Source organism: Benincasa hispida, chromosome 12 (assembly GCF_027475165.1).
Source record: "Benincasa hispida cultivar pf3 chromosome 12, pf3_genome.v1.1, whole genome shotgun sequence".
Classification (NCBI taxonomy): Eukaryota; Viridiplantae; Streptophyta; class Magnoliopsida; order Cucurbitales; family Cucurbitaceae; genus Benincasa; species Benincasa hispida.
The window spans coordinates 64,528,268-64,594,240 of record NC_143489.1 but is presented as its reverse complement, the minus strand read 5'-3'; the positions used below and the strand labels follow the sequence as shown (position 1 = coordinate 64,594,240).

At 34.7% G+C, this 65,973-nt stretch overlaps 3 protein-coding genes and 1 long non-coding RNA gene across 5 annotated transcripts; 3 read left to right on the top strand and 1 right to left on the bottom strand.

Annotated features, from left to right (window-relative positions):
- Positions 1-5,433: 5,433 nt before the first annotated feature.
- On the top strand, positions 5,434-12,617 carry LOC120067854 (beta-amylase 7-like). 2 transcript variants are annotated; one of them, XM_039019456.2, is made up of 12 exons: positions 5,434-5,861; positions 5,956-6,088; positions 6,522-7,138; positions 7,547-7,834; positions 8,263-8,340; positions 8,553-8,756; positions 10,120-10,314; positions 10,682-10,846; positions 11,153-11,413; positions 11,555-11,773; positions 11,981-12,200; positions 12,344-12,617. In XM_039019456.2, the coding sequence occupies exons 3-12, from the start codon at positions 6,701-6,703 to the stop codon at positions 12,370-12,372; spliced, it is 2,097 nt and encodes a 698-aa protein (XP_038875384.1). In that variant the 5' UTR covers positions 5,434-5,861; positions 5,956-6,088; positions 6,522-6,700; the 3' UTR covers positions 12,373-12,617. The 2 variants fall into 2 exon arrangements, with proteins under 2 accessions (XP_038875384.1, XP_038875385.1); XM_039019457.2 differs by having other exon boundaries at positions 5,575-5,861; positions 7,507-7,834.
- A 1,085-nt stretch (positions 12,618-13,702) lies between these two features.
- Positions 13,703-20,265, bottom strand: LOC120067204 (alpha/beta-Hydrolases superfamily protein). Its single transcript, XM_039018702.2, has 6 exons — positions 19,732-20,265; positions 18,126-18,841; positions 17,351-17,409; positions 16,969-17,097; positions 14,665-14,800; positions 13,703-14,320 (listed from the first exon to the last, which is right to left on the bottom strand). The coding sequence occupies exons 2-6, from the start codon at positions 18,828-18,830 to the stop codon at positions 14,006-14,008; spliced, it is 1,344 nt and encodes a 447-aa protein (XP_038874630.1). The 5' UTR covers positions 18,831-18,841; positions 19,732-20,265; the 3' UTR covers positions 13,703-14,005.
- Positions 20,266-23,852: 3,587 nt separating this feature from the next.
- LOC120067726 (uncharacterized) lies at positions 23,853-25,817 on the top strand. Its single transcript, XR_005479008.2, has 4 exons — positions 23,853-24,410; positions 24,505-24,577; positions 24,675-24,816; positions 25,566-25,817. It is a non-coding gene; the product is annotated as an uncharacterized LOC120067726 (long non-coding RNA).
- A 36,690-nt stretch (positions 25,818-62,507) lies between these two features.
- Positions 62,508-63,101, top strand: LOC150032133 (uncharacterized). Its single transcript, XM_090308407.1, has one exon. The coding sequence runs from the start codon at positions 62,508-62,510 to the stop codon at positions 63,099-63,101; it is 594 nt and encodes a 197-aa protein (XP_090164533.1).
- The last annotated feature ends 2,872 nt before the right edge of the window (positions 63,102-65,973 follow it).

Here is a 65,973-nt window from a genome sequence, read left to right as displayed (position 1 = left end):
CTTGTCCTAAAGCTATTGGGGTGTACATCATAAAATTCATACTAATATACAAGTATACAAAACAGTAAACTAGAGCATAATACGCATCCAGTACAAAATCTCTCACTTGCCCTAGACTAAATGTGACATGTCCCATATACCCATATGAAGGATCTCATACCGAGAGTTCCATTAGCGGGCTTAGATCGCTCCGATTTCACAGTGATCGGAACACAAACGATATACATTCCATACTAACAGTTATGCATATTAAACTCATCAACAACATGCTCAGAATACAATAAAACATAGAGAAAGTGGTTCATACCAGAGGAAGACTATCTTTGTATGAGTGAACCCATAGCAGCGGAAAACTCCCACCAATCTACCAGCACCCGGCGAGTCTGTCGACTATTATTGCACGATCCGAATGTACATGAACAAAGCTGCGGGGACAACACCACCATAAGGGAAACCCGAGTATCCTCGGCGTAAAAAACCCAAAGAGTGGGCTCTGGTGAGTTCGGTAGAGGATGAGGAAAAGACTTCGTGTAGACGATAAGCGCGCGCGAGAAGAACTCTGCTATCATATAGCAAAGACGCTTATCATATAGTAGAACTACACGATCGTTTAGGAAAAACTGGTCGATCGTTTAGGAAAGTGGTATACGATCGTTTAGAGAACGCTTGAATTAGACGATCGTTTAGACGAATGAGATTCTATCGTATAGGTTCTCGCGATCGCTCTTTCACAGTTTCTTTTTGGGCACAGGATCTCTAAAGCACGACTGAATTAATTCTTCAAAATGAAAATGATTTTCATACTTTAACCCGCCGGTTACCTTAACCTTCGCGGCCCCATGTTCCCATGTTCAAACATGAATTAATTTATTAATTATTAAATAATTAATCAATTAATTTAATTAATAAATATAATTATATTATATTTATATCCTATAGATTGATATCATATATCTACTATGGTATTTTTCCTCTACTTGATATAAATCATATTTATATCTAATTTCCTCCAAAATAATATATCTCATACATTTAGCCAATTATATCATATATAATTAACCAGTCCAATTATATCATATATAATTGAACTTCTTTTTGTCAATTTGAACATTTCAAATTAACTCAAACACCGGTTCACGACTTTATCCAAGCTACCTAGGTAACCTAATGGACCTGTGGCTCGAAGCTCCAACGGTATGTGAATAGCTGACTAAACTCTTTAGCTACGAGATTCACCATATGTTAACTGTTAGTGATTCCACTAAAGACCAACAACTGAACTCTTCTTACTACAGATATATTTGTGTCCATTGGATATAATCAATCATGAGTACGATGACCCTTCACAGATGGTCGTAAGTACAGCTGAACCAATTTACCGTTTTGCCCTTGTAGTTACATCTCACTCCTTAAGTACCACTGATTCCTCTAATGAATAATACAGCATAGTCCAACTATGTGTGAACACCTCTCGGGCTAAGAGAATGTGTGTGGCGCCACATCGCTCAAGCCCTAGAATCAGCCCTTGAGGGAGCCATCTATCTACTTACCCCTACCTCGGGGAAGGAGTGAATTCCATCTTGTGTAGTTTAGTTCCCAGCTCCCAAATCAGACGTATCCGCAAAATGGTATATTTGAATCAGCGACTTGACCACTTGCACTCATACAAATCAAAGGACCGCCCTCAATGGCAGGAGTTCCCAACTCACTCAGGATTGAGGTCATGTTACCTCTGGTCATCCTAGCGAAGTGAAGTCTCTGTCATGAACGGTGTTATATAACGAGACATTAACACTTCGTGGTCAGGTCTTATACAAACTCTTAGGATGCCCCCGCTCGCATATCCCCAACACGAATGATCAAGATTAGATCATCTGTGGCAAGTCACAACACTTGTGACCATTCCACAAAGCGGGCCGCGTCCGTAATATTACCAGAATAAGGTTTCTCTCTTATATCCATATACTACAGACCATACTAGAAAATCTTTTGTATAGAACAACTCTGCTCACATGTCCCTACATGAATGATCAGGATTATATCATTTATAGAACTTTACAACAATTGTAACATCTACAAAGTGGGTCGTATTTGTAGTGTTACCAAGATAAGGTACCTACCCTTATCCATCTAGTACAGACCATTTAAGTTATAACTTAAACATGATCCACCTATATGTCTCTACATACATGTTTAAGCTATAGAAGATAACCTTGGATGTTAGTTTATTGGTTTTGTGGGTTAATGCTACTAAGTGTCGAATAAAACATCTCATATTTTATTAAATAAAGAAAACATTTGTACATTACAATTACAAACTACGAAACCCATGAGATTTAGGTCATCAACCCCAAAACATTCCCCACAAAGCATGTGAAATATGTGAGTTTCTGGTCTTTAACGCTCTACTAAAGCAGTAATGAGGTGCCAATTTAGTTGGATAAATCCAATATATGCAATCCCAAGAAAATCAGCTTGTTGTACGTAAGGCATAATACGTGGATCAAACGGGATAATATATTGTGCAGATGCCTCCCTTCTCCGACAGCCTAAAACTACAATACAAGAACTATTTCATATCGCGATGGGTATTTTGTTGATATAATTGCACAGGATTAGAAAGACCAGTATCCATGATACACAAACACTGAAAGAATATGAACATATATTAATAGAGTCAATTCCATACCAAAGTCCATTGCATAACAAAATTCATTATGTAACAAATTCAATTATAATGAAATATTTACTCAAATGTTTAAAACTGTTATAGTTGACAAAATATTAGTCTAACTTAATGATCAGTCCAATTCTTTTCTTTTTAAAAAACATCCAAATTACAATAATAAACAAAAAAAGAATCCAAATTTTCAAGCCCAAACCCAAACATACTAGAAAATAAATTTCAAATCCAATCTAATTATCATGAAATACGAAATCTTAGACAAACAACCTTTACACACTAGATCTCCCTCATTTTAAACAAAACTGGTTTAAAAAAACTCTAGTTTTTCATGCATATATCTAAACAAAATACTAGATTTAGGGATATTCAAGCCACAGTCTCATATATTGAAGAAAAAAATGACCTACAATACGCGGCGACATGATAGTGGTGGTAGGGAGAACCACAGACGACGGAGCAGAAGAAGGACGGTGGACGAGCAACTAGCGGCAGGCTGGAATAGAGAGAAATAAAGAAAAAATGTTGGAGATGAGGAATAAACTGATCGGAGAAGGAAAGGGTGGGGGGTTTTGGGACCACTAACTCATGTACCCGATACACGAGTTAGAAAGTTGTGGACCCGATTAAAGCTGCATAGCAGACATGTGGCAATCGTTAGGTCAACGACTGGCTATGTGATGTGGAAGGAATTCGTGGACCCCGTCCACGATTTAGTTTAAATCATGGATCGGGTACACAATTTACCTACAATCATGTATCGGATCCATGATTTTACTTTATCAATTCTTTTAGGCGATTCCTACTTTTGTCAATAATTAATAAAATAACATTATTTTAAAAAAGTCTAGTTGAGTTAAGCTCTTGTTGGCAATCTTATAACAATTATATTAAGAGAATTGGAAAGAAACAAAAAAAAAAAATTAAAAACTTAGGTTAATATTTTTCTTCTTGCTTTTTCTCCCCTTAAAGGTTAAGTGCCACACTTCGAAGATCAATAAAATCCTTAACAAAGATTGTTGGGGCTTATTTCAAATCTCGAATGTTACTTAGTACTTTCTTTTTCTCGCTCCTCAAGTGAATGTTATGAGATTTTCTTGTTGTAATAGGACTTGAATCAGGTTGCTCATGCCCTGCAATGACAAAGATCTGGCTTCCAACGATATTTATTGTAGTGTCTCTTTTTCTTGTAGGGGACCAGAACAACTTTTTTTTTTTTGTTTGGTTTCCTAATAGAATGTTTTCTGCTTTATTTGAGGGCCTTTCTTGTGTTTAATTTTCTCTCGACTTAATATACTTTTTTTTTAAGAAAAAAAAGACATTCTTATTACTTGAAATATATATATTTAAAAAAATATTCTCTATTCCAAACTTTGAAGTTGGTGTGTATTTAGTCTCTTAACCTTTAGAGTTTGGTTTTTAATATTCTCTATTTCTATTTAGATTTTGTATGGTTTTTAATATTCTCTATTTCTACTTAGATTTTGGTTTTTAATATTAAAAAATTAAGACTATAAATACTATTTTTTACCTCTAAATTTATTGATTTATACTTTTTGCCAATGTTTTCAAGAAAGCAAACGAAGTTTTAAAAACTAACAAAAAATTAAGCCACATTTGGTAACCTTTTGATTTTTTGTTTTTGAAAATTACTTCCACTTCCAAATTTCTTTCTTTCTTATCTACTTTTTATCAATAGTTTAAAAACCAAGCTAAAATTTGAAAATAATAAAAAAAAAAGTTTTAAAAACTTGTTTTTGAAATTTGGAGTTTGGCTGAGAATTCAACCATTGTACTTAAAATAGATGCAAATTATTTTAAGAAATGGGAAGGAAATAGGTATAATTTTCAAAAACAAAAAACAAAAAACGAAATGATTATCAAACAAAGTTTTAGTTTTGAAAATTTATTTTTGTTTTTAAAATTTAACCAAGATTAAACTATTTGACTCAAGGAGAGAAAATATGGACTTAATTTTCAATAACAAAAAACCAAATGTTTATAAATAAGTCTGAATTTTCAAGTTTATATTTAATATATTGTTGAATTTTCGATTTTGTTTATAAGTTGTCAAATTTAAATTTTTAAAAAATAATAATTGATTTAATTTGAATGTCAATATGAGATAACTCAACCGACATCAAGTATATTTTCTTACAACATTTTATTTTTAGTGAAATTAATGATTTTACGAAGATTTTTACACTATATTGCTATTAAAATTAGTAAATGAATTAGCAAAAAATTAAATTGATTGAAAACTATCCAATTTAATGAAATTAAAAATCTTGAATCCTAATCGATAGAATTCGACAGGTTTAAGGTTAAAAGTCGATTTTCTTTTTCGTCACTCCGCCAACTTTCTATTTAAAACTTATTAGAAAAAACCAAAGCAAACATAAATGAAATGTGTTATGATGCTAAACTTTTAAATATATTTAATTGGATTTTAAAAGTCGTTTAAATTCCTTTAAAGTCAAGATTTTAATTTGTAACGTAAATACATATCAACTAATTAAGACATATATAATCGGGATAAAAACCATATATCATCTCTCATTTCCATCAATATTAACATAGAGATAATTGAACATTTCCATTATATCATACTGGATAAATATCACTAATATATTATTAGAAATATACAATCTTTTATTTGTATATTTATAACTATTTAAAAAATACCTATGAATATCAAAATTTTATCCATATTTTAATAAATTTGACTGACATATAATATGCTAGTGACCAAGACATTTGTACTAAAAAACCGTTTCTAGTGTAGATAAATCTGTAAACCAAAAGCAATTAGAACGGTTCGGTCTGAGTTAAATGTAAAACCGAACCGTTAGCTCAATCCTACAAAACACGTGTGACCCACACGAAAACACGGTCATCCACTCGTTTCACGCTCACTCTGTTATAGACTTACACGCCTAATTCGTGTGTACTGCGTGCCAATTTTCCCAATTCTAAATCATCTTCACACGCGCGCGCGTGCGAAACCCTTCCCCTCGCATGCTCGCACGCTTGAGCATCAATCTCTCTCTCTCCTCTGTTGCCGGACCAATGAGTCGCCGGTGAATTCTCTAACACACGTTCCTTGATTCTTCTCCGGCCGGAGCCTGGCTGATCGACGGCAAATCGATTCCGGAGCACCTTACCTTTTGCCGGAAAGGTTTCGTCATCTCCGCGAGAAATTTTTATGGGTTTGTTGAAGATTTAGGTATGTGTTCATACGGATTTTATTTTTGAAGTAGTTGTTTTTGCAGAATTTGGTGCTGAGACTTGGAGGTGAAAATTTCGAAGAAATCAGCTGGTTTGAGGCTCTGCAAACGTAGTTGCTTTGTGCTGGTGTTGATAGGACTTGGTAAAGAAAAGAAGATGAAACATGACGTTCTTGAGGTACTGCAGTTTTCTTTTTTCCTTTCCCTCGTAGGCTTTCCGAGTTTTTCAGCCGGAATTTCAAGTTGCTTTTTAACTGGAAACACACTCTCGTGTACAGAATATATATACTCAGAAGTGAAATTTTTACAGTGTTTGTGGAGAATAGGATGAACATGGTACTCTTTTCGGATAGCGTCTTTTCAGATGAAGAGTTATTTTCTCTAGGGAAAAGATTTGAAGTTTCAACGTTCCAAGAACATTGAACTAGTTACTTGTTCTGTTTCGTTGATTTATTAAAGATGGCATATGTTGAATATTCATGTACTGACATGACCTAATGTTTGAGATCTTGCAACTCTAAAATGGTTCTGAATTTTTGTTGGATGATATTAAGTTTTATGTTAACAGTTTGACATGTGACTGTTAATATCGAGTTTCATTTTATTACCAGAGTACTCTTTCCTGCCAGCTTTCCAAAGAAGTCCTTGTACATAGTGGTAATGGTACCATATGGAGTGCATTATCTGGACATTAACTGTCGCTGGATTGAGAAATAGTGGATTTGCAGTATAATAATTGATCATAAATTAACTACGTCTAAGGGGTATATAATTTGGAGACAGCGTGATTATGGCAACGGATATGCAAAAATTGATAGGTACGAGTGAGGAAGATGATGAAGAAGATGTGGAGATGGATGTGAAAGAAGAGGATGATGAAGAAGATGATGGGGCGAGGCGGATTCATAGTTCATTAATGGTTGGGGATGATGGAGGAATGGTGTCAAGTGGTAGCAACAATAACCGCTTTGAACAGCACCAGGTACAAGAACAAGTGGGCACCCCTGGGGGTGGCCGTAGGTGTAGACCATTAGAAGAGAAAGAGAGAACAAAGTTGAGAGAGCGGCATCGAAGGGCAATCACTGCTAGGATCTTGGCAGGTCTTCGGCGACATGGTAATTATAATCTTAGAGTTAGGGCAGATATCAATGATGTGATTGCAGCCTTGGCTACTGAAGCTGGTTGGGTAGTTCTTCCAGATGGAACCACGTTTCCTTCAAGATCTCAGGTACTTGTTACTTGAGGTAGCCATTCCCTTCTTGGATATAATCGAATGATATTTTGTACACGATTTAAGTATAATCCAGCTCTATTGTGAAACATGTGCTTTAACTCTATTTCCCTCCTATGTAATGAACCTTTCAATTCTTTTAATGTTGAAGATGCATTGAAGAACTTATTACAAATAAACAATAATCATTAGATTTGGAAAATCAACCAGCAAAGGTAATCACCAATTCACAATGTTTTGTTTGTGAGCAGATTGTATTCATCAACTTTATACTCCTGTTACAGTTTTATGAAGGTTTACAAACATAGTGGTACCTAAATAGGCTTTGTCAACATTCCTTGTATATCACCTCTAACAAATTTCAGGAAATACCCAAATGGAAACATTTCTCTTCAACTTTTACAGGGCATCAAACCTGCTGGAGGAGGTTCTACTGCAGTAACTTCATCTTCTTCTCATATGGCGTCTCAACAAACTCCATCAACTTCCATTAGGGGAGTCAGTTGTGGCTTTAGGAGCTTGCCAGAATACAATGCATGTCGAATGAAAGGTGTTTTTTTGCCTAATTCTCCACCATATGATGCATCCCCAAATGCTAGATGTCAAAGTTCATCCCTGATGGGAGATGCCGGGGAACATTCAGCTGGTCATCCACTTATCAGTAGTTCAGTTGATGCTGTAGATGGAATGCAGGTAGTCAAATTGGTTGTTTCATTGTCCATCTCCAGGCTTGTTCTTGTTATTCTTACTCCTGCATTCAGACACTGATTGATCTCATGGATATACTTATTCCTCACTATGGCATGCACTGTAGTGGAGGCATGAATGTGACTGTGGTTGATGATGCCCAATAACCACCTCTTCCTTTTTTTTTTCTTTTTAATATTCTTGTAGTCGCTTATTCTTTCTCAATGAAAGTATTGCTCTTTATAAAGAAGAACAATAAATAAAATAAAATCATATCTCATTTTAAGCTACCTAAAGCATTTGATAACACTGATGAGCGCTTTGAACTCCTTATCATAAGTGCTGGCATGGATTAATTTTCATATATTTTAATAACAGTGAACATACATTCTGTAGAAATATATTGAAAATTGAATGGTATTTGTTCTTTGTAGATTGTTGACGCAACACCAAAATTACCTGAACGTGATTTTGCTGGGAGTCCTTACATTCCAGTTTATGTGATGCTGCCGGTAGGTGCCCCTTATTTTCTAACTGATTAAGTTGGATTGTGGTAAATCTATTTTCAGTACTTTAAGGTTCTGTTCCCTGTGAGTTCCTCAATTTTTCAGCCTTATGTTAGAAAGCATCTTTTGGTGTTGATAAAAATGGGGTCATTGTTGGATATTGTTAATACATCTTATTTTGGAGCTACTTATTTATTTGCCCCTTTTCTGCGTGATAGTTGGGTGTCATTAATATGAAGTGTGAGCTAGTTGATCCAGATGGGTTGCTTAAGCAGCTAAGGCTGCTGAAATCGGCAAATGTTGATGGAGTCATGGTTGATTGTTGGTGGGGGATAGTTGAAGCTCATTCTCCACAGGAATATAATTGGAATGGCTATAGGAGACTTTTTCAGATGGTGCATGAATTGAAGCTCAAGTTACAGGTGAAGTTATTGTCCGATGTCGCCTTGACTCTTTTGCTTTCACGTGTTCTCTCTTTATGGATAACATGATAGTTCTCTATCCAAAATCTTTTTTTGTTTTTTTGTGTCTCCTAATTGGGGTTCCGAACCTTACTCAAATACCAGTTACTTAAGTAAGGTAGGTTGCTCCTAAAAGCAAGAACGAGACAATTTTGCTCAGTCCTCTTTATAGTATTCATTTCAATAGTTTTTTTTTTTTTTTTTTTTTTTTTATAAATATTCTATTACATGTATTGCACTGCAGTTTAAAATTTAAAATTATGATTAAATTATTATGTAATTTTTATATTATTAATAGATAAAATAAATCTAACAATTATCAATACACTACACTACAACACAATACATAATTTTTCAAAACTAATTTGCATTTCATTTTATGATTTAATAACTTTGTTGAGCTATATGTTCTCCTACCCTAGGCTTCGTTTGGGGGCGTTGTAGCTTTTAAAATAATTGTTGTCAGTTTTGCTTTTTGAAAAATTAGTTGTGGGAGGAAGTAAAATAGCGTTTGGTAAATTTTATTTTTAAATTAGAACAATGAGTTACGGTGTTAGATAAATTAATTCTAAATTGACAATTTAATTATATGAACCAAAGTAGACTTATTATTTTTAATTATTTTCACATTGATAATTAATTTATAATTTTTTATAATATATATATATATATATTTTAAAATTTTATATGATTGGAATTTCAACTAATTTTGTTTAATCTAAATTATTTAATAAAAATTTAAGTAAAATAATCGTTATAGAAAAATGAATCAATTAAAATTAAAAACATATGTAAAAAATATATTAACATGGAAGAATATTATTATAATATATTTATTTAAATGGTTAAGAAATTAGCAGATTTTTAGAAAAGTTGAATCTAAAAGTTACTACTATCAGCTTTCACACATTAGTTATAATTTTAAAAGTGATTCTCTTAGATTATTTAATAATTTGATTTACCAAACAATAAAGGCGGTTAAGATTTTTCCAAAATCACTTCCTAGGTTGCAAACGCAATCCCAAACGGAGCCTTAGACGTATAAACTTGCACCAGGAAGGTTATATTTTGCGCTTGCAAGATACTTAGTATGTGGGATTTAGGCTATTGGAGATTGGGACGTTGTTGATATAAAAAGTTTCACCCACAGTGGATCACCTAGGTGGACTTTGGAAATTGGTAATAGATAACAATGCAATGAATTAAAATACATTTATTGGGTGTTGTTAGTTCCCCCTACTTTTAAGTAGTTTGATGTACTTTTGGAATTTTATTGTTAAAGTTTTTGTTAATTGAAATATGTCGTCTGGTTTATATAATTCAGGTTGTGCTGTCATTTCATGAATGTGGAGGCAATGTTGGTGATGATGTTTGTATTCCACTACCTCATTGGGTTGCTGAAATTGGTCGAAGTAATCCTGACATATTCTTTACTGATAGAGAGGGAAGACGCAATCCTGAATGTCTCTCATGGGGAGTTGACAAGGAGCGAGTGTTAAGAGGCCGGACAGGTCTTGAGGTAACATTAATTAAAGATTACCATGAGCTCATATTTAATTGTAAAGATATGAATTGAGCATCTTGAAATAAAAGAACTAAGTTTGTTTTCTGGGATGCTCAATTTCAGCTAGATTCATTACCATAATGAAGTGGAGGCATATTTTGGAAAAACTCATCACTTTGTAGTATGTCCTAGCATGCATGTTTTATCATTTATATTTTCTTTGGGCGTCTGTTGATCCAGTGTTATATGTGTCTGTCTCATCTTAATGTGAAACAGAAGGCTTTTATTGCCAAAGGCTCAACTAGGAATTTCCTTACTAGTCGTTACATAGATCAGCAGAATTTTCATGATGTTTAATTTCATTCATTGGGTGTACATATAGGTTTATTTTGACTACATGAGAAGCTTTCGTGTTGAATTTAATGATTTCTTCGAAGATGGTGTCATCACAACAATTGAAGTTGGTTTGGGACCATGTGGGGAGCTTAGATTTCCATCTTTTCCTGTTAAGCATGGCTGGAGATATCCTGGCATTGGTGAATTCCAGGTACCATTTGCACTATATAACATTATGAGATTTTCTTAAAATTATAACTAAAATTGCAATTTTATGGATTCTTACTGTTTTTTAAATCTTAAAATTATTGTTTGGAAATACGTCTCTTGACCCCACCAATTCCATCAAAACCGTATATCAACACAACAGATTGCCTGTTTTACTCTGGTAATTGAGAATGATCCTGATCATTTTAGACGCCTCCCTAACTTTATCTACGTTTTGTTGTAATAATATCCCATCCGCCTCCCAAATCGTTTGTTTAGTATTCTGATCTTAACAGTTTCTTCATTTCAGTGTTATGATCAGTATTTGTTGAAAAATTTGAGGAAAGCAGCAGAAGCAAGGGGACACTCCTTCTGGGGTAGAGGACCAGATAATGCAGGTTCCTACAGCTCTAGACCACATGAAACAGGTTTCTTTTGTGATGGAGGTGATTATGATGGCTACTACGGTAGGTTCTTCCTTAATTGGTACTCCAAAGTTTTAGTGGATCATGGTGATCGGATACTTTATCTGGCAAAGTTGGCTTTTGAAGGAACCCGTATTGTTGCTAAGGTAAGTGCACAACTACCAATAGTCTAGTTGGAAATATGTATTGTATATCTAGTAGCAAAATTGACTTAAGATGAAAATTTATTTGATTAATAAATAGCTTTGCTTGATTCACTCCACTGCTGTATTTTAATTGCTGAGCAGCTCTCAGGTATTCACTGGTGGTACAAGACAGCGAGCCATGCAGCTGAATTGACTGCTGGGTTCTATAACCCTTGCAATCGCGATGGTTATGCTGCAATTATGGCTATGCTGAAAAAGCATTCTGCTTCTTTGAACTTCACTTCTGCTGAGTTTCACATGTTACACCAGCGGGAAGATTTTGCAAATTCGCTGTCTGATCCCGAGGCAGTAGTCTGGCAAGTAAGAACATAATATTGGACTTGAATTTTCTAATACCGCTTGCATGCCTTATTTTATGCCTGTATTGTATGCATACCAGGAGAAACCATAGTTCAAAATTTGTTTAGATTCTGTAGTATAATACCCATTACTGGATGACTATGCCCCTTCGACACTTCCTCACTCCCTACATTTTCTGCTTTCTGAAATTGTTCGCCAACGATCCAGGTGACGAATGCTGCATGGGACGTTGGCGTAGAAGTTTTAAGTGAGAATCCTCTTCCTTTCCTCGACAGAGTAGGTTATAACAAGATATTGGATAACGCCAAGCCCTTGGCTGATCCGGATGGGAGATATTTGTCGTCCTTTATCTATCACAGACTCAGTCCACTTCTCTTAGAAAGACAAAACTTTATGGAGTTCGAACGATTTGTCAAGAGAATGCATGGTAAAGCTCTCGGTCGCTACTTCTCTTCCTGAAATCATATCCTTCAGCAATATCCATTATTTAACATGTACATAAAAGAAAATAAATTCAGAACACTGCAACTGTTAATCTGCCATTGACAGATATGTCATTGTCAAATGCAGGAGAAGCTGTTCATGATCTCCAGGTATAGCCAGCAAGAAGTTGTATAATTCATCTCTCAACAAATATTGGGAGTTGTCAATATATTGCAGATCAGGGTAATTAATATTTTATTAGTTTCCAATTAAAAATTATAGATATTGAGTCCATATTTATTGTCAATTAGATGTAGCTGTTGCAATGATATGATTAAACAGCACTTGTAAAAGGTATTCTATGCATTAATATTGAAATCCCTTTTACAATGGATGCAAGAGGTTATTTATTTGGCACAAACACCAACCAAACTGTCTTTGAATCCCTTAAGGTGTAGGTTGCAGCTTCTTGCTAGCCTTTTCAGAGATTCTGGATTAGTTTTGGCTTTGTAGAGGATGCAATTACATGTGAACAGAAATGTCTTTTGGGAATGAATATTTGGACACAAAGCCCTTCCAATTTCTCCTCTCAAGTCTCCTCTTTGTAAAATGACCATAGCAATTTTGGGCTTTTGTGCTTAGAGTCAATATAATGACATGTTTGGGAGTAATCCTAAAATGGTTAAAATCATTTTTGTTATTTTCAAAATCACACGAAAAATGCTTTTTAACCATTCAAAATTTTAACCATTCAAAATCAATATTAACAGTATGAAAAATGCATTTAAAAGTGTAAAATTAAACATTAAATTGAGTAGAGTGATTAAGGGTATGTTTCGAAATGATTTTAAACATGACAAATGTAATTTTAACTTATTCAAAATCACTCTTGAACATACCTTGATTAGGTAAATATCAAATTTTTTTCTCGCATAAATTCATTTCTTTCATTTCTTTTATGTTTCGAGGCGAAAAAAATATATGTGCTAGGCATCCAAGAGAGTGGAAAATCTTTAAAATTGGATTATATTTTGTTTTTTGCTTTGTTACTTTTAAAAATTAGATAAACTTTCATTCTGGCTTTTAATCATTTCCAAAAACATGTTCAGTAAATTAGAAAGGTAATGAACAGTAAACAAATTAAACATTTAATTATTTTTTAAAAAAAGAATATCATACAGATAAAATTTCTACCACTTCAGTTGTATTTTTCATTCCTTGACATAAAAGAAACGCGTTTAAAATTTATGTAACATTTATATATCATTTGTTTAGACATGTCAAATGGCGAATGAAAGGGTATATACTAACAAATTACATGAAAATTTTCCAATAGATAAAATGCTTAGGTGTCAAATTCCAACATAATGGTATATTAATTAATTGAATGGAAGATTAGACTTTGGAGATTTATTTTGAAAATTGAAGAAATAATGTTTTGACCAATGGGAAGAAAAGTTGGTTGAAATAACAAAAAAGAGTACTAAAACAGATTACAGCAAAACATGTCAAGAATATTCTCGAAATTTATATTTATGAATGTGAAATCTTATTCACTAATATAAAATAATAAATGATAATAATGAAATAAAATCCCAGTTTACCACAAGGCCATTTCTACACTATGGCTATTGCTTGCCAAATGAAGCAAAGCAACAAAGAACCCAAATTTTTTTTAAAAAAGATACTCTATCTGTGCTATTCTGGGAACAAATAAAGCTATCTACTAAATCTCTGTTTCTTTTTACAGTCAAAGAATGGTACTTCCAGTTCCTACTTCCCACATAAGAATTCAGAATTCTGTAATGCTTATGACTTTTTGAACACCATTTGACCAGACTGATCCTCATCGAAAAACCGTTTTATGAATTTATCCCAACTATCCCTTTGTTTTGTCGATGATGCTACCGATGCATCTTTGATTGATTGGCTAGAATTCTCACCTTCTTCCAATTCATTGAATGTTCCATAGGAGAGTGGCAAGTTCTCATCAGGGATTTCCAATGCAGCAGCTCGCTCGAGGGCTGCCTTGTACTCTTCACCATGTCCTCGTGCCACTGAAGCCTGCCGTTGCATCCTCTGCTGCACTGGGATTTCTAAGGCTTTATCATTCTCCATCATGATCTGGGGAGAGGAAAAACATAATATTTTTCAACCCATTTTAATTTCTGCAATTCTCTACCAAAACTTGTATGAATCATCAGAATACTTGTGTAGTGGCAAACATCTAGCTTGTTCACTCAATGTCGAATCAACTGTAAGCAGAAGCTTTTGGCATGAAGAACTAGTGAATATTAATCAATATATAAATTAATTTCGTGATAAGAACGTGGCTGGGAACCTTTGGCAGTTATCGTTCATAACTTGTAAAGATAATCTTCTTGTATTACTTTATTGAGAAAAGCAATCTCATGGAACTTTACTACTGAAGCAGAGACAAATAAGGAGAGAGAAGTTGGGTGACTTACATCAAGAGCCTTCTGAGACTCTCTCTCTATCCAGATAATAGCATGGTCTGAAGTAGCATTGCAAGAAAGGACTAAATGCTCAAACCTCTTATCTACAGGCACTGCTGTCTTTACAACTGGAGGAAATCTTCCAATCCTGCAAATTGATAAAGTAAATAAGAAACTATTCCACTGAAAAAAAAAGCTCGGACACAAAAGAGAGATGAGCAATCTCCCAATATGCTAAACATTCCAAAATAAAATAAATAAAAATAGCGTTCCAAGCAACAGAAATCTAAGTAGGACTATAATCACAAAATTCAAAAACACAACCATGGAAGCAGGAAATCCAATGAGATCACAACCCCCCCCCCACCAAAAAAAAAATCTATCATCCTTCTAGAAGATTCTGATAGGGCTTCCTTCCCAAAAGGAAATGCATATCATACAGTACAAAGGAAAGCAGACTTTAGAGAGGTCTCGAACTCTTCCAAATCACTCAGGTCTTCTGCTAGCTTCTCTCCACTTTTTCCCTTTATTACATTGCCTCACAAGTCACAATTCATAACAGAAATATGAAAGGTGGAGCTTGCTAATTCTAACTACCGGGGCTCTACGACACTCGGTAATTGTTACATTGCCTTTCTAGCATAAGTCAACAAGCCGCAAGTATATCCGCATTACAACCTATCAGGTTCTGTTTTTCCTACTCAAAGGGAAGCTGCTCGTTCCACTAGACATCAGCCATATCTCAGCATGAATTTACATGCAAAAGTTGAATTACATTCTGAATACAATTTCTATAAAAACATCAACCAACTCCTAAAGCATATAGCAACCTCATCGGCAATTATGGTGGTCTTGTTGATGATCCTCCACGTATTTCATATGTATCTCACTAGTGGGTTTTAAAAACCTTGTGAATTGGATGGGTTGTGTGAGTGAACGATCAAGGACAGAATCACCAAAATAAAACTTCGGATTCCCACATCTCGAACTCAAGACACAAGGTGTCAGAGTTGCACCTTTTAACTAACTACGCTAACCTTATGCTTCGCTAAGCTATCTAGAGTTTATTACATTTCTACAATTGACCGATTCGGTGTAATGTGATCTGTTTAGTGTTTTTAAAAGTTCAAGGTGCAATAAAGTGCAAAAGTTTCAGGGGCTTAAGCATAAGGCGGAGAGAGGGGGGAGGGGGGAAGCGTAAAATTTTCTTGTGAGCGCACTATATATAAGTACTACATTAAAAAGAGACAGCAAAGTTGAAATGGTAATATATATATAATAATAATAATAATAAAAAAAAAAACACACACAAGAAATTTTGTATTTAGGATTAGTAAATTTGATCTTTTTAGTTAATAAAAATGGAAAAACTCTAATTATTACTATTTTTTAAAAATAATGAAAAAGCCCCGAGCATTGGGGCTTCACAAAAGGAGAGCACCCACCTTATTTTGTGAAAAGGTGAGAGAGCTTTTTTAAAACATAGGCTCTGCTATTTGTTAGACCCAAACCCAACCTAAAAGTTTCAGTTATTTAAATTTTCAAACCAAAACCGCCAAACTGACCGGTTTCGACCCAACTCGACAATCAGTTTCAGTCGGTTTAAGCAATTTTTTTCGGTTTTTCCTTGCACCCCTATCAGCAAAGGGCAAGCTGTACAAATATATATATAGACATATTGACTTCAGTTCAAGGTGGTAGATTTTGGCCTTGCAGACGCCATTCACTGTAGTTGCTCAAGAACAAATACGGACGTAAATAGTTAGCATGTGATGCACCCCTTCTAGGATTCCTATACTCAAACAATTAGCATGTGCACCACTCCTAAGAGAACATGTTAGATAACTATTAGACACAAAATTGAAAGTTTAAGGACTTATTTGATACTTTTCAAAGTTCGCAGGCCTATTAAACACAAACATGAAAATTTAGGGCCAAATCCACATTTATAAACCATAAAAATAGCATATTTAACAAAGTTTTGATATTTTCTTAATGTAATTTTGTATTTTAAAATTTTAAATTCAAATATAAATACACTAAAAACATAAAAATGTTGTTTTTGAAATTTCTACTATTGGAACCACATAATACAAAATATTGTTCAAAACCAAATTTGCCAAATGGATATTTGTTAAATCCATTTAACTCCATGAATCTGAAAACATAAAACGGAACTCAAAACCAAATTGTATATCAAACGGACCCTAAGAGTTCCCTAACTAGTTAGAAAAAGTATCACCACGCCACCAAGTGAGAAATCGTCCCTAATTGAATTAACTTTGAACTTCTTGAATTTAATAAAGCCTTCCTTACCTAAAGGGTTTTCGCTCAACAATGTGATAAAGACGACCGGGAGCATACAGCCGTCTTGGATCCTTGAGCATCTTCTCCTCCATCGTGCATGTATCCTTCAAGCACATCACGCATAATAAACATGGTAGGCTGTTCAAATAAGGATACTCATTATGATGTAAAAGATCCAGGACATAACAAGTGAAAGTGCTCAACTTCACTGGCTAGAAAGAAGCTTGAACAAATGCCTACCAAACCTTCCTCCAAATGTCCAATATTAGACAATTATTTTTTTTTTCTCAAGTTCTTTTTTATAATCGGTACGGTCATGCTTATTGAAACATAGATGTAAGGGCCCTTATAAAAAAAAATTCAAAAGGTGCTGACAAAATTGTACTTTTACCAGACAAGTGATTTGAATACATCTTCCAAAGCTGTAGTGGTCCGAGGTAAGAAATCATCCTGGTACATCAGAACAATGCACATTGCCCATAATCACTTAATTGCAAGAGTAAAGAATAAATGGAGAACTATTGCTTTCAAGAGAATAAACTTGGGCTTGAAAAAATAGGCAACAAAACTACACTATCATCTTACGTCTGCAAGTGCAGAAGTAATACGCAACATGTAAACTTAATCATCAAGCATAGAAATGTGCTGCTTTGCATAGGACTCATCTTCAGACCAGTCCTGAAATTTCAAACATTGTTTCTCTGAAAATATTACAGAAAGTACCTCCTCCCCTGTTTGTTGATTTTAATACCCACCTTCCCTCCCTTTTATAGTTTTGTACCATCAATGAAATAGTTCTTACAAAAAACAGAAAAGTTATGTTGGTTAGTTTCAGAAAGCATTTCCAATATTGAATATTGATGCATTTCCATTATTTTATATTAACTATACAGTACATCTTCCCAATTATGAAAAGCTTTGAATATGATATGTTAAAAAGTACAGAGTCCACGGATACAATCCCTTATGTACAACATATCCAATATAGTCATAACTGAATTTAACCACAAGTCTAGGCTGCATCTATCTAGTTTACTTCAATTCAATATGTAGCCCACAAAATATACCAAAATGAGCTTAATATAACACCTCAAAGAACTTAAGCCTATGAGTTATAATCATTCAGAGAAAACAAGTTTCTTTGCAGCCATATTTGATGACTCTACCTGGAGTACTACAGAATTGATCACGTCCGCATATCTCACTGCCAAATTTAGTGACATACACCGAGGAGGAGCAATAGCAAAGCATCTGATCCTCTTCCTCTGAATGTTCCCCAATCTATCCTGTTTCTGCAGTGCAATTATTGTCAATAATGACACTACTCCAGCCCCTAGGGAATGCCCAACAAATGTCAAGGTGTAACCTGGATTCTTTTCAACCAGTTCTCTTAAAACCTCACACTCGGCTTCAAAAATCCATACTGCTGCCTTCAAAAGACCATTGTGTACATACCCACCACAAAACTTTGTCTGTCCAAGTTTGTTATCTAGCAGAACTGCATAATCACTTTCTTTTGCCAAATTAAGTCCTCTAACTCCCAAGACTACATCACCGTGATCATGATCAAGGTAAATCATATATGGGGAAACACGACCAAGAGTTTCTTCATAATCCTTTCGTAGTAGTACCCAATCAGGATTAATGCCATAACCACCTGGCGGAGCCCAAAGTGGGTTCCGGAGATCATCTTCATATACAGATAGAATTAATCGACAATACCGAGGAATAGGTTCAAATTCCTCAGTCGTGGCCAGGCTCCAGTTTTCACTTTCATGGCCAGCATTATAGAGAAACTTCAACCACAACCAACGAGCACATGCTATACAGTAGACACCTTCCGCGACGGGAATACAACAGGCCAGTGACATAGAAAACGAGGCTAGGAACACAGGAAGTTATCAGAATCAGATACATTCAAATATGAAAGTTTAAAAAGCTCAACTCACAAAGAAGGATAATATCCAGGTGTCGTGAAAGGAAGAAAAACTCAATTTGGAAACCCGAAAGCAGTATAACTTTTAACAGAAAAGAAGGGTGTTTAAGAGTTAAGACAGGAAGTGAACAAATTCAACTGGCTCTAAGACTTCCTGAGATTCTGAAGGAATAGTATACCTACTAAAACATCCAGTAATAAAAATATTACAACATGGAGAATAAAAAGTGAAATTTAGAAGGGGAAAAGAAAGGATCAGAGATTTTCAAATCTTCCCAGAACACTAAAATTGGCCAAAACAAACTCAGATATAACAAAGAAACCTACTTGAAGAGAGGACTGAAAGAATTCCTCTCGAACTCGCAAGTGATAAAACCTTACACAGTCAGCAAAATTTTTTAATCGAAGAAAGGCTAGCATCTGAAGGGGGGATGGTAAAGTGAAAGAACAAAACCATATAAAAATCAGCAGCCTAAAGCCAACAAGAAAGAGAGAACCCACAACCCATCAAAGAAGAACAACTGGGAAACCCTAAATCATCACATCACTAAACTGCTCATTCAGCCATCAAAAAATTCAAAAACTCAAAGGAGTATAAGCAGAGACAAAAAATGGGGGAAATATTGACATCCAAGGAAAGATAAATTTTCCCAAGCTATAAAAGTTGCATCCTCACAACACAGTTGTGAACAGAGTTGCATTTAGATTAAGTAACGATAATAGACAATAAAATGATTATTCAATAGTAAGAGACAGAAAGACAATAGGTGGAAACCGTTGTCTAGTGAGAAAAAACAACAGTGAGCAGAGAAAGACAGTGGGAAAAGCAAGTATACCTGCTACAGCCAAGGCCAGTCAAACCCATTTCACCGATGAAATCAAGCATCTACCATAAGAAATACGAAGATTCCACGAGTTTCGCATAATTAATTAATTTATTAGAATTAGGAGCGAGAATTATTGACAGAATTGATCGCAATGATGGGGATTTCTGTAGTTGGGGGACCAATTTTGGGCCCGATTCATCGCTAAAATGAACTCGACCGATGCAATTGAAGTCGATGACAAATTCTTCGAAGGCCCATTTCTTCTTTACATCGATCTTATTCTTAGGTCCCTTTCGAAACGGCAAGAACCTCGATTGTCTGCTTCTACAGAAAAGCGCAGCAGATCATCGAAAGGATTTCGCTTTGGTTTATGATTTTGGTATTGGCCTCTTGGGGATTCGTACAAAGGCAAAAAGAGAAACTTCCAAAAAAGAGGGATCAAGTTTTGTATTTGAATTTGGATTTCTTTCGCAATTTTCACTAAATTTAGAACTTACTTAGAGAGATTCGAATACCTCCGCATTGCTTTAACATTTTAAATTTAATATTTTGTAAGAAAAAATGCACTTTTAATATCAAAGAATTGAGTTTGATGTTTATTTGCTAGAATTTATAAGAGAGAATTTTTAAGTCATTTAATTTTGTAGAATGATTCTAAAGGGTTGTTTATGTAATTTGACCATTTGTTACACTAACATATGTGGCCATAAAACATACTAAATGGCTTTGATGTTGTGTTGATGTTTGACTTAAGTGAAAAAAAAAATGCTTAGTCTCTACTATTATTTTATTGTTAACTTTTTTTAAAAAAATAATTTGTATTAGAATTCACTTAATAAAATTTAGGTTTAAATCCTATTTTGATATCTGAACCTTGATACTTGTTTTATTTTGATCTCTAAATTTTTGAAAACGTCTATTCTAGTTCCTAAACTTTTAAAAAGTGTTTATTTTGGTCTCTATACTGAAATTCCATTAACTCTTAATCAAAATGATGAGATAGTTTGTATTTTTAGGCCAAATAAGTTAATCATGCTAAAAAATGTACGGTTTCAATTTTGAGTTAGTTGGTAAGTGATTTTTTGGAGAACTCAAAAGTCATTTTGTGTTCAAGATTTTGGCCGTAGTTATTGTCATTTTTCTTCATCTTCATTTTTGCTCGACATATACTAGATGCAATCTCATCAAAAGGTTAACAAAATCTTAATAGTAGGGATCAAAATAAACACTTCTAAACGTTCGGGGACTAAATCGGTCATTTTTAAAAGTTTAAGAACCTAAATAGAATAAAAAAATTCAAAATTCAGGGACCAAAGTAAGATTTAAACCTAAAATTTAAAAATAAATTTACGAGGTGCATTTTCTTGCCTTAAAATTGTTATTATTATTCTTATTATTAGTATTTAATTAATTTGAATAAAAATTAACTTTGAATAATTAAATTTGTGATTTATTAAAAGTGTAGGACCAAGTATTTGTTTGAATTGACTAACGAATTTTTTTCCAAAAAAATCATTTTTATTAAACTCTTTTGATGAAAAGTGTTTAAAATAAACTTTGAAAATGTTTCAAAAATTGGTTTAAATGGTTATCAAGTACTTCAATTTTTCTAAAATAATTTATTTTTAAAATTAAACATTTGAAAAATTAAAACAAACACGTCATAAATTTTAGACCACTAAAAATATAATAACTAAAATGAAATTAAACCTGCAAAATAATACGTCAAACGTTTAAAGATAAGGTTAAAAAGAGGTTCAATGACAATTGTACAGAAACAAAAAGAGTTCTAAAAAATAATTAAAAATAAAAAATAAAAATGGAAGAACATATAAATGGGCAGGGATGAGCTTAGCCGTAGGATGTAACTGTAAAACGTGATTCATGCCATGTCCATGGGTTTGGTGGAAATGCAATGCAATCTTTTAAATAATATAAAATCCACGTGTATTACACACGTGGATAACTAATATTCTTACATGAAAAAGAGTGATTCAAGGAGAGTAAGATGTACTCATGCAATATTACAATGCATATACATAAGAAGTTTAAAAGTGATTCAAACAAATATATAATTTTGTATATATGTGTGTGTATAGATATATAATTGTATTTTAAAAAATAATAATAAAATGGGATTGGGAATGTCTTCCCTATCTCCATTCTCATTTAGTTCACGGATAATTTTTTTTCTCCACACCCTCCATATTACTCGCCTAAATTGAGATTATCCACCCATTATGGACGAGTCCCTTGAGATCTTGACCATGTGGGAAAGATGGACATCTCTATTTAGACATTTTTGTATTCTCAATATAGTACTCAATCAAAATTTCATAAACAATTGTCTCCCAGGATAAGATGGATTACTAACGTGTTAATGCACTATTTCAACCACGTGAGTCAACCAACACTATAATAATTGAGTAATTGTATAGAAAAGAGAAGGAAAAAAAAAAAAGTGAACAATTTTATTTATTTATTTTTGTGTTCTGTGTGTATAAAATTAAGAAAAATACTTAGGTGTATCCTGGGTATCACCTATTTTTGTGCATCCCATCAAATTATCCTATCATAATTTGTCATGTGACAAATTTTGCTTTTTACTTTTTTGAAATATTTTAATATCTTTTTAGATGGGAGTGATGAAAAAAGATGTATAAAGATGAGTGATGGTCGAGATGCAACCATGTAGTACCTAAAAATTAATTTGAAAATCACATGTTTATAAATTATTTTTCACCATTCAAATAGTCATAACCTTTTGTTATATAGTTGTGTTTTTTTTTTTTTTCTAAAAAAAAAGACATTTTTTTTTATTAAGGTTGTGCCTTTACTCAAAAAGATTGCGCCCACTCATGAAAAGTTGTAGTTTTCTAAATTTAAAAAGTAAACTAATTTTACTCATATTTTTCAAACGCAAGTTGTACTATAGAATAATTTCCCCTCATTAAAGAGGATATTTGGGTTCTTTAAATACTATTTTAGTATTTTACTTTTGACCTTGGTTTATTATTTTTGTATTTTTAGTTTTTGTTTATTTTACTCTTTATAAACAATTTGATCCCTATTTAAAAAAATTTACATGCAACGAAAATCCTTTTAATATAAATTATGATTACATTTTACAAAATTAACCTAGCGAAAAGTGTCATACTAAATTTTAATCGAAAGAAATAAAATGAGAACAAAAACGAAGAGACTAAAACAAATATTTCAAAAGTATCAAGACTAAAATGAACCAAAAAAATGAAAGTATAGAAAATAAAATGAATGTTTAGAACATACAAGAGTATGGGCATACTTCATAATGGGTCACAAGGGCATGTGCTTTTTATATGTAACGTTTCACTCGTAAATGTATAAGTGTGTGTTGACATTGTTGAGTTGGCAAATTTTAAACGAGTTGTCAATATTTATTCATTTTGTATTATTTTTATATATGAGATGTCATTTCTTTTTCCATTTCTCTTCCATCTCCCACCCTCTCATTCTCTAGTTCTTCTATCTTGGATTTGTCCTCCTTTCATAATGTCTCCATTCAAAATCAAACCTCTCTCCTTCTTCGCTATCCAATCTTTCTGCAATTAGCTCGTTCATGTTCTTGGTGTGTTTGACTTTTCTCTCTCCTTTTCTCATCATCGTTAAAAATATCATTTTCAATTATAGATAAGATCGCAGGAACAATGGCTATTCTAAGGCAAAACATTCGTTAGAACATTCAAGTACGAACAATGATTATTAAAAATCGATCAATACTTCAAATTGGTAGAAGTTAATTGAAATCAATATCGTAAAATAGAGTATTCAATTGAGTTGTTAAATAGTTTATTATTTTAAGAAAAAATAATTTAAATGATAAATGTAATATCCTGCACATTTTTTTTATATAATAATGCAATTTCAGAACGTTATCCTTGGTAATTCAATAATTGCTTAGTTGGAGGGCATTTTTGAAATTTTGGACTTTAAGTATAATTGCGAGAATTTAATTATTGACGTTGAAAATTATTTATGTTGGAAATTGATGGCAGAAATTAATTCCATTTAAGGGAGGGATTTTAAAGAAATAACGTGGATTAAGAAAAGAATAAAATAAAATAAAATAAAATCTACTATTTTATTTTTTTATTTTATTCAATACAATTCTTTTCTTTTCTTTTTCTTTTTCGTTCCCTTTCCCTTCCCCTCTCCTTTCACGTGCAGCAGCCCTAAGCCCTCTTCCCCGATTCGAGCCGTCGCCCAGCCACCACGCTCCGTCACTCGTCCTCCGCGAGCCTGCCGCCTCGCCTCTTCAGCCGACCCAGCCCACTCTCGTCACGTCTCCGCAGAAGCTCAGCCCCTCGCCATTTTTGCCTAACCGAAACCCACTCAGTCATCCTTTCCCTTCAGTAGCGCGCCACCTTTGCCAAGACCCGATCTGCGCTTCAGTCGTCATTTCTGACTTTAGCTTTCGGCCGCCCCTCCATGCTCGCCTAGCTGCCGATCGAAACGCAGCTACTACTACAACCGTCGACTCCAGCTCTATCTCTGTTTCACCACTGCTGTAGCCAAGGTATCGCCTGCGTCTGCACTGTTTGCAGCGGTCCGACCAGCTTCATCCGTCCAGTTGTGCCGTTTTCTTTCTTTCGGTCACGACCGTCGCCGCTGCTGTCATTTGGGTCTCGTTGGATTCTTGAATAATTTGGGTAAGAGTTGAGTTTTGGCTTTTTCTTTGAGGGGTTTAATTATCCCATTTGGTTTCGGGTTAAAATTGTTAATCTTTTTATATTTGGACCATAGATTCAAGGATTGGAAATTTTGAGACATTGCTTTGGAGTTTGAGACTATTTCCGATAGAAATTGTTCAGATTTGGTAAGTTTTTGGGTGAGTAGTTTGGTTGGTTGTCTTTTGGGTTAAGAGTACTTAGTGAAAAATTAAGTTATTAATTTTGGATTCAAATTATGTTCAGGTAGGATTTGGGACTAGAGTTGTTGGATTGTATTGATTTTGTAGCATGGGGTGCGTTCGGACCAACACACTTTAGTCCTGATTCAAGATTCATCTAGGCTAGGAGGAAGATTATTTTGCTCGTCGCTTAGACATAATTTTGGGTAAGTAATCTTACCACTAGACCTGCCCACGGACCAAGCTTTAGTTGTATGCTAGCATGGTGAGTGTATGTTATGGTAAATTGTTAGCATGTTGATTGATAGTATGATCTGAATCAAAATATGTTCTAGCACGAGTTCTGAATTTTTAAATACACACCTAAGCACTTGATCGTTAGTATGTGATGGTATGTGTTTTCATATGTCGACGTCTGATCTGTTGGTATTGAGGCATATTTGTATGTTGTAGAATTATGATGTAAGGTTTACATGAATGTTGTATAATATGTTGTTGAGGATTATGTGTATGTGGTGGAGCCATGGTACCAAGAATTTCATGTATGTTTTAGAATTGTACGGTGTTGATTCTTTGAACGTTGAGACTGTGTGAATATCCTCATTGATTAGTTAGATGCTCACCAGTTTTGTATTTCTTTCGGGATTCACCAGTTTGTGTTTCCTTCGGGATTCATCAGTTCGTATTTTCTTCGGGATTCACCAGTTCGTGTTTCCTTCGGGATTCATCAGTTTTGTGTTTCCTCCGGGATTCACCAGTTTTGTATTTCCTTCGGGATTCACCAGTTTTGTGGGCATACTTAACTACAATAGGATAGGACTAAGTCTCTTGTCCGTTTCATGTGTTTACGTGCCATATGCGGGTATCTAGAGAACATAGATGCCTAGCTTGACCCCAGTGGTGGGGCTACTTACTGAGTATTTCATACTCATTCTTTCTTATGTTGATGTTTCAGGTAAGTGTAGAGATGCACCGGCGATGGCGCAGCGGAATTCGTGATCGTGCCACTGGGACTAGTTTTTACGCTTCCGCATCATGACATTTAGAGTCCTTATTTTTTTCCTTAATGTTTATTTTTACTGTCTTACACTTATTATTACGGATTATTTCTTTTATATACTTTTAATAATCTTTACAAATTATGGTTACCCTATTATTGTTTTAACAATTGCAGTTAATAAATGTTTTTTGAACTTCTCTTGTTTAATTAATATTTATTTCAACATAACTGAGCGTCGTGTTAAATTTTATGCATGCATTTATTTTAGTAACGATCTAACCCAAGTCCTAGGGGGTCGGGTCGTTACAACAAAACTATTGAAAATATTTACAAATAATAACAAAATATCACCGTCTATCTATATAGAATGCGAAAGACTACTATCTGCGTCTATCATGACGCAGATAGACATAAATAGTAGTCTATCGCGGTCTATCTTAGATAAACAGTTAAATGTTTCTATATTTGTCTCCATTCAAAATCAAACCTCTTCCCTTCTTCGCTATCCAATCTTTCTGCAATTAGTTCATTCATGTTCTTGGTGTGTTTGACTTTTCTCTCTCTTTTTCTCATCATCGCCAAAAATATCATTTTCAATTGTAGATAAGATCGCAGGAACAATGACTATTCTAAGGCAAAACATTCGTTAGAACATTCAAGTACGAACAATGATTATTAAAAATCGATCAATACTTCAAATTGGTAGAAGTTAATTGAAATCAATATCATAAAATAGAGTATTCAATTGAATTGTTAAATAGTTTATTATTTTAAGAAAAATTATTTTAAATGACAAAACTATTGAAAATATTTACAAATAATAACAAAATATCATCGTCTATCTATATAGACTGCGAAAGACTGTCTATCATGACGCAGATAGACCTAAATAGTAGTCTATCGCGGTTTATCTTAGATAGACAGTTAAATGTTTCTATATTTGTAAATATTTTGGACCATTTTCCTATATTTGAAAACAACTCTTGTTTTAAATTTGCAATATTAAGTTATCCATTACTAGGGTTGGCAACGGGGCCGGGCCGGGGCGGGGGGCGTCCTCCGTCCCTGACCCTGTGGGGGAAATTCTCCCCCATCCCCACCCCTTTCCCTGCCATTTGAAGGCGGGAACGGGGGTGGAGATTCCCCATCGGGGAAACGGGGTCCCCGCAGGGCCCCATTCCCCATTTTCCCATGGGGAATCCCCTACTAATTTCTGGAATCCCCTATTAATTCTCCGTGGGGTTCCCCATTTTTTGAATTAAAATTTATTTAAAATTTGACTAAAATTTGGCTTGACTTTTGGGCTTAGATTTAAAATTTAGATATTTAATATTAGGCTCCACAACACTATAAGTCTATACATTATAAACATACATATAAATAAGTTATTTTATATATTATAAATATATATTTATAAAATATTAAAAATATAAATATATCAAATCGGGGTTGGGGCGGGGATACCGTCCCCGTCCCCGAATGGGGCCCCAAAAAAATTTTTCGGTTTGATCTCATCCCCGGTCAAACCGGGGATTCCTCGCCCCGATCAGGACGGGGCCTCGCAGGGACCCGATCCTGCAGGAAATTTTGCCAACCCTATCCATTACAGTAAAAATCCAAAGTTATTTCATGAGACTTGAACAATATGTAGTTGACATACATGTAGATACTTTTCAAGTAATAACCTAAAGGGTATATAGTATATGGATTGAAGGGATTAAATTCCCAGTGGAAGCGAGTTATTGCTATGCTTTCGAGTTTGTTTTGAAATTTAGAACACATAACAAAGAAAACACAGTAAACACATTATAGAAACAACATGCTAAACATGTAAATTAAGTTATAGCGAAGAAGTGAAAACTTATCTTTGAAGACCCTCTTCAATTTTTTAACAATTTGTCCTCCTCAACGACCCTCTACAACAATGGATCTTTCGGGTACAATAAGAAGATTCCACGAAAATATCTTTTCTGCTATTTTCTTTGTAAGGATCGATGGTGGGAACTGCCTTTTGAAATAGAAAAGAGAATTTGATGCTTGAAGAAAATCCAGAGAGAACTCCTTTCTCTATGAACATAATTGAAAGAGATCAAGAGAAATATGGGAGAGAGGCAGAACCATTCTATGGAGAGCCTCCAACTAGGAGAAAAGTTTATATTTTCCCTCTCCTCAACCATCGTGAAAAAGAATGGGAGTTATTCTCTTTATTAACTTCCCACTTCCCACTTAATTAAATTAATTTAATTTTAATTTAAAGAATTAATCAAATCATCGGAGGCCGAATCCGGCAGTGGCAGCATCGGCGGCCGGGCAGCGATTTGAGCGTTCGTCGTTTTACGAGGTGCTTGGGATTCTGATGATATCTTCTTGCCGGGAAATCATGTCGGCTTACCGAAACTAGCGAGAACCTGTCGTTCAGACATGGTGGCGGAGAATTTGACGGAGGAGTTTATTAAAATTCAGGTGGCGTATTTGACATTGTAGGATCCGGATAAAAGGGCAGATTATGATATGGAGATTTACAGAGCTCAATTGGTTTCGGCGTTCAGGTTTGTCGTCTCGGACGACGGTTTTGGATCATTCCGGCTAGTGTACATGATGTAATTGGGAATCTGATCAATGTCGGTAATGAAATTGAAATTAAAATGTGACTCGGAAATGGAAGGGGGATTTTTTAGGCCTCTTTTTGGATAGAATCAAAATCACTGTAATTCAAAATTTTAAAATATCGGAAATGGAATTTTGATTCCATTGGGGGCCAGTTTAATGGATGAAGAAAGAAGGTAAGCCGAAGAAGATGATAATCTGAATAAAATATTTTCAATTCACGTTTTATTCAAACAAAAAGTAGAATTATTGAATAAATTTTTTTCCAAACAAAAAATGGTCTTTATAAAAATAGATTATTATAGAGTTAAAAAGATTATCCCAGATATCCTTAACATATAAACTAATTCCGCACTCCAAACACGGACATATTAACTTCCCACACACATGAACTCCAAACATCCTATATCAATTTAGCGTCCCAAATAACCTCATAGTTTTAATATGAATCTCATTCATATAAATTTTAACCTATAATGTTAATACGAATCTAATTCATATTATTTTTTGAATAAGCTGATTCAAATACAATAAATCTCTTTTTATTATAAAATTCAATTTTGAATCTTATTCAAAATTAACTTTACATTATCTTGTATTTATATTCATTTTATTAATTTTAACATATATAATTCATGAATATTCTCTTAATAAATATAATTTCAAATTCTTTCAAAACTAGTGATCATTGCTTACCTGTTATGAACTAGTAGGGAGACCTAATGGATCTATTGATTAGAAGCTCAAATGATACGAGATTAATTAATTAAACTCTTTAATTACGTTAATCAATATTCATTAGTTGTGAATTACTCCACTAAAAGCCCCCAGTTGCACTCTTCGTACAGTAAAATATTTTATGTCCATAGATTTAATCTTTACAAGTAAGTCAATCATTCACAAGTTGTTCGTAATTACAACTCGGTCAAATTATCGTTTTACCCTGTAATTATCTCTTTCTCCTTAAGTATCACCGATCCCTCTAATGAACAATCTGTTTATGGTACTATCATAAACCAAGTCCCTCTCGGGCCAATGTGAGGTACCCTTTGTTTGAGACCTGGAACCAACACTTAAAGAAACTACTCATCTACTTACCCTAAAGGCGGGAAGGAGTAGATTCCATCTTATGTAGTTATGTTCCAGCTTCCCACTCGGACAAGTCCCCAAAATAGTAAGCTTATTAAGTTTACAACTCCGGCTATTCTCACCCACATAAATCAAAGAACAACCCCCATAAACAAGAGTCCATAACTCACTCAAAATTGAGATCGAGTTACATATGATCATTCTATGAAATATTAATCGCTTCAGTCAACAATGTTACAAATAGAGATGAAGTATTTCACAGTCCGGCCTTATACAATCTCATTAGATAGGATACCCTCACTCGCATGCTTCTCCACGAACGATTTGGATCACATTGTTAATAACACTTACAAAGTGGGTCATATCTTTAGTGTTATTAGGATGAGGCACCCAACCTCATCCATATACTATAAACCTTTAGGTTATTATTCGAACACGATCTACCTGTATGTCTACTACATACTGTTCAAGTATCATGAAACAACCTTAGATTTACGATAACTAATTATTGTATATTTAAAAGTATCAATTATTATATCAAATAACTAATTAACTGTGAGGTTTTAGGGCATAAATCCCAATATGGATAACGTTGGGTGTCTTGTCCTTGTAACCCTATGGATATGACCCACTTTGTAAGTGTTATAAACGATGTGATCCAAATTGTTCGTGTGGAGACATGCAAGTGAGGTAGCCCGTGTTGGGATTGGTGTCCTAATTCTCCCGGGGTCTTGTAGTTTGTAAACTTTATACACATTTTTATGAATAAAATGAGAGATATTTTACTTGCATTTACTCATATCCTATAAACAAAGATCCGTGATTATTGTATATAAACTTAAGCATGTATATGAGATATACAAGTGAATCATGCCTTAAGTAATAACCTAAAAAGGTCTGTAGTATAAGGATAAAGAAGGGATACCTTATCTTGGTGACACTACGGATACAACCCGCTTTGTAGAGGTTTACAAGTGTTGTGAACTACTACAGATGGTCTGATCCTGACCATTCATGTGGAGACATATGAGCGGGGGTGTCCTATACAAAGAATTTGTATAAGACCGGACCACGAGATGAATAGTCTCTTTAACGTCATTGATACTTGAGACTTACATCTCACCTAAACGATCATAGGTGACATGACTTTAATTCTGAGTGTTTTGGGAACTCTTGCCTTTGAGGGCGGTCCTTTGATTAGTATAGGTGAGAGTGGCCAAATTGTCAACTCGACAAGTTTGCCTTTTTGGGGATTTGTCTGATTTGGGAGCTGAGAACTCAGTTACACAATATGGAATTCACTCCTTCCCCGAAGCAGGATAAGTAGATAGATTGCTCCCTTAAGGGCTGATTTCGGGTCTTAAACATAATGACCACATCCTCTCTTTGGAAGTGATGACTCGGTCATAGTAGGACTATGATATATGTTCATTAGAGGAATCAGTGGTACTTAAGGAGTTAGATGTAACTATAGGGGCAAAATGGTAAATTGGCCCATTTGTACTTACAAGCGATCTATGAAGGGTTATCATACTGTTGATTGGTTGATATGGACACAAAAATATATATGTAGTGCGAAAAGTGCAACTGTCGGTCTTTAATGGAGTACTCGGTAGTTAACGGATGGTGGATCCCGTAACTAAAGAGTTTAGTAAGATATTCACCTACCGTTGGAGCCTCAAGCTAGAGGTCCATAAGGTCCCCTTGGTAGCTCAATGGATTCAAGTTGAGAATTAGTTTTTGGGGTTAGTTTGAAATGTTCAAATTAACAAGAGAAAATTCAATTATATATGATATAATTCGTGTGATGTATGTGATACATCAAGCGGAGGATTAATATAAATTTGATTTACATTAAGTACCATAAAATAGAAAAAGAACTATGGTTTATATGTTTCATAAGATGAAAATAATTTAAAACTATAGGTTTAAATATAATATGGTAAGTTGCTTATCATATTTATTTATAATAATATTAATTATTTGATGATTAAATCTTTTTCTCTAATAACCGATTGAGTGAGAGGTTATTGGTGGTTTTATGGTAACCGTGAGATAAAAGGAAAAATGTTTTCCTAATTTTTAGTAGTTACTCGATTCGGAAATAACTCACGGAGAAAGCTATCAAGTGAAAGTGTTTTCACTAAGCGATAGCTATAGAGAGACTAAACGATCGTGGAGCTTTGACTACACGATAGCTCATTAGCTGATCGTAGCTAAACGATCGCGTGACTTTGTCTATACGATAGGCTACCATTTACTACATGATTAAGCATATTGTCTATACGATAGACAACTTCCTATCTCTCACTTGCTCGATCGTCTACACGATCGTTGTCCTTCAGTCTCGTCCTTAAGCCACATACAGAGCCCACAAATCCTGGATTCTCACATCGAGAATACCAAGGTAACCATTGTGGTGGTATCCTCACTCAACTCGATTAGTTTTGAGGAGCCGTTAGTCATTCATTGTGTTCGTGCTATTGATCGTGATGTGCACCGGTAGTTGCGTTTGAGCATTGCTGGTCTTGGACGTTTGGAGATTGATCGAGGGATACGTGAAGAATTTTTCTTCAAAGGTATGCATACTTTATCACTTGATTCTCTTATAAGCATGCTGTAATTTCTAGTTTTGCATGACCTGTTAGTTTCCGTTCTTGTACTGTAATTGTTTATGTTCAACTCGAATGGAATTTGGAACGATCCTTCCGCTGCTCATGGAAATCCTCATGTTTGATTTCCTTCAGCCCGTGCAATGAGTTTGTATAAGATCGAACGCAAAATCATTAATCTCTATTTGTAACACTGTTGACTGAAGAGATTAATATTTCATAGGATAATCATATGTAACTTGATCTCTATCCTTAGTGAGTTATAGACTTCTGCCTGTGATGGTTTGTCCTTTTATTTGTATGGGTGAGAGTGGCCCAAGTTGCCAACTCAATAAGTCTACCATTTTAGGGACAAGATTGAATGGGAAGTTGGGAACATGACTGCACAAGATGAAATTCACTCATTCCTGCCTTTCGGGTAAGTAGATGAGTAGTTCCTTTAAGTTCTAATTCTGGGTCTTAAACAAAGGGTACCTATTATTTCAGTGGCCGTAGAGGGACTTGATTTATGGTAGGACCATAAACAAATTGTTTATTAGAAGGATCAGTGGTACTTAAGGAGTAAGAGTTAATTATAGGGTAAAACGGTAATTTAACCCAACTGTAATTATAAACAATTCGTGAAGGATCTACTTACTTGTAATGGTCAAATCATGGACGTAATATGTTCTATAGTGCAAAGAGTGTAGCTATGGGTCTTTACTGAAGTGACTTATAATTAATGAATGTTGGTTAATTTAATTAAAGAGTTTAATTAATTAATCTTAGAGCAATGAAGCTTGTCATCTGTTGGTCCATTAAGTCCCTTGCTAGCTCACAACGGGTAGACAATGATCAATATTTTTTTTTAAAGAATTTGAATTGTTCAAATTAACTAAGGGAATAATATAATTTTTATGTATGATACAATCAATATAATGTATATGGATACATTATAGTATAAAGTTATTTTCTAATAAGATTTAAAATTAAACTATATAATAAAAGAAGATTTATTGTGATTGAATAAAATTCAAATAATAATTATTATGAATTACATAAATATTAAAATAATATGAATTAGACTCATATTAAAATTGTAGGGATGTATGCCCTAAAGCCTTGTAGTTATATGTTAGTTGAATCAATGATCGATAGTTTTATGAAACTTATGCAATAATCTACTAAACTAAAATCCAAAGTGATCTTCTGTAACTTAAACATATATGTATAGACATATAGTTGGATCATGTTTAAGTGAAAACCTAAACGATCTTTAGTAGATGGATAAGGCTAGGAACCTTATCATAGTGACACTATGAATATTACCTACTTTAGAATTGTTACAATTGTTGTAAAGTGCTACAAATGATCTGATTCTGATCTATTCGTGGGAGATATATAAGCAGGGGTATTCTATACAAAGAGTTTGTATAAGATCGGATAACGAAATGAATAGTCTCTCTATATAACACTGTTGATAGATGAGACTTACATTTCATCAGGATGATCATAGGTGTTTTAACCTGAATCTTGAGTGAGTTGTGAACTCATGCCTATGAAGGTGATCCTTTGATTTGTATGGGTAAGAGTGGCTAGTTTCACCGACTCAATATGCCTATCATTCTGGTGATTCGTCTAATTGGGGAGCTGGGAACACAACTACACAAAAAAGAATTCGCTCATTCTTTGTTGTTAGAGTAAGTATAGAAATTGCTCCCTTAAGAGTTGATTCCAAGGCTTGAACAATGTGGCGTCATATCCTCTCTTGGCCTAAGATGAGTTTGGTTATAGTTAGACTATAATTTATTATTCATTAGAGGGATTAGTGGTACTTAAGGAGTTAGATGTAACTATAATGGCAAAACAGTAATTTTGGCCAAGTTGTACTTATCAGCAATTTGTGAAGGGTCGATGCATTGTTGATTAGTTATATCCAATGGATACATAAATATATTTGTAGTGTGAATAGTGCAATTGTCGGTCTTTAGTGGAATGACCGAAATTGATTAATCTAATCAAAGAGTTTGATTAATTAAATCGAGTACCATTGGGGCTTAAAACTACAGGTCCATAAGGTCATCTCCTTAGCTCATTTGGGATAAGTGAGAATTGAATTAATTTGGATTAATTTGAATTGTTCAAATTAATAAAGGGAATTGGTTATATAATATATAATTATGAGATATAATATAATGTATGTGATACATTATAATATAAAGATTTATTTGAGAGAAAAATAATTATTTGAATATGATTCAAATATTAATATGAATTTGATCCGTATTAAATATTGTTGATTAAATGAGAGAATATGTTTTGTTGTTATATATATATAATATTAAACTAGTTAATCTATGTATATATATTAATTAAAGAAAAATTAGTTTTTGTTTAATAAAATATTTTTTAATTAGAGAATTGGTTTTAAATAACATTTTCTCTTCATATTATTGTATTAATTGCCATATGGAAGATGAATGAATTTATTAATTTATTAATTAAAAATTTAGTTTTTTTTGTTGTTTAGTTAAATGTTTTTTTAATTAAATAATTGGTTTTAAATTACTTTTTCTCTTCATATTCTCTTATTAATTGACATATGGAAGATGAATAGATTTATTCTTTCATCTTCCTCTTGCCCACTTATAAATACACTAAAGTGTGTAGAGTTTGGGTGGGTGTATATTGCCTTGTTTTCTCAAATTATTTCCTTCAAATCCTTGCACCAAATTAATCTTGAATCCCACAACTCTCATCGATCCTCCACCCGAGAATAACGAGGTTTTCACGTGATGGCGTTTGATTGATTGCTACATTTTTACAATCAAAGTGTTCGTTGGGTTCGAGTTTTGGAGAGGAATTGAGAAGAGATTAGTCTTCAAGGGTATGTGACTTTTGAATCTCTTTCTCCTATTTAATTTCTACAAAAATATATGCTTAATAAATCTTGTATATCTTGTTTTTATCTTTTATATTTTTTGAATGTTTTGTAAAATTGGAAGGACGTGATCACTTCCGCAACGATACTCGCGTATCCTTTCAAAAACTATATATTAAAAGTTAATCGGAATGAGATTCATATTAAAAACCATAATTTAGAAGAGAGATATATTTGAATAAGATTCAAATATTTAATTTCAAATAAGAAACAAATAATAATTAATCTGAATTAGATTCATATTAAAATAATATGAATTAGATTTATATTAAAACTATATATTAAAATAGTTTATGGAAGAGAGATATATTTGAATAAGATTCAAATATTTAATTCTGTAAATAAATAAATAAATTTAAGTTAGTTATTAATTACTTGTAATTAATAACTAAGTTAATTAAATTAAACTAGTTTAATTTAATAAATGGGTAAGTGGATGGTTTTGTTTTTGTAAAAACCAATCACATTTCACGTTAAAAGGAGGTGGGAAGTTTTTCTCTATGTTATTAGTTTTTGCAGAAGAAAACTCATTCTTCTCCATTGATCTTTCTCTCAAGTTTTGACAGAAAAAAATGTTATCTAAAAAAACTCTCCTGCAACAAAAATTCCCCCACTACAAGAAATAACAGATATGACAGCTAACGAAAAATGCTATAAAAAGGCTTCTATAGCGTTTTTGCTTAGGTCCTAACAATCCCTGTTATTAAAAGTCTAGAATTTTTTATAGCGTTTTTCTGTAGCTATAACCAATGCTATAATATAATACAAAGGTATAGCTTAAATGTATGTCTATGAAAACATTTGAGAGCATTTTTGCTTAAAGCTATAATATCTTCACATGGCTAGAACATTGCGCTATCGTTTGCTTATAATAGCATTTTTTATTGCTAATATATACTATCAATAACTTTAATCTTATGTTATAAATAATCTTATTTACTTTTTTCTCATTGCTATGGTTATTGTAGTCACCTTTTCATGGCATCCATTTTTTGTTATAGCCTATTTCCATTGCCATAATAAAGTAAGTCTTTTAGTAATATAATTTTCAATAGTGTAATTTTTTTAGTAACTAAATTTATTTTTTGTGCTAAAAATGAACTCATTTTATTATTTAGATTCACTTTGGACAAAAGTTGCTTTTTATTTTTGTTTATATATAACACATTAAATGCAACATTACTTCGTGTTCTAATTTAAATTTTGTAATCCATATATATTACAAAACCAAAGTGTTCATTAATTTCTTAGAATAAAAAGTTATCCAACAATACAAGGGTAAAGTGTTCGACTTAACTTCATTTCTAACAAGTTAGTTCACAATATACAGAAAATCATCAATTATCCAAGGTAATAACATCATCATGGAGTTAAAACTAACTACCATCTTTGATCCTCTTGCATGTGTAAATTTATGTCGTCATTAATATTACTTCACTTCACCATCTTATCCGAAATTCAATTCCGTTGTGGTCTTGACCTTAGTTGTTCAAGAGGAGGGTCATCCCATTTTCTTTCATATCTCCTACTTTCATAGTTTGTTTCCCTTTGTTTCCTTGGTTCATGGACAACATGAAGCTAAGATAATCTAAATAAATCTAGAGACAAGAAGAAGCCAACAGAAATTATCATCTTCATTTTGAATGCTTGAAGTGCATCAGGGAAAGTCACAGTGTAAAGATGAATGCTTTTTCCGTACAAGTTCAAAGACAAATGAAATAACTTATTACATAAGTCTAATACAGAGAAGTGCAATGATGAATGCTTTTTCCAACCCTTACCAAAAATTCAAAGTCTAGTGCCAACTTGAAAATAAAACATCACCTTCTCCAAAATATGTGATCAATAGAAAATCATTTCAAAAATATAAAATGAAATAACTCAAAAACACCTTACCAATAGAAACGAAAAGTTACCAAATAAAGCTTGACTTCTCAATGATTTTACATGAAGACGGAAGAACAAATGCACATTAAGAATTACTCTCTAATTCTGGAGAAAAATCATCAAACACCTTACTAGTAGAAATCAAATATCCACCATCTAAGTACCCCTGTTCGGCCAGAAATTTACGTTGTTAATAAACCTCATACTCAATATAAAGAATACTTATAAATCACTGAACCACAACTTATACTACAAGATAGTACAAGTCGCAAGCACGGGGCCGAATCACAGAGAGGTCAAGAATTAAATATTTCCTAAGCTAAATTTGACTGTGGAAATCGATAAAAACAAGGTTTTGGTTTTGGATAAACTGAAAACATGCAAGAAATTAAAACGCGACGGGTAAATGTAAACAGAGATTTTATCTAGTTCTTAGATGAAGATAAACATTCAATGTGATTTCTATCATCGTCTTTTGCAAATTAATAATGCAATCGAATTCTGCATGCACAACTACTTGCTCGATTCGACCAAACTAGCCTCCATAGTGGCGGACAACTAGCAAGGATCTCACTGAGAAAGCGTCATAATTATTAATTAAGGTTGGAAAGGTCATACCCTAACTAATCTACATACTTCTAAATTAATAATGCAATCGAATTCTGCATGCACAACTACTTGCTCGATTCGACCAAACTAGCCTCCATAGTGGCGGACAACTAGCAAGGATCTCACTGAGAAAGCGTCATAATTATTAATTAAGGTTGGAAAGGTCATACCCTAACTAATCTACATACTTCTAAATTAATAATGCAATTGAATTCTGCATGCACAACTACTTGCTCGATTCGACCAAACTAGCCTCCATAGTGGCGGACAACTAGCAAGGATCTCACTGAGAAAGCGTCATAATTATTAATTAAGGTTGGAAAGGTCATACCCTAACTAATCTACATACTTCTAAATTCTATTGGGTTCGATAGCAGCCATATAGAACTAAAAACACATGCATTATGATTTAGGATTCAATTATATCGATTAATTGTCAAGAAAACCATATTCAAACCTAGCAATTCATGCATCCTAGGAATAGCCATCAAATGCACAATTAACTAATGCTACTTGATTGATTTTAACTAGACATTCAGGTAAGAATGTGATATAACTAAAATTGATTAGTCATGCATGATTATGCGTGAAAAGTCAGTCTCACATTCATGCATAAAGAAATTAAAGCGAATTCAAAGAAAACATAATTTCAGAATGCAAAACACCAATTAAACTAGAAAACTCAAGAAATAAGCAAAGAATTATTAATCTAAGAACTAGATGGAAATTACCTAAAAGATTCCTAGACAAATTCAAGAGATGATTCAATCTAAGCTTACAATCCAAAATAAAATGAATAAAACCTACCTAATGATGCTAAAAAGATAGGAAGGAAGAAGAAAACCAGGACTCTCCTCGGCCTCCATAAAATCCAACATTATTTGACCTAAAAATGAAGAGAGGTATATATAGGAAGTAGTCAGAGGATTGCAACGTTGTTACACAGCTAGCCCTCGAGCGTTGGATAGGTAGTGCAATGCTAGCTTGTGCAAGAGGCGCGCGCAGAAAGGCTGGAATCGTTTCAAGAGTTCGTAGCATTTCAGCTGCCCTATATATTCAGCTACTGCCTTTCAGCATTGAGATAGTGTCAGGCTTAGGCATGATGAGCGTTGCGACGCTCATGTCAGCGTTACTCCTTTGAGGTCCGGATATTCAAATTACCTCCAAATTACTTCAAATTAATCTGGTTTGGCTCCAAATGCTCGATTTGACCTCTTGGTTGCTCGGTACATACAAAATAGGATAATTAATATTAAAAATCTACTAACGAACTTGAATTAAGCTAGGAATTATAGCTCTTTTTTAGAGCTATCAAATACCCTCAACTTAATTCTTGATCATCCTGAGCAAGGTAGAAATTCATATTCAAACAAAAATTTACTAAAAAATATCATGCTTGCGCTAAAATTATGCTTAATTGTTACTTCTAGTCTCAACAGTAAAAAAAGATGAAATTTGCGATCGACAATGAAATTCAATTATAATCCATCAATGAGCATATTTTTAAAGAACGATTCTAAATCTATTCATGCATGAGTGAGCCTAGAGCTTTGCTAGTTAAACTTGCACGACTCGAAAAGATTTTATAAAGGTCCTCAATCCGTTTTCCCTTACTCTGGCTCGGTTAATGACCTTGAACATACCAAACTTGCAAACAAAAGGCAACACTAAGACAAGGGTGCCTAAACTCACGCACACAAATTTTAAAAGGCAATTCTTTTACCTAGAGGGTTAGCTTTCACACTCAATTGTTGGGAACCTAACTGCTCTTTTCTCACGGAGCCCTAACTAGACACAGCGAATGTAGCTCTTTTCACCTCTATCCACACACACACACACACATACACATATATTTTGTAAGCAAGTCAGCCATTGCCTCATTTTTTATGCTTTAAAAAAAAAAAATCAAGCAACTAATTTTATTTTCTTATATACTCTTTTATTCACACACTAGACCCTTTTTTATCCAATTTATCTAGTTTTTCTCTAAAACAAGTAAGATTCCTCCTAAGTCAAAGGTGGACCGAGATGACAACAAAAATATAAACCTAATAATACAATTCTAAGCATGCAAGACTTTAATTTTGCAAGAACAATCACTTAAAGGATGCATGAGAGATAAGATTTTTTTAAAACAATTGGCTAAAAATCATGATTATGATCTCTTGACATTATTTCATGCAAATTCAATCACAGGAAGAGTGCGTCATAAACTACTCATCAAAACAAATTAAGTAACAAAGCAGACAAACATTCAAGCACACAACATTGTCTTAGCATAACGGTCAAGAACTCCAAATCAAATCAAAATTAAGCTACCCAATGGGTGCCCCACCCTCAAGTTAAAATGATACATTGTCCCCAATGTATCCTAATAAAGCTCTAAATTAAAAAGTACAAGGCAACAAAAAATCTCCCTTAATAACGTTCTCGTGCACGGGGTGATGGTTGGGTTACCGCTCTCTTCAATTTGGTTTTCTTTACTTTTTAGGCTTTGAAGAGAACTACAAAAAAGAAAAATAAAGTAAAAACAAAAGAAACTATACACACAAAGAAGTTAGTTTAAATTCTACTCCTGGAAAGCAATTAAAATTTGTCACTTGGTTGCCTCCAGGAAGCGCAAATTTTTAATGTCAATTGCTCGACGTGATCTATCCTCTATCAAGGCACAAAAAAAATTTTATATTTCTCTGGTCCCTTCTTGGATGAGTCAATATAGTCCGGTAAGGATATAAGGTTCTTCACCTTTTGAAGAGAACCAAACAGGTCGAATTTGATTTTTTTCAATTTGTGGCAAAAAAGTGAAAAGGAAAGAATCAAAAGACTCAAAAACTAAAAATATAGAAAAGACTCAAAAACTGACTCTGACTCATCAGGAAAAGATGAGCAATAATAAAAAAATATATGAGATGCTAGGAGAAAGAACATATCGAGGCTTTGAAGCCTCTAATTCTTTTACCTGAGACTCCTCGAGATGAAGCACAGGCTCACACTTTACCTTACTGACTTATTCTTGACATGGCATCGAATAAACATCGTCATCATTGTGGAAAGGAAAAAATTCCTCTATGAATTCAGCTTCAGTGGTATGAACGATAGGAAGCTCTGAACGGTTCTCCAGTGTAAGCATGGAATTTACAAGCTGAGGAATAGGACCAACCTCAACAAGCATGAGAGCTCGAGTCTCCATGTGAGACTCAATAGAATCCTACACATACTGAGAAGAACTATCAGTAAGTTCAAGCATTATAAAACCTAAAGTCTTACCTTGACCAGTGCTCTGAGGAACCAGCAACTCCACTTAATGATCGATGTTAGTCACTTCACTGCTCAGTTCGGTATGATTAGAAGATGGTTCCATCCAATACTCTTTAAGCCTTCCAATTGATTCAATAATCTAAGCAACGAGGTCACTCAGATTCTAAAATTCAGTTTTACCTTCGGATTCAGAATGGAAGCTATTCTGCTGGAAACTCGAGAACTCCTGTTGATTAAAGGAAGGTTCTTGCATAAACTCACTAGAGTTCTTAGAAAGTTCCCTAACCAAATTTTCTAAAGACATATTTAAATTGGCAGAGAAAGCACGCATCATGGTCAAGCTTGGGCTAGACATCTCCCAAACATATTCGGCATGTCTCAAGCTCTTGCAATTTCCTAGTAGCCAAAACTTGAACAAGAGAGGTTAGTTCATATACTTGATTTCTAAGCTTACTCAATTCTCTTAACTCTTCTTCTTTTCATTGAGCCGCTTGCTTCGCATGAAGCGCATAGTAGTTGTTCAAGTCGTTTGCCATCAGAAAAAAAATGATTAATTGTCAAGAAAGTCATATTCAATTAACCAATTTTATCTTCGAACATAGTAATTCATGCATCCTAGGAATAGCCATCAAATGCAAAATTAACTAATGCTACTTGATTGATTTTAGCTAGACATTCAGGCAAGAATATGACTTAACTAAAAATCGATTAGTCATGCACGATTATGCGTGAAAAGTCAGCCTCACAATCATGCATATAGAAATTAAAGAGGATTCAAAGAAAACATAATTTCATTATGCAAAACACCGATTAAACCAGAAAACTCAAGAAATATGCAAAGATTTCTTAATCCAAGAATTAGATGGAAATTACCTAAAAAATTTATAGACAAATTCAAGAGATGATCCAATCTAAGCTTACAATCCAAAATAAAATGAATAAAACCTACCTATTAATGCTAAAAATATAAGGAGGAAGAAGAAAACTAGGCCTCTCCTCCGCCTCTATAAAATCCAACATTATTTGACCTAAAAACGAAGAGAGGTATATATAGGAAGTAGTCTGAGCGTTGCAACACTAGGGACAATGTTACAATGTTGTTACACAGCTAACCCTCGAGCGTTGGATGGGCGATACGATGTTGGCTTGCACAAGAGATGTAACAACCCCACCTCTTAGGACTACTAAAAAGGGGATCGCTATTGCATGCATGCATAAATATTTTCATTGAGAAAAATAAAGTAAATTAAAATAATAAACATAGTTTTCCAAAATAAATAACAAATAAGTAAAACCTTTGTTCAGGGCCCCTAAAATAATGAAGAAAAAAATAACTTAAACAGATAAATTTTTTACCAACATCGAGTTTCAAATCAAAACTTTTAAATAGCTTGAAAACGTAAACTAAGCAGAAGCGATTTACATGTCCCATATGGCACGATCACAGGTCCCTCTCGTCACCCGCCGGTCCGTTCCTATCATTACCTGAAAAACATAAATTAAGAAAGGTTGAGTATAAAATACTCAATAAGTGATCCTATTACCAAGATCAGACTACGCATCCACGAGCAAAGAAAAATAGCCCGTGGCTCATACAGCTACATCGGGTTTTTATGATGAAAGGAAAACCAAAAGACGTACTATCTTGCCTTAATACGCATGTCAAGTGGCCCGTAGGCACACCGTTAAACATGGATAAAATGAACGTAAACCTATCAGCTCACGCATGTCTAGCGGCCCATAGGCTCGTCGTCAAACATGAAAATAACATGAACGTAAACCTGTCGGCTCACGCATGTCTAACGGCCCGAGGCACACCGTCAAACATGAAACATGAAAAAAAGTAACATGAACATAAACCTGTCGGCTCACGCATGTCTAGCGGCCCGTAGGCACACCGTCAAACATGAAACTAGACCCGTAGGTCCTCTGAAATAAAACATGCGTCAAGGCGAGACAGTAAACCGCTCTATTGGTCTATTCATGCATTACATACATAATATCAATACTGATTAGAAATTTGAACATGCTCATAATACTCATAATTGTCATGCAACAAGTAAAACATAATAACAAAATCATGCTTCAAGAGTCCATCAGTTAACTTTATAATTCTAGACTAGGTCGACTGGCACAAAGACACCGATAATAGTACCACTTACCTCAACTTGGTCACAAAAGTCCACGCAAATAATTCCTTAAAACCTTTGGAGAACTTGAATCAACTCAAAGTTATGGCTTGGTCCAAGACAAATTCCAAAACTTGATTCAATTAGCCAATCTGATCAAGAATTAAATCCAAAATCAATAACTTAATTTTCCCACTTTACTCTCAATCCAAAAGAACAACCAACCAACAACTTACCCAAAACTTACCGATCTTTACTAATTTTCTGCAAAACGAAAAATGGTCTCTAGCTTGATGATCAATGCCTCAAAACTTCCAAATCTTGAATCTAAATTTCATACCAAAGAGAGGTTACTAATTTAACCCAAAACCAAATGGGTGAAGAATTTCACCTCCCAAATTATAAGGAAAAATAAGTCTTACCCAAGGTTTTTCTCAAGATTTCGGCAAAGATCGGGCAGTGGCGGTTGATGGCGTGTCGGCTCATGGATACTATAGATAGGCAGCGGGTGTTGCTGTTGGATGGTATAAATTATTTAGGCTAGCGGCTAGTAGCGAGGGTCTTACATGAGGAGGGTTTGCGAGAGTGGGAGAGAAGGGAAATTTCTAGTCTTACAGATTTTATTCAGTAGTAAATACGAAAAAACCATAGCTTTAAACAACGATCCAACCGTTCAAAATGAAACTCCATATGTCTCGAACAGACTGACCAAATTTGAGCACGATCCAACGGTTCAAACTTCAGAAATCGACAATTTTGTGGAAGCTGTCGCTGAAGAATTGTTTTCTCCCAATTTTTTGCCTCTTTTCATTCTAATTTAATTTCGAAAAAAAATCTCAATTCTTTTTTTTTTTTTCAAATTTTGAAAATATAAATAAAATATTTTACCACAATATCTCCAAAATCTCCGAAGATTCTATTAAATTTATAAATCAATTAACTTTTCAAATTATCTTAATTTAGGCTTCAAAAACCAAAATTAAAGGACATAAGATCCATCAATTTGATATAAATTAAATCCTTCCAAATATTTAAATCAATTAAACCACATGAAATTAATTATCTCTTTAAATTTTTTTTAAGCTGACCCTAAAATCCAAAATCAAAGGAAAACAAAATTCAATATTTTCAAGATAATCAATTCGAATATCTAATCAATTAAATTCAATTTAATCAATAAAAGTTTTTCAATTACTTCAATTTAACCCCAATTTTTTAAATGAAAGGGAAATTTAAACTCAATAATTTTAGATAATTAACTTAATTTTTTCTGAAATTCGGGATGTTACAAGAGACGCGCGTAGAATGCTAGAATTGTGTCAAGAGTTCGTAGCGTTGCAACGCTCAACACTACCCTGTATATTCAACTACTGCCTTTTAGCATTGGGATAGCATTAGGCTTAGGCATGATGAGCGTTGCAATGCTCATATCAAGGGCAGTTTGGTCATTTTTACTCCTTTGAAGTACAGATGCTCAAATTACCTCCAAATGCTTCAAATTAACCCTATTTGGCTCCAAAATGCTCGGTTCTACCTCTTGGTTACTTGATACCTACAAAATAGGATAATTAACATTAAAAATCTACTAATGAGCTTAAGTTAAGCTATGAATTATAGTTCTTTTTTAGAGCTATCACCCCCCTTCAAACCCCAATCTTTCAACTATCTTCACAAAACACTCATATAGTAGTAGCAGAAATTCAAACAAACAAAAAAATAAATAAATATAAATAGTACACAAATAAATATTCAAGATCAACATAGTAATTTTAGGGAGATCTTAACTTGAACTTGAAAATAGAAACTCATCTCAAGATCTTCGCCTGGTATAACTAGTGCACTGTTGGGATTGGTGTCCTAATTCTCCTGGTGGTCTTGTAGTTTGTAAACATTTTTGTACACATATTGTTATTAATAAAATAAATGTTATTTTATAAGCATTTACTCAAACTAAGATCTGTGGTTATTTCATGTAACTTAAGCATGTATGTGAGACATACAAGTGGATCATGACTTAAGTAATAACCTAAATGGTCTGTAGTAGATGGATAAATGAGGGATACCTTATCTTGTTGACCCTACGGATACAACCCACTTTGTACATGTTACAAGTATTGTAAAGTGCTACAAATGGTTTGATCCTGACCATTCATGGGGAAACATGCGAGCAGGGGTGTCCTATACAAAGAGTTTGTATAAGGCTGGACCACGAGATTAATAGTCTCTTTATATAACGTTGTTGATACTTGAGACTTACATCTCACCTAAACGACCATAGATGGCATGACCTTAATCATGAGTGTTTTGGGAACTTCTACCTTCGAGGGCGGTTCTTTGATTAGTATGGGTGAGAGTGGCCAAATTGCCAACTCAACAAGCCTACCATTTTGGGGATTCATCTGATTAGGGAGCTGAGAACTCAGTTACACAAGACGGAATTCACTCATTCCCCAAAGTAGGGTAAGTAGATAAATTGCTCCTTTAAGGGTTGATTGCGGGTCTTGAACATAGTGGCCACACTCTCTCATTAGAAGAGAGGACTCAGTCATAGTAGGACTATGACTTATTATTCATTAGAGGAATCAGTTACTTAAGGAGTTAGATGTAACTACAGGGGAAAAACAATAAATTGGCCCAGCTGTACTTACGAGCGATTTGTGAAGGGTCATTACACTGTTGATTGGTCATATGGATACAGAAATATATCTGTAGTTTGAAGAGTTCAGCTATCGATCTTTAGTGGAGTGACCAACAGTTAACAGATGGTGGATCTCGTGACTAAAGAGTTTGGTCAGTTATTCACGTACCATTGGAGCTTCAAGCTACAAGTCTATAATGTCCCCTTAGTAGCTCAATGGGTTTAAGTTGAGAATCAGATTTTGTGTTAGTTTGAAGTGTTCAAATAAACAAGAGGAAATTCAATTATATATGTATAATTGATATGATGTATTAGATACATCAATTGGAGGAATTAATATAAATATGATTTATATTAAATACCATAAAATAGAAAAAGAACTATGGTTCATATGTTTCATATGATGAAATATTAAAACTATAGGTTATAAATATAATATAATAAGTTGGTTATTATATTTATTTATAACATATTAATTATATGATAATTAATTATTCTTTTTCTCTAATAAACGAATTGAGTGGGAGGTTATTGGAAGTTCTATGGTAATTGTGAGACAAAAAGGAAAATGATTTTCCAAAATTAGATAGATGATTCATTCGGAATTAAACTCACAAAAAAGGCTATCAAGTAAGAAGTGTTTTTACTAAGCGATAGCGTAGAGAGCATACACGATCGAGCTACGAGTTTACTATACGATAGTTATTTACTTAATCGTTGATACACAATCGAGTAGTAAAGTCTATATGATAGGCTTTCGTTTACTAACGATCGAGTATTTTATCTATACAATAGACAATGCCATCAGTATTAGCACTTCCTCTGATCTAAAGAACGTCTGGATTAGCTAAATCGAATATGCTTCGCTAACATAAAACCATTCCTACTTCATTAGAAGAAAAAGGAATAAATCAAGTTATATACAATATCAAAACTCATTCTCTCTTCTAATGCATATCCCAATCAAAGACGACTTTGGAAAAGATAAACAATAAGTCATAACTGCTATAATTAATTGAACAAGTAGCCAATAATAAGAAACCAACTGACTTAAAAGTAAATGAAATGAATAGAAGCAAATTAAAATCTAAAGTGAGCTCCACACTCTGATAGAAATGAAATGTTCTCCCATAGAATTAGATGCAAATCAAATTAAGTAATCAGAAAAGGTAAAAATCTGCAGCTTAAATATTCTCAATCATGATCATCCAGGCACATAGAAAGAATCAATAGCTAAAAGGTATATTGCTTGTAGTAAAGAATAAATAGCTAATGAAGCAACAATGCCATTTGTTGAATGGATGAATATACTAAATGTTACAAATCATACTAAAGTTAAACAAGATTGCATAAACATCAAATCTTTGCTGACTAAAAAAATAATAATAAGATACAATATAGGCACTAAACAATGATAGGTATTAAAGCACATAGAAAGAATCAAGAGACTCACCTTCAAATTAGTAACATATAAAGGTTAGGGCTTTAATGGGTCATCTTCAGTAAGGTACTTTTGGGCAAACCTAAAAAGTCACTTAGTTAAAATCGTTAGCCGTGTTTTTTCTAAGTAAACTAAACCCTAGATTATCAAATACTCAGTGGGAGGAAAAGATATATATGATATGTCAATTTCACTCACATTTCCCCTTAATGTTCATGTCATAAGATTCATGCTTGGCCTCGTGGTGCCTTGGGAGCATCTCCCTTCGGATGGTATTTGCATGAGTCAATATCAAGGTGGACAGAGAGAGTATTTATAGTAAGTGGGTGAAAGATGTGCGTCAACATGTCCTACGTTCTTCTTCATTGGTTTGTACCGTGAGATCTTCTTGCACTGCCTTGTGGCACCTTGGGAGCGTCCCTCTTCGGATGGTTTTGTGTAATTGGTCAATATCAAGGTGAACTCCAAAAATGGATAGGGTCGCTTTAGTTTTTTCCCTAATCAGATTTTTTCCCTTCGGATTGGCTGCTTGGGGCAGAACTCTAGGATCTAAAATGAAGGGTCACACTTATGGGAAATTGTTAAGCAAGTTAATGATTTATTGACCAAATCAATGATGGCTAGTCGTTATAGGAATAAAAGTTGTTCTGGTATTAATGACTGGTTAAGAGTGTCTCAATTAAGAGGAGGGATAAATTGACTACCCTTCGGTGGTTTTTGTCCTAAACCACTGAAGCGTCATTGTGAAGCTAGATGTCACACGGGGTTCATTTCAGTTTTGCTAAACCGTATTGAATGTTGTTTTTTCAATGAATATTTTCTAAAATCTAATGTAGATAATGTGTTTCTTTTTTCAGCAACATGAATGATTTTTCGTTAATTACCTCTTTTACTTTGACCGATTACATACATTGGAAAGAGTCCATTAAAATATATTTCATGGTAAACGACCTCGAGTTTATCATGGTTGAGGAGTGTTCTCAAGTCCCCACACTTGATGCACTGCAAAATGTCGTAATGCATATAAGGTGTGGATGAAGGCTAATCCGATGGCCCACTTCACATTTTGGCTAGCATACCTGATGCATTGGCCAAAAAGGTTGAGAACATGGTCATTGCACGTAAGATCATGGACTTGTTGCAAGAATTGTTTGAAAGTCAGTTCTCACTTTTTAAGCACAAAGGGATGGATGACAAAGAAACCAGTAGTGTCAGTTTCCAAAATAACCTTCAGTCTTTCTTGAATGTCAAGGGAATAAAAGAGAAAGTAATTGTTGCTGACTCTGGAAAAGTTCATCGACGAGAATTGTTCTCTGAAATGGAACTTGGAGATTATTTAGGTTCTGCTAATCCCACTACTCTCCATAAGAGGAAAAAATCTAAAGACAGTAAATGTGATTTATTTGTCGTGGAGACATGTTTGGTAAAGAATGGTGATTCTGTCTAGATACTTGATTCATGTGCTACTAACCACGTTAATTCTTCTTACCAAGAATTTAGTTCCTGGAAAGTGTTGGAAGAATGAGAGTTGATTCTTCCAGTCGAACTGGTGAGGTTGTTTCGGTTGTTGCTGTAGGCAGGCTGGAGTCATTTTTAAACAAGAAACGCTATCTGTTATTGGATAATATTTTTGTAGTTCCTCATATCAGAAGGAACTTAATCTCGATTTCTTGTCTCATTGAACAAGGTTATACTGTCTCCTTTTCTTAGAGTAAAGTGTTTATTTTCAACAATGGTATGGAGATGAGTTTTGGTTCAATGGAAAATAACTTATATGTACTAAGGTTGTTAGTCATAAAAGTTTTGCTTAATACTAAAATGTTTAGAATGTCGACAATTGCAAAAAGACCAAAGATTTCTCCTAAGGAAAACACCCATCTTTGGCATCTAAGGTTAGGCCATATCAACCTCAATAGGATTGAGAAGTTGGTGAAATGTGGACTTCTAAAAGGTTTAGAAGAAAACTCTTTGCCGATATGTGAATTATACCTTGAAGGCAAGATGACCAAATGACCTTTTACTGAAAAAGGTTATAGAGCTAAGGAAACTTTGAAGCTTATACATTCAGACCTCTATGGTCCGATGAGTGTTAGAGCTCGAGATGGGTATGAATATTTCATCTCTTTCATAGATGATTATTCAAGATTCGGGTATCTATATCTAATGCAACATAAGTTCGACGCTCTTGAAAAGTTCAAGGAGTATAAGGCTGAAGTTGAAAACTCGTTAGGTAAGAAGATAAAAACACTACGATCTGATCGTGATGGAGAGTATATGGACCTCGAATTCTAAAAATATATGATAGAACATGGAATCATGTCCCAACTCTCGACCCCAAGTACACATCAGTAGAATGGTGTATCAGAAAGAAGAAACAGAACCCTGTTGGACATGGTTCGGTCTATGATGAGTTATGCTCATCTTCCAGACTCGTTTTGAGGACTTGCAGTGGAAACTACATGTTACATTTTGAACAACGTTCTCTCGAAAAGTGTTTTTGAAACACTTTTTGAGTTGTGGAGAGGTCGTAAAAGTACTTTACGCTACTTCAAGATTTGGGAATGTCCGTCCCATGTACTTGTGGCTAACCCTAAAAAGTTGGAACTGCGTTCGAAAGTTTGCCTCTTTGTGGGCTACCCCAAGGAAACGAGAGGTGGATACTTCTATGATTCAAGTGAGAATAAGGTGTTTATGTCGAAAAATGTCATCTTCTTAGAAGAAAACCACATTAGGGATCATAAACCACAAAGTAAGGATGTTTTACATGAGATTTCTAATGAGACTACTAAGAGTTCAACAAGAGTTGTTAAACATATTGATAGATCAACAAGAGTTGTTGATGTCGGTTCATCTAGTCAACCATCTCAAGAGTTGAGACTGCCATGATATAGTGGGAGGGTTGCAAACCCACCAAAACGCTACATGGGTTTGACTGAAGCCCAAAACATCATGTCTGATGATGGGATCGAGGATCCATTGTCTTATAAGCAAGCAATGGAGGATGTTGATAAAGATGAGTCGATTAAAGCCATGAACTAGGAAATAGAGTCTATGTACTTCAATTCTATCTGGGAACTTGTGGATCTACCTGATGGGGTAAAACCTATAGGGTGTAAGTGGATCTACAAGTGAAAACGAGATGTAGATGGAAAGATATCGACCTTCAAGGCTAGACTCGTGGCAAATGGTTATACCCAGGTTGAGGGTGCGGACTATGATGAAACTTTCTCACCTATTGTCATGTTGAAGTCTATCAGGATACTCCTGTCCATAGCCACATTTTATGATTATGAGATATGGCAAATGGACGTCAAGGCTGCTGAAGACCATCTACATGGCTCAACCTGAGAGGTTCATTGTTCCTAATCAAGATCAAAGAGTTTGCAAGCTTAATAGGTCCATTTATGGGCTGAAACAAGCATCTAGATCATGGAACATTAGATTTGATAGTGCATACAAGAAAATTCACCAACAACTCAGTAGCTTTCCTGGTATTCTATGTGGATGATATCCTACTCATTGAGAATGATGTAGGCTTTCTGATTGACATTAAGAAGTAGCTAGCCGCCTAATTCCAAGTGAAATATTTGGGAGAGACACAGTATATTCTAGGGATCCAGATTGTTCAGGATTGTAAAAACAATAAGTTGGCCTTATCTCAGACATCGTACATTGATCAAATGTTGATCAAGTAAAGGATGCAGAATTCCAAAAGGGGTTTATTACCCTTCAGGCATGAAATTGTTTTGTCTAAGGAACATTGTCTTAAGACACCTTAAGAGGTTGAGGAAATGAGACATATTCTCTATGCTTCGGCTGTTCGAAACCTCATGTATGCAATGTTATGTACTAGACCTGACATTTGCTATGCAGTAGGGATTGTTAATCGTTATTAGTCCAATCGAGGATTAAATCACTGGACGGTGGTCAAAACGATTCTCAAGTATCTTCGGAGAATGAGAAACTATATGCTCGTGTATGAAGATAAGGATTTGATCCTTACAGGATACATAGACTCTGATTTTTAGACTGATAGAGATTCTAAAAAATCGACAATAGGGTCAGTGTTCACTCTAAATGGAGGGGTTGTAGTTTGACGAAGCATCAGGAAAGGATGCATCATGGACTCCACTATGGAAGCCAAAGACATAGTCGCTTGTGAAGCTGCTAAAGAGGTTGTTTGGCTTAGGAAGTTTCTTACAAATTTAGAAGTTGTTTCAAATATGTTTTGTCGATCATTCTCTATTATGATAATAGCGGGACTGTGGAAAATTCTAAGGAACCTCGGAGTCATCGTAGAGGAAAGCATATTGAACGGAAATATCATTTGATCAGGGAGATTATGCATCACAGTGATGTGATAGTCACGAAGATCGCGTCAGAGCACAACGTTGTTGATCTGTTTACAAAGGCTTTCACAGTTAAAGTGTTTGAGGGTCATCTGGAGAGTCTGGGTCTACGAGACATGTGACATATTGTCTAGGGCAAGTGGGAGATGATACTGAGGTATAGAGTATGCCCTAGTTTATTGTATATTGTACTGGTTTTTCATGTATCGTACATTAGTCTTTCGAGGCATTAGGACAAGTGGGAGATTGTGTGGGATTGGTGTCCTAATTCTCTCGGAGTCTCGTAGTTTGTAAAGAGTTTGTACACATTGTTAATAATAAAATAAGAGTTATTTTATTTGCATTTACTCATATCTAATAAACTAAGATCCGTGATTATTGTATGTAAACTTAAGCATGTACGTGAGATATACAAGTGGATCATGTCTTAAGTAATAACATAAATAGTCTGTAGATAAGGATAAAGGAGGGATACCTTATCCTAGTGACACTACGAATATGGCCCGCTTTGTAGATAGTTACAAGTATTGTAACGTGCTACAAATGGTCTGATCCTGACCACTCATGTGAAGACATGCGAGCGGGGGTGTCTTATACAAAGAGTTTTTATAAGACCAGACGACGAGATGATTAGTCTCTTATATAACGCCATTGATAATTGAGACTTACATCTCACTAAAACAACCATAGGTGGCATGACCTTAATCCTCAGTGTTTTGGGAACTCCTGCCTATGAGGACAGTTCTTTTATTAGTATGGGTGAGAATGACCAGATTGCCAACTCAACAAGCCTACCTTTTTGAGGATTTGTCTGATTGGGGAGCTGGGAACTCAGTTACACAAGACGGAATTCACTCATTCCCTGAAGCAGGAGTAAGTAGATAGATTGCTCCCTTAAGGGCTAATTCCAAGTCTTGAACATAGTGACCAAAGCCTCTCTTTGGATGAGAGGACTTAGTCATAGTAAAACTATGACTTATTATTCATTAGAGAAATTAGTGGTACTTAAGGAGTTAGATGTAACTACGGGGAAAAACGATAAATTTACCCAGCTATACTTACGAGCGATTTGTGAAAAGTTATTGCACTGTTGATTGGTTAATATGGACACAGAAATATATCTGTAGTGAGAAGAGTCCAGCTATCGGTCTTTAGTGAAGTGCTCAAAAGTTAACAGATGATGGATCTCGTGACTAAAGAGTTTAATCAGTTATTCACGTACCTTTGGAGCTTCAAGCTACAGGTCTATAAGGTCCCCTTGGTAGCTCAATGGGTTCAAGTTGAGAATCAGATTTTGGGGTTAGTTTGAAGTGTTCAAATTAACAAGAGAAAATTCAATTATATGTGATATAATTGGTATGATATATTAGATATATTATTTGAAGGAATTAATGTAAATATGATTTACATTAAGTACCATAAAATAGAAAAAGAACTATGGTTTATATGTTTCATATGATGGAATATTAAAACTATAGGTTATCAATATAATATGATAAGTTGATTATCATATTTATTTATAATATATTAATTATATGATAATTAATTCTTTTTCTCTAATAACCGATTAAGTGGGAGGTTATTGGAAGTTTTGTGGTAACCGTGGGATAAAAGGAAATTCTTTTCCTAAATTTAGTAGTTGCTTCATTCAGAAAGTACTCAAGGAAAAAGGATTGTCAAGTAAAATTGTTTTACTAAGCGATAGCTTTAGCGAGACTACACGATTGTTGAGAGTTGACTATATGATAGTCACTCAGTTGATCGTAGCTACATGATCGAGTAGCAAAGTCTATGTGATAGGCTTCATTTACTAAACGATTGAGTACATCGTCTATACAATAGACAGTGTGCATATCTCCCATCTACTCGATCACATACCTCATTTATTCCTCAAGCCAAGATCATACAGAGCCCACAACTCCTGGATTCTCACATTTAGAATACCAAGGTAATACTTGTGGCAGTGTCTTTACTTAGTTCGTGAATCGAGTTGGATTCAATTGGGTTCGTGGAGGCTATGTTTATTGTTCGTGCTATTGGTGTTTCTGTTCGTTACGTTCGAGTGTTGCTGGTCTTGAACATATTGGAGACTGATCGAGGGATTCTTGAAGAATGGTTCTTCAAAGGTATGCATATTTTATCCTTTGAATCTATTGTAACATGCTGTAATTTCAGTTTATGCATGACCTGTTAGTTTCTGTTTTAGACTGTAATTGTTGAGTTCAATCTGAATGGAATTTGGAACGATCTCTTCCGCTACTCATGGAAATTCTCTGGTTTGATTTCCTTCAATTTTTGGTTAACAGTAAATTACATGTTTAAAGTTGTTGCTAGAATTATGCGTTAAGTTTTAGAGAATTATAAATTGCTAAACAGATTTAACAGGTGCTAAGAATACAAGTTATCAGGAGTATCTTGGACAGTGGTTGTTATAAGAGGGTTGGAAATTGTTGTCTTGACATCTCTTCTCGGATTAAGAGGGTAATCTGTGGAAGGGTGTGACATCCAGTGCCATTGCACCACCGCTACCTTGGGTTTCGCCGAAATCTTGATATTTGGGTAAAATGTTGAGGTTTGTTAATTTTCCTCAATGATCTTGAATACCCATTCAATTTTGGCTCGAGTTTTTCCTTACCCAAAACTTTTGGATGTTAGATTTGGAAATTGGAGGTTACTAAGCCACTGTCAGCAATATCAAAAGCGTTTTGGTAAGTGTATAAAGCTTTGAAACCCATTGTTTAAATATGGTTTATTGAAATATCGGGGTTCTAACCCTCATTATGGAATTTTTACATAGATTTGGAGATTTGTTAAGACCTTTGAAGCGATTTCTAAGAGCAAGCTACACTTTGGGTAGTGGAAACTAGAAGGGAGGTTGATTTGCTAAAGTTTGGGGCTTAAAATTGAGGTAAGTAATCTTACTACTGGAACTGGCTTTAACCAGACGACTTAGACATTATGATTTAATAGATTTGACTAGATGAACTGAGAAGCAAGATACGATTAGAACTGTTTTATGAGCATGTTGATTAAAGTATGTTATTGATGTGGCTATGATTAAAGTATATGACTGATGTGATTATGATTCTAGTATGTTACAGATATGATCATGTGTGGGATCATGAGATATATGCTATGATTTATGTTGTGAAATTTACTGAAAGCATGGTATGTCTATAGATAAGAGTTACTATTTACTCTCCTAACACTACCATGTTACCAAAACCAAATGGGTTTTCTACTATGCTACTGAAATCCTACGAGTTTCCTACTGTGTCAGCCGAATCCTACAGGTTTCCTACTATGTTACTGAAAGCCGACGAGTTTTCTAATATGCTACTGGGTGTCAACGGGTGCCCTACTATGTTTTTTAGCCTTTGGGCCACCAGATGCATTTTAGGTTGAGTTAAATCACTCACTAGAAGGCCATCCAAGATTTAGTTAATTATATGCATGTGCCACTAGTATGTTGCATTTATTGGATATAAGTGCATAGCCTGGTCCGAGTAGTGAGGTTACTTACTGAGTATTTTATACTCATCCTTTATTATATTATATTTTTTTAGGTAAGGGAAAAGATACATCGGTGGTGACATGAGGAATCCGTGATCGTGCCACTGAGACTAGACAGATGCTTCCGTTTATGTTTTCATGTTTTCATGTTTTAAAATCATAGTTTTGTAACTGAATTTAGAAAACTTTCAGTGTTTGCTCTGTTGGTTGTTTTAGACAAATTTTCTAATAATGTTTTGTTCGAATTAGGGGTACCCTGATTAATGATTTTTAGTTAATTGGTTTTAATAAAAGTTATTTACTTTATAACATTTATTTGGTTTTAGCCATTTCATGGAAAGTGTCATTTTTAGATGTATGCATGCATATGGTAAATGCCTAGCTCAAGTCCTAGGGAGTCAGGTCATTACGGTTGGTATCAGAGCCCGTGTTTTGGGTTATGTAGATTGACTTACTATGTAAATTAAGATTATCCCTTTGGCCATTAACGGATTCTTCGTCATTGCCAGAGCCTTCGGGCCACCAAATACGTGTTAGATTGAGTTCAATCTCTCACTAGATGGTCATCTAGGATTTACTTAATTATAGCATGTCCCACTAGTATGTTGAGTTTATTGGATATAAATGCATAGCCTGACCTCGGTAGTGTAGCTAGTTACTGAATATTTTATACTCATCCTTTATTATGTTATTTTTTTCAGGTAAGGGAAAGGATACATTGATGAATGACAGGAGAAATCCATGATTGTGCCATTGGGACTAGGCAGATGCTTCCGCATTTTCATATTTACATGTTTTAAAATCTTAGTTTTATAATTCAATTTAAAAAATATATATATATCAGGGCTTGCTCTGTTAGTTGTTTTAGATAAATTTTCTGGTAATTTTTGTTTAAATTAAGGGTGCCTGATTAACGATTTTTAGTTAATTGGTTTTAATAAAAGTTATTTACTTTATGATATTATTTGGTTTTAGCCATTTCATGAAAATTTTCATTTTTCGAGTACGCATGCATATAGTAATGGCCTAGCTCGAGTCCTATGGAATCGTGTCGTTACAGTAAAAACATGCACTTTTTGACATCTATCATACCTCCAAACTTGAATCTTTGCGTGTCCTCAAGGAAACAAAATATAAAATAGATACTGAAAGTGAATTAACATGTTTAGTCATAAGTAAATGCAAAGTAGACGTCTTTTAGGAAAGGTCTCAAACCTTGGTATCTTACTTGTTCAAACTCCCAACGGGCTTTTACAAGAGCTTCATTTGAAAATTGGCTCAACTTTCCTCAACTATCTAACTAAAATGTCAAACTAACCTAGCTTCCGATCATGGAACCTAGTTAAGACCTTAATGAGTTGTAGGTTTTGCCAAAGCTCCATACCTAAATATAAAGTACATCTCGATAGGTCTTTAAAAGAGTTATCTTCCCCGACTTAATCCATACTCGTTCCTTGGTTTTATCTTTTAAATTATTGGTTTTGTAGGTCGTGAGCAATTAGAAGGTAGATCAGGCCATTGAAATCGAAATGAGGTTTAAATGCATCCCAACTAAGCTCCGGAAGCATCAACCAATCAAGGAGTCAAAGGATTGAAGTTTGAGCCCTGTCGAGCGCCGCAACACTACCTTCGGCGCTCAAAGGCAGTAGCATGGCTAAGCGAAGCACAGCTGCGCCCACTTGGCGCTCGTGCGCTGCGCTTGAAGATAGTAGCTACCCAAGTGGGAGCATCATGGCATTCTAGACTTTGGTACAATGACAAGCTTCGCGAGCATGTGTTGCACTCTAGCCAGGTGCTTCAATTGAGCGTTGCGCTGTAACCTTAACCTCGCTGCACTCTCCTTAGTGCTGCAGCGCTCTCCCAATTTATATATATATATATATATATATAGCTCGAATTTTTAGGTTAATAAGGAGTCCGATTTCATCACATTTTCCAGGCACCTTAAGCTCTTTACCTTCATGCTTCTAGAATTTCTCCTCCTTTCTTAGTTATTTTTATTTATTGCTTCTTTTTGGATTGTAATCGGGATTTCCACATGCCGATGAGCGGCTAAGGTAGCCCTTAACTTAGGGATAGGAATTGTTTACTTTCTTTGAGGTTTTGGAAAGTATTGTTGAACTATTATTGTGGATTCTATTGAATTTTGCATTACTTTACATAGATTAATGATTAATGAGTTGACGTCTCTTATGTTGTTAATATTGTCTACTATAGTTCATATGCCTTGCATAGAATGAGCTTAGTGGAAACTTTAGCTAGAGATTTTCCACTTGAGCCTAGACTTGTAGTTTGAATTTCTTGAACCATTGAAATCGTTAGATAATCAAATGCGTAAACTTAGCTATCCAGCTTTTCATTCGTCCCAATAAAATTTCCCTCTTAAGGCGAATTGTAGTAGTTTCTAAGGGTCTAATTTCCAAGGTAACTAATGCGGTTTAGTTGGATTAATGAACCTTATCAACTATGGCTAGATACATCTACGGTTAATGGGAATTTTATTGAGTCTCCGCAAGTAATGGTTTAAATACTTAATACCAATGATAAGAAGTAACTAATTCTCACCTATCCCCAAGTTGAATTATCCATATTAAGTTATCATAAATTTACTTTCTCTCTTTTAAATTCTTTCACCTTTACACTAGTTCCTTTAATATTCGCAGAATTATTCGTTGTAGGTCCCGGTAGGCCCAAACAAATTGGCACTGTTTTTTGGGAATCTTGTAACTAACCTTAGTCAATTTTTTAATTCAATTAGTGTATATGAGTTTGTGTTGATGTATGACCCACTCCTTTGGGAGCTCTGGGTTTAATTTTATTGCAGATATTGATCAGGAAGAGCGCAAAATTCGCAAAGGGAAAAGATTAGCCGACGAAGTCGTTGAGGAAAAGGAGATTCTCGAACTTCAAGAGGAAGAGTAAAAGCAAGAAGAGGATCCACAAGCCAATGTAGGTGAAGCACAAGAAAGGACCCTTGAAAGAACTTTCTAAGCCTAATTTGACACAACAATCGTTGTATATCATCATTCCTGAGACGACCGTTCCATTTGAGTTGAAGCCTGGATTGGTCCATCTGTTGCCACAGTTCACGGGTATTCCTGGAGAAACCTCTCACAACATTAAGGATTTTCACTTGGTATATGATAGTATGAGGCCTCACAAGGTAACTGAGGAGCAACTGAACCTCAGGACATTCCTTTTCTCGTTTAAAGACGATTTCTAGGGAAGTTTTTTTTCCCTCTTCTCAAACGCACAGTATAAGGAAGGATATTTACGGAATCAAGCAAGGAATTGGGGAGTCATAGTTTTTTTAATATTTGTAGAATTGATCACAGCCCTCATCCTCCTCCTTTGTTTCCAAAATTCACAAATTGGCTACGGCCATCCTTGATTCCTTGAGAAGACGACCTGCTCCCACTAGCTGTAAGCTCATAAGACAATTAATTTTATTCGTTTTAGGTCCCGATAGGCCCGAACAAATTGGCACCATTTTTGGGGAATCTCGTAACTAACCTTAGTCAATTTTTTAATTCAATTAGTGTATGAGTTTATATGACCCACCCCTTTAGGAGCTTTGTATTTGATTTTATTACAGATATTGATCAGGAAGAGCGTAGAATTTGCAAAGGGAAAAGATTAGCTGCCAAATCATTGAGGTAAAGGAGATTCTCAAACCTCAAGAGAAGGAGCAAAAGCAAGAAGAGGATCCACGAGCCAATATTGGTGAAGCACAAGATAAGACCTTGAGAGAACTTCTTGAGCCTGATTTGACACAACAGTCGTTATGTATCGTCATTCTTGAGATGATCGTTCCATTTGAGTTGAGGCCTAGATTGGTCCATCTGTTGCCATGGTTTAGGTGTATTCCTAGAGAAACCCTCTTTCACTTGGTATATGATAGTATGAGGCCTCAGAGGTAATTGAGGACCAACTGAACCTCAAAAAATTCTTGTTCTCACTTAAAGACGATTTCTAGAGAAGGCTTTTCTCTTTTCTCAAGCGCACAATATAAGGAAGGATATCTATGAAATCAAGCAAGGAATTGGGAGTCATTGTTCGAATACTATGAAAGATACAAGAGGCTTTGCGGAATTTTCCCCCATCATCAAATTTTTTATCAACTACTTATAAAATATTTTTATTCTAGTTTGCTTGCAGGTGATTAGAGCACCACAGATGTTGTCGTGGGTGGAGCTTTCGCTGATAAAACTCCTACAAAGGCTCGTGATCTTATTGCCACCATGACAGAAAACTCTCAAAACTTTGTCACAAGAGAAACTGATGTGGATTCCTCGAGCTTCAGAGATATTAATGAATTAAAATCTCAAATTTATTACTTGACTTTTCTTCTGAAACAGGTTACTACTTGAGGCACTAAGAGCTTACTTGAGGACTTGTTTTCCAACTTGTGGAGCTTGTGGTGTGCAAGGCCATTCATCTAGAGTGTGCTTAGAGGCTTGCCATGAGGTTAATGCCATAGGAGGATACCCAAGGAAATATGACCCCAACAGTAACATGTATAATCCGGGATGAAAAGATCACCCCAATTTTAAATGGGGCCATTAAGGGAGCAATCAACAACTGTCTTCATCTTCAGGTATGCCACTTAAAAGTATAGTTAAATACCTTGCTGATAATTCTCTTAAATTCCAATAGGAGATTCATTAGCTGTAAAAGGATTCTCTTCAATTTCAGTAAGAAACTAGGACGAGGTTGAGTAATCTTGGCACTCAAATCACCCAGTTGGTGACTACTATCCACAAGTTGGAAAGCAAGTCCTCAAGTAAGATCTTAGCTCAACCTGACCATCACAACGTCAGTGCCATTACTTTAAGAAGTGGTAAGGAGCTTCCATCTGTAGCTCCACCATCAGCTGCTCTTCCTGTTACCCTTCATGTGGTTACTCCTGGTGAGATAGAGAAAAATAAAGAGAGCCAAAAAGAATCACATAAGCCTCTAGTCACTCAGGTAAGTATCGGTTCCCCATCTTTCTCTGATCCAGTTGTGCCCAAGGCTTCATTTCCCAATAGGCTAGCCAAGTCTAAGAAGGATGTAGTGTTTGATGAAATTCTTGAGACCTTCAAAAGAGTGCAAGTGAACATCCTACTCTTTGATGCGGTGAGACAAATTTTTTCAGGAACGCCAAATTTCTTAAAGAATTGTGTTCCAAAAAGAGAAAAGAAAAAAATGAAGAACGGGTCGTGGTGAGTTAGAATGTCTTCGCCATACTTAAATGTAATATGCCTGATAAATATCGCGATCCAGGTACGTTTACTTTATCCTGTGTAATAGGAGATAGGAAAATTTATCATGCCAAGCTTAATTTAGGTGCATTGATAAATGGTATGTCTTATCACGTGTATGTTGATCTGAAGCTAAATGAGTTGCAAAAGATGTCCATAACAATACAATTAGTCGATAGGTCTAACATGGGTTGTGGAGAATGTCTTAGTGCAGGCGAAAGATTTAATTTTTCCAGTAGACTTCTATACTCTAAACATGGATAATAATACCTCTCCAAACTCAACTACTATACTATTAGGTAGGCCATTTATGAAAACTTCAAAAACTAGGATTAATGTAGATTAGGGTACTCTTTCAGTTGAGTTTAACAGAGATGTTGTTGACTGTAACATGTATGATGCCATGAAGCTTCTAGAAGAATGCATGTATTTGTGGTTTATGGATACTGTTGACTCTTTTATCGAAGAAGTCTTACTTTGTGGGAAAAAATGAATATGATGAGTTGTCTGATTGTTTTGTCGATCTTGATCACAATGATGTTATTGATGATGTTGTTGTTTCTTCTTAGGTGACAGGAGCTGAGCTTAAAGCCTTTATCTCCGACCTCGGTGATGTGAACACACTTCCTGTGATTATTTCTAGAGAGTTAGAACCTGAGTAAGAGAACAAGCTTGTTGAGACTCTAAAGCTTTACAAAAGTTCTATAGGGTGGACTTTTGGATGATATCAAGGGTATTAGTTTGACCCTCTACATGCATATAATAGCTTTAGAGAAGGGATCCAAGCTCTCAAGACAACCATTGAGGAGGTTAAACCCATCCATGAAAGATGTTATATTGAAGGAAATCCTCAAGCTTCTTAATGCAGGAATTATCTACCCAGTGCCGGATAGTAATTGGGTAAGCCTGATCCATGTGGTGCCAAAAAAGATAGGTATGACGATGGTAGCTAATGATAAAGGTTAGATGGTTCCTATGCATGTTCATAATGGGTGGAAGATGGTATTGACTTCCGCAAGTTAAACGAGGTAACTAAAAAAGACCACTTCCCAATTCCGTTCCTTGACCATATGGTTGAACGACTAGCCAAAAAACCATTCTTTTGTTTCTTGGTTGGGTTTTCAGAATTTTATCAAATTCCCATAGCGCAAGAGAATCAGGAGAAAACCACTTTCACATGCACATACAGGACTTATGCCTTCAACAGAATGTTGTTTGGCCTTTGCAACGCTCCTGGCACATTTCAAATATGAATGATGAGTATATTCTCTAATTACATTGAGAAATGTATCAAGGTATTTGTGGACGACTTCACAATATGTAGTAACTCTTTCGATGATTGTTTGAATAATCTGGCTCTAGTCATGAAACGTTGTATTGAGACTAATCTTGTTTTGAATTATGAGAAATGTCATTTCATGGTTAAGTAGGGCATAGTCTTGGCCACATGGTGTCGGCCTAAGGTATCAAAGTTGACAAGGTGAAGGTTGATGTAATTGTTATTCTGTCTTATCCTACTAACCTCAAGGAAGTCCAGTCTTTCCTTGGTAGCGCCAATTTTTACCAACGTTCATCAAGGATTTTTCCAGAATCGTCTTGCCCTTTGTCATCTTTTTCGCAGAAAGATACTCCATTCGTGTTCGATGATGCTTGTAGGCATGCTTTTGACTTTCTCAAGGACAAGCTAACAAGCACTTCAATCTTGCAGCCCCCTCAGTAGGATTTTCCCTTTGAAATCATGTGCGATGCCAACAATTTGACAGTAGGAACTGTTCTTGGTCAAAAGATCAGTAAGAAAAGCCACGTCATCTATTGTGCTTCCAGGACACTAAAAGGGCAATTATACCACAACAAAGAAGGAACTTTTGGCATTGTTTTTGTGTTAGATAACTTTCGCTCCTATATGATTGGATACCAAATAACTGTTTTTAATGATCATGCAGCACTCAAATACTTGATAGGAAAGAAAGAGTCAAAACCTCGGCTTGTGTGATGGATTCCTCTTCTTCATGAGTTCGACCTGAGAATTCGAGATAGGAAGGGGAGTGAAAACTCCATTGCTGACCACTTAAGTAGAATCATTCAACAGGAGGAAAGTCGGTCGATCAGGGAGGACTTCCCAGATGAGCACCTTTTTCAGATGACTAGTTTTGAACCAGGGTATGCTGACATGGTTAATTACTTAGTCACATGTAAGTTTTCTCATCACATGAGTAGTTCTAAGAGAAAGAAGATAAAGAGTGACTCTAAATATTATGTTTAGGAAGAACCATATCTATGGAAATTTTGTGCGGACCAAGTTATTAGGAGGGGTGTCCCCGAACATGAATTCAATTTGATCTTGTCTTTCTGTCATGATTATGCATTTGTGGTCACTTTTGCCCCAAGAGGAAGCTCGTAAGGTTCTAGATAACGATGTTTTCTGGACTACTATATTTGCTTAAGCTTTTTTTCTTTTTTCTTTTTTTTTCTTTTTTTCTTTCTTTTTTTTTTTTTTTTTTGCAAATCATATGAAACATGTTAGAGATCAAGGTCCTTGTCTAAAAAGCATGAAATATTTTTTAATTCAATTATAGTCTGAGAAACATTTGATGTGTGGGGTATGGATTTTATGAGCCCATTTCCTTCTTCTACTAGCTATTTATATATCCTTCAAGCTATTAATTATGTTTCTAAGTGGATTGAGGCAATCCCCACTAGGACTAATACTACTTCCACTGTTCCAGAATTTATCAAGGTAACATTTTTAGCAGTTTTGGAGTTCCTAGGGCCATTATTAGCGATCAGGGCTCTCATTTTTGCACCGTTGTTGAGGAAATATGGTTTCCATCACCATGTGGCAACGCCTTATCGTTCTCAAATGAATGGCCAATCAGAAATCTTGAATCGTGAAATCAAGAGCATCCTGAAGAAGATAATGGGGCCAGGGAGAAAGGATTGGAGTTTATGTTTGGATAACGTCTTTGTGGGCGTATGGGAAGGCTTACAAGACACCTATTGGGACCATCCCTTTAGGCTCGTCTATGGCAAAGTACGCCACCTTCTTGTTGAGATCGAGAATACAGCCTATTGGGTAATGAAGAAATACAACATGGAGTTGGACAAGGCAAGTGAGTATAGATTGTTACAGTTGCATAAGTGTGAGGAGCTGAGACTAGAGGCATATAAGAGTGTTAGATTTATAAGAAGAAAATGAAGCTCCTCCATTATCATGCGCTGATCATGAAGGATTTCCAATTCGGTCAGAAATTCCTTCTCTATAACTCTTGCCTGAAGCTTATGCTTGGTAAGTTGCGTTCTAGTTGGTTGGGCCTATTTAAGGTTACCGATGTCTTTTCCCATGGTGCAATTCAAATTAAAAGCTTGATAACAGGGAAAGAGTTCAAGGTGAATGGGCACTACTTAAAGGTCTCTAATGAAGGGGGATTGACCCATATTCTTCGGTTATGGGTCTAATGATTCCCTCATACACTTGAGCCGCGTTTGTCAACCGTCAAGATGTCGAGTTACCAACGTGAATTAGGTTTCCTCTCCATTGCTAATGAAAATAGAAAAGATAAGGAATAAAGGAATTGGGTTGGTTCTTTCTTTATTGCATGTTATTGCCACTTTGAGACTAGGGTGTTTAATTGTTTAACTATTCAAGCCAGAGTAAGGGGAAAATTATTGAAGGCTCTATAAATCTCTTCCAAGCTTTGCCTAGGTTTGAGTAAAAGGGCTTTAAACTTATTTACGTATGATATGATTTGAAGAAATCTTCTTAAATCACCTAATTTGATTGTTGTATTTGGATGACATCATAAATTGCATGCATGATCTTGGTAGATTGTTAAACTCTGAGTCACGAGCCATGTAATTAAGCGAGCCTATCAGTGCTTATTGATTGTATTCTCTACCTTGTTTAGGGACGATCAAAAGTTAAGTTAGGGGTGGTTTGATAGCTCTTCAAATGAGCTAACTTTCCCAACTTAATTCATGCTCATTCCTTGATTTTATCATTTAAATTGTTGGTTTTGTAGGTCGTGAGGAGTTAGTAGGTAGATTGAGCCATTGGATTTGAAATGAGGCTTAGATGCATCCCAAATAAGCTCTAGAAGATCAATCGATCAGAAAGGCAAAGGATTGAAGTTGAGGCCTTGTCGAGGGCCGCTGCATTGCCCTAACACTGCCCTCAGTGCTTAAAGGCAGTAGCATGGTTAAGCGGAATGCAGCTACACCCGCCCGTGCTCGTGCGCTGTGCTAAAAGACAGTAACTGCCTAAATGGGAGTGTCACTGCGCTACCCTAAAGCTGCGACATTCCAAACTTTGACGGGATGACACGCTTCGCTAACGCATGTTTCGCTATGACGCTCCTCTAATTTTTATATATATGGCTCTATTTTTTGGGTTTAAAAAGAGTCTAATTTCATCACATTTTCCAACCATCTTGAGCTATCTACCTTCATTCTTCCAAAATTTCTCCTCCTTTCTTAGTTATTTTTATTTATTGCTTATTTTTGGATTGTAATCAAGATTTCCACATGTTGATAAGTGGCAAGGTAACCCTCCGACTTGGGGATAGGAATTCTTTACATTCTTTAAGGTGAATGTATCAATGAACTATTATTGTGGATTCTATTGAATTTTGCATTACTTTACATAGATTGATGATTAATGAGTTAACACCTCTTATGTTGTTAATCTTGTTTGATGTAGTTCATAAGCCTTGCGTAGAATGAGCTTAGTGGAAACTTTGGCTAGAGATTTTCCACTTGAGCCTAGACTTGTAGTTTGAATTTCTCGAACCATTGAAATTCGTTAGATAATCGAATGTGTAAACTTAGCTATCTAGTTTTCCATTCATCTCAATAGAATTTCCTATGTTCTTAATGAAGGAACGGTAAAGTTAAATTGCAGAAGTGGGGATCGTTCCCAATTTTTAATTGTACACACAACGAAATTTACAGAACAAAGGTTATGCAAAAACATTTATTTTACAATATGTAAAAGATGGGGAAATTAGAATTAGGGTTTCAAGAAAGACTTACTCTTGAAGAAATCGAAATCTTCTCCACGAACAATCTCGAACCCTCGAATCAAGAACTGACAAAGAGGACACCACCACAATTGTTTCCTCTATATTCTCCTTAAGGTAGGGTGAGAATATCAAAAGTGTGTGGGCTCTGAAAAAAATTAGGAAGAGGGATTGAAATTTTGAGAGAGAATTTGCTTAAGGGAAAAACAGCATCACACCCCTTCCTTCTTTGTGAAGAAGAAAACGATAAAGACGATTCTCAACTCAAACTGCTCCCCAACACACGTCTGTCTAACAAGAGAAAAAATAAGAGGGAGTTATAACTCCCCCCAAAATCAAATTCAAATTTTAATTTTTAATAAAAGTATTAAAATTTAATATATATTTATATGATAACTAATTCATCATATAATATATATATTAAAGCATATTTTATGTTGTATATAATACATAAGCTATAGTTTTTATATTGTATCAAAAAACAATATAACCTACGGTTTTTATTTCTCTCATATGTACATAGTATTTAATATAAATCACATTTATTCTAAATTTAATTATATGAATCTTATCCATATAATTAATATTTGAATCATATTCAAATATTTATTTCCTCTCAAATAAACTTTATATTATAATGTATCAAATACATTATATTAATTATATCATATATAATTAAGTTTAATTAATTATATCATATATAATTAATTTGAACATCCAAAATTGATTCTTAATAATCCCTATTGAGCTAAAGAGGGGACCTTATGGACCTGTAGATTGAAGCTCCAATGGTACTTAAATAATTAATTAAACTCCTTTAATTAAATTATTCAACATTCATTAATTGTTAGACACTCCACTAATGACCGATAGTTGCGTTATTCGCACTATAGATATATTTCTGTGTCCATTAGATATAACCAGTCAATAATGTGATGGCCCTTCACAAATTGCTCGTAAGTACAGTTGCCAAAATTATCATTTTGCCCCTATAGTTACATCTAACTCCTTAAGTACCAAAGATCCTTTTAATGAATAATAAGAGAGGGGGTG

What these genes read in the sequence shown, in the direction of transcription:
- LOC120067204 (XM_039018702.2), bottom strand. Translation starts at nt 18,830, where the DNA reads ATGTCACTGGCCTGTTGTATTCCCGTCGCGGAAGGTGTCTACTGTATA. An exon ending in GTTGAGCGAAAACCCTTTAG is followed by an intron (nt 14,801 to 16,968) that starts GTAAGGAAGGCT and finishes ATCAATTTGCAG; the next exon opens with GATTGGAAGATTTCCTCCAG. An exon ending in AGTCTCAGAAGGCTCTTGAT is followed by an intron (nt 14,321 to 14,664) that starts GTAAGTCACCCA and finishes TCCTCTCCCCAG; the next exon opens with ATCATGATGGAGAATGATAA.
- LOC120067854 (XM_039019456.2), top strand. Translation starts at nt 6,701, where the DNA reads ATGGCAACGGATATGCAAAAATTGATAGGTACGAGTGAGGAAGATGAT. An exon ending in AATTGAAGCTCAAGTTACAG is followed by an intron (nt 8,757 to 10,119) that starts GTGAAGTTATTG and finishes TATATAATTCAG; the next exon opens with GTTGTGCTGTCATTTCATGA. An exon ending in ATTTGTCAAGAGAATGCATG is followed by an intron (nt 12,201 to 12,343) that starts GTAAAGCTCTCG and finishes TGTCAAATGCAG; the next exon opens with GAGAAGCTGTTCATGATCTC.
- LOC150032133 (XM_090308407.1), top strand. Translation starts at nt 62,508, where the DNA reads ATGGATTTTATGAGCCCATTTCCTTCTTCTACTAGCTATTTATATATC.